This window comes from Coffea eugenioides, chromosome 2 (genome assembly GCF_003713205.1).
Source record: "Coffea eugenioides isolate CCC68of chromosome 2, Ceug_1.0, whole genome shotgun sequence".
NCBI lineage: Eukaryota > Viridiplantae > Streptophyta > Magnoliopsida > Gentianales > Rubiaceae > Coffea > Coffea eugenioides.
The window spans coordinates 6,429,563-6,500,641 of record NC_040036.1 but is presented as its reverse complement, the minus strand read 5'-3'; the positions used below and the strand labels follow the sequence as shown (position 1 = coordinate 6,500,641).

At 34.9% G+C, this 71,079-nt stretch overlaps 6 protein-coding genes and 1 long non-coding RNA gene across 11 annotated transcripts; 4 read left to right on the top strand and 3 right to left on the bottom strand.

Moving 5' to 3' along the window:
• Window positions 1-2,751: 2,751 nt before the first annotated feature.
• Window positions 2,752-7,495, bottom strand: LOC113763211 (probable 2-oxoglutarate-dependent dioxygenase At3g111800). Its single transcript, XM_027306955.1, has 3 exons — window positions 6,880-7,495; window positions 5,836-6,166; window positions 2,752-3,294 (listed from the first exon to the last, which is right to left on the bottom strand). The coding sequence occupies exons 1-3, from the start codon at window positions 7,377-7,379 to the stop codon at window positions 3,043-3,045; spliced, it is 1,083 nt and encodes a 360-aa protein (XP_027162756.1). The 5' UTR covers window positions 7,380-7,495; the 3' UTR covers window positions 2,752-3,042.
• Window positions 7,496-25,213: 17,718 nt separating this feature from the next.
• Window positions 25,214-28,225, top strand: LOC113759685 (zinc finger CCCH domain-containing protein 29-like). Its single transcript, XM_027302259.1, has 2 exons — window positions 25,214-25,403; window positions 25,878-28,225. Exon 2 carries the CDS (start codon window positions 25,884-25,886, stop codon window positions 27,921-27,923), a length of 2,040 nt encoding a protein of 679 aa, XP_027158060.1. The 5' UTR covers window positions 25,214-25,403; window positions 25,878-25,883; the 3' UTR covers window positions 27,924-28,225.
• Window positions 28,226-30,560: 2,335 nt separating this feature from the next.
• Window positions 30,561-34,115, top strand: LOC113762550 (N-(5'-phosphoribosyl)anthranilate isomerase 1, chloroplastic-like). The gene is made up of 5 exons (XM_027306045.1): window positions 30,561-30,670; window positions 30,804-30,860; window positions 31,572-31,933; window positions 32,015-32,178; window positions 33,686-34,115. The coding sequence occupies exons 1-5, from the start codon at window positions 30,658-30,660 to the stop codon at window positions 33,921-33,923; spliced, it is 834 nt and encodes a 277-aa protein (XP_027161846.1). The 5' UTR covers window positions 30,561-30,657; the 3' UTR covers window positions 33,924-34,115.
• Window positions 34,116-35,315: 1,200 nt separating this feature from the next.
• LOC113761812 (omega-3 fatty acid desaturase, chloroplastic-like) lies at window positions 35,316-38,271 on the bottom strand. Its single transcript, XM_027304951.1, is given in 9 exon segments — window positions 35,316-35,860; window positions 35,953-36,090; window positions 36,298-36,378; window positions 36,480-36,665; window positions 36,774-36,866; window positions 36,960-37,026; window positions 37,137-37,206; window positions 37,209-37,222; window positions 37,387-38,271. Coding segments are annotated over 9 exon segments (1,335 nt in total). The 5' UTR covers window positions 37,887-38,271; the 3' UTR covers window positions 35,316-35,674.
• A 4,560-nt stretch (window positions 38,272-42,831) lies between these two features.
• LOC113762943 lies at window positions 42,832-57,665 on the bottom strand. 3 transcript variants are annotated; one of them, XM_027306593.1, is made up of 24 exons: window positions 57,395-57,665; window positions 56,377-56,507; window positions 54,852-54,936; window positions 54,319-54,372; window positions 54,053-54,144; window positions 53,840-53,943; window positions 52,177-52,252; window positions 51,098-51,548; window positions 49,517-49,855; window positions 49,219-49,428; window positions 49,019-49,117; window positions 48,846-48,918; window positions 46,851-46,978; window positions 46,444-46,720; window positions 46,140-46,363; window positions 45,936-46,060; window positions 45,561-45,678; window positions 44,266-44,321; window positions 44,110-44,203; window positions 43,846-44,029; window positions 43,688-43,756; window positions 43,509-43,612; window positions 43,364-43,426; window positions 42,832-43,111 (listed from the first exon to the last, which is right to left on the bottom strand). In XM_027306593.1, exons 1-24 carry the CDS (start codon window positions 57,440-57,442, stop codon window positions 43,004-43,006), a joined length of 3,312 nt encoding a protein of 1,103 aa, XP_027162394.1. In that variant the 5' UTR covers window positions 57,443-57,665; the 3' UTR covers window positions 42,832-43,003. The 3 variants fall into 3 exon arrangements, with proteins under 3 accessions (XP_027162394.1, XP_027162396.1, XP_027162395.1); XM_027306595.1 differs by having other exon boundaries at window positions 43,846-43,993; XM_027306594.1 differs by having other exon boundaries at window positions 52,177-52,246.
• A 7,223-nt stretch (window positions 57,666-64,888) lies between these two features.
• Window positions 64,889-65,939, top strand: LOC113762840 (60S ribosomal protein L35a-1-like). Its single transcript, XM_027306460.1, has 2 exons — window positions 64,889-65,025; window positions 65,126-65,939. The coding sequence occupies exons 1-2, from the start codon at window positions 64,994-64,996 to the stop codon at window positions 65,463-65,465; spliced, it is 372 nt and encodes a 123-aa protein (XP_027162261.1). The 5' UTR covers window positions 64,889-64,993; the 3' UTR covers window positions 65,466-65,939.
• A 783-nt stretch (window positions 65,940-66,722) lies between these two features.
• LOC113762844 lies at window positions 66,723-70,068 on the top strand. 3 transcript variants are annotated; one of them, XR_003467270.1, is made up of 4 exons: window positions 66,723-67,071; window positions 67,394-67,435; window positions 68,044-69,322; window positions 69,753-70,068. It is a non-coding gene; the product is annotated as an uncharacterized LOC113762844 (long non-coding RNA). The 3 variants fall into 3 exon arrangements; XR_003467269.1 differs by lacking the exons at window positions 66,723-67,071; window positions 67,394-67,435 and adding an exon at window positions 67,445-67,653 and having other exon boundaries at window positions 67,751-69,322; XR_003467268.1 differs by lacking the exons at window positions 66,723-67,071; window positions 67,394-67,435 and having other exon boundaries at window positions 67,445-69,322.
• The last annotated feature ends 1,011 nt before the right edge of the window (window positions 70,069-71,079 follow it).

Here is a 71,079-nt window from a genome sequence, read left to right as displayed (position 1 = left end):
CATGTTTCAAACTTCAGAAGGAAATATATAGCCCCTTTTGCAAGATCCCTTTAATATCGGTGCATTTGTAATAGTTAAATTAGTGGTTAAACCTTGATTGAACTAGGTTCAGTCGGAACCTAAAACCAATTTAATGTCATTAAAAAATTATCATAATCTTGCATCGGTATTTCAATTAGGGTTTCAGTAAAACATTTTGATTCTGTTCCTTGTACTGTTTTCGTGACAAGAAGACAGTAGTGAATCGACTACTGGTGTTTGTGAGAGTAAAATTTGGCATCAGATGTAGGCCAAATAGGGAAAGTTCCTCTTCTGGTGGTATCTGTTTATTATGTATTGACTGCACTTTCCTGGCTTTTTTTTTTTTTTTGGCAAGTATGAGATCTTTAACTTAAAATCTCCTAATCACAATTCCTTTCCTCTTACCATCCAATCCACCCTCCCCTTCCCCACTTTCCTGGCTTACAGCAGTTTGTAGGGTCGGGTCTCTATCCTTCGTGTTAGTGTACAGGTTTGGTGGACGGCCTTGTAAATTCTAGTGGCTATGGGCATTTGAGCAATATTAGCCATTAGTACTATTTAAGCTGTTCATGTTCTCGCTCCTGGAGCTTGGATGTGGAGAGGAGAGGCCCCATTTGCCTTGCTCGGTTCTTGATCATTTCTTACTCCACTAATATTTTTTTTTGTATTTAAGGGCTTCCGATTTTGTGAATCTATATATTTTATAGATTACAACCTCTGGCACCTATATATGTATATGTAATTGTAACCTATTTTATTCTAAGCTCAGCACCACTTTCCTACTGATTTTTTTGGTAAATAAACTCTGAAAGATTGTATGTGCAATTCATGCTTATTTTCACTTTATAGTATGCTGCGCGTCCGTAAATTACTATTATGCGTCGTGAAACAAATATGAACTATGAAGAATTGAAGTGTATGAATAACCTCACCTAAGGAGGGGAAAGAGATGGGTTGGGTGATACAGGAGGGAAGAATGTAGGTGAGAGGTTCCGAATTTGAGATCTTTCACTTACGCAAAAATAAATAAATAAACAAATAAATAAAAAGAGCAACTGATTTTTTATTTTATTTTTCCTTTTGGGGCAGGATAATTTTTTGTGTGTCCTGCGTCAGTTCTGGTGTGCAACTACTATTTCCTTCTCCCGTGGTTGATTGGTTGACGGATCATCCGGTCCGAGATTGCCACTTGCGCTAAATAATTAACCGTGACACATTATCATCAGTCACTTCCAAGCCATATCACAAGATCTTCATTGATTTTATTCACCAAGCCTTTACCTAATACAATTTATAAAAAATAAAAAAAAAAATCAGGCTTCAAGCTCAGGATGGGTATTGACACGTGTTGCCACCTCAACAAACAAATGACTCAAGAATACCATAATCCAGAGACAACAAAAATAATGAGAATCTAGGAATAGGTACAGTAAAAAAATCTCAAAGCGTTGTACTTTTGTTGAACAAAACTAAAACTTGACTTGGACAGGCTAGCTTTGGATACTCTAAAAAAATTGTAAAGAGAATCTAGGAATAGGTATAGCGACACCTGAATGATTAATTATGTATGCGCATTCTCTGACTACAATTCCTGAACCCAAAAAAAAAAAAAAGGAAGCAAGCAGCAACTTTTGTACGAAATAGAAATAAAATAGTGACAAAATGCTGATGTCCAATCCAATATGCATGTGGTTTTTTTCTTTTTCTTGATAATATGCTTAAAAAATCGTTAGCGGTTGAAACTGCTGACTTCAACTAATTACTGAGACATTTTATGATTGTTATGTAGTATCTATTATTTGATAGTTAGAAAAAAATAAAAAGAAAAGAAAAAGGACACAATCACAGAGGAAGACATCAGCAGCGCAAATTGTTGATGAAGTATTGTCAACATAAGCTTTGAGGAAATAGGATTACTCATTATATATATACACATAGTAGTGTATCTTTTAGTAATAATTTACCCTCACGCACTCCTACTAGATTATAAAGGAAATGTATCTTCCCTTTTCTCTCCTTCTACAAATCTATATCAATTTTTAACTTCAAACTGGCCAACAATTTTTTTAAAGTTTATTGAATAAATATTATATATACGTTATCATGGTTAGATACACGACACATCTGTAAAATTTGAATTTTAAATTCAAATTCGAATTATGTGTCATACATCCTCTGTTAAAAGTGTATACACTATGAGTGAGTGTCTGAAAGATTAATCCAAGTTTATTACGCTAACTTTGCTGACACGGAGAGCTCCATTATTCTCATTGTTATATGGTAGGACTTGGACGAATGATTGATCAGACAGGGCTGAACATTAAAATTGTTCAGTGGGACTGCAACCTTTCAATTCCGCCAGTTCGAAAATTTGCAAAATAGAGTTGGCAATAATGATGGTGGCGGCGGCACCGTACGAAAAGATTATTCTATTTATAATTGCATGTGTACTTGTTATCATTATAGTATGTGGTTAGATAAGCGAATGTTTCCCCTTTACAGCGTTGATTAAGGAAATAAATTGCCCGTAGTTGAAGAATTGTGACACTTTTAACAATTAAGCACAAACCTAACACTAAAATAAACATTTAGGCAGAATCGTAGAATTGTTAAACGAACCTAACACTAAAATAAACATTTAGGTTCGTGCTGAATTATTAAACGTGTCACGATTCTTCAACTACGGGCAATTTATTTCCTTAATCAACGCTGTAAAGGGAAACATTCGCTTATCTAACCACATACTATAATGATAACAAGTACACATGCAATTATAAATAGAATTCACGGATACATTGGACCGCATCCAACAACAGATAAAAGGAGCATTAAACTATACAGCACCTCTCGGATTTGCTCCTTTTTATATGGGAATCTAAATCCAATAATCCAACCTCCTGATTACAAGATCAATATACAAGTAAACCATTGCGTTTACATCAATATCAATGGATTTACAAATTAAAGTACATTGATTTTGGCAATAATTGATTAGTAATTTAGTAGGGATAATAGGTGGTGCTATCTTGGTGAACTCTGAGACTCCCCTAACTGTGATTTGCCCCGAGGACCCCTTGTCCTAATGTATAGTCTGTACTGGTCGAAGGTCATGGCTGGGTACAATGCTGGAGTCTCTGGCGTCACAAGCTCCTTCGCCGGTTCTATCAGCAAATCGCTCTTTGGGTTATAGAAGAAGGCAAGCGAGATGCGCTCTCTGTCCGAATTCACAATCACTCTATGCTCTACGCTCTTGTACTTGGCGTTGCTTAGCACCTGCATGGCGTTGTACTTGCTACATCGTTAAGTGATGAAGAAATAGTAGTAACAATAAATTAAGCAAGTCTTTGCAAATCTAAGACATTATCAAATGAGTGATCATCGAGAATAGACTATATAACTCAGTAACCGAAGGGTTTTTGCTAGTTTCTACGGTAGAGAAGTTAGTGAGGTGGCTATGAAATTCTTGATCGACTCTCAAACCCTTTCTTTCCTCTTTCCTCTTACAAAGTTTCGAGCCTTCCTTGAACCAGAAGACGAAAGTCTTTGTTCATTCTTTGAACCAGAAAAAGAATGCAATTGTTGGTGTTTCATCCCTTCTCTGCCTTCCTGAGTCTCCGCTGCCTTCTTACCAAATTAAAGAGAGGAATAAGGAAAAGAGCCATCAACAAAGAATAGTGAATTGCCCCAGGAGTTCGATTTCAATAACTCCTTAGGTAGACTTAGCCAATTTCTTAACCTACATTTAGATTTTGGACTACAGGACGGTTGATGCTTATACTCTTCAAGCAGGCACTGTTCCGGCGCACGTTGCATAAGTTTCTTATGTACAGTTTACTGTTTACAGCTAATCAAGTGCACTTGAAAATAATTAACTAGTTTTAACATCTACACTATATATAAAGTAAAGGGTGAGAGAAAGATTGGTGTAAAATTTTTTGTGTCACTATATGTTTTTGCTATACTACCTTGATAACTGTCCACTTCTAACTTCTAATATATCCTTCTTCTAACTAATATGTATTTCTTATCATGTGGTTTTTCAACTCTTTAGTAAATCTTAATTTTTATTAGCATAGTTATGAATTACTACTAAAAAAAATATTTGTTTATATATTTTATTTTAGTGAATTTTTACATATTTACTATTACAATATAAAACTAATTCTCGTGAAAATGATTTCAAATATAGTCAAAGATTTTGGCACAAATTTCTTTTATTAGTTGCATATATATTCATGCGTACCTTGAACACTAGTTTTAATAATGTGAACGGCCAAATCTAATAGTACTCCTGTACAGAATCACGAATTCACGATCATTTAAAATTAACCAGCAGAAAAGGGAGAGAGAGAGAGAGAGAGGAAAAGCAAGATTTTGGAAATATAATCCTGAAAAAAATGAACAAAATATTGAAAAGAGAAAATGGAACAAAAAAACTTTATAGAAACTCAGAAAACCAGCATAGAGCAGCATGAGCATGTACATGGACTCCGTCGCGTGTATGTATGAAATATAGACAACAAAGTGTTACGTCATACTACTAGTTTAGTAGTATCGGGTAGATATTTTGTTTCTTTCTCCAAAGCAAAATCTAATTGAAAAGTCTAAAAGAGGCTTTTACTCCAACGTTTGACATGTCAAACCTTTTCCTTTCTAAAGCAAATTAGGATATTTCAGGAAAGGAAAAGAACTTATCCGGTCCTACATGAAATGTCTCATGATGAAGTTGGGTAGCTTTATAGGGTAACGGTTCATATTTGTTGTTAAGTATGCGTAAGCATAGAGAAATTAAGTGCATCTGCTTGAATTAAGACTGCAAAACAAAAAAGCAATTTTGAATATATTATAATGTGGCTTGAATCTTATCTTCATGTTTTTAGGTCCCATTATAATTGTTTTCCTAATTTATGTATGTGAATGATTTTCTGCTTCTATACGATAATACCAAATGGAAATAAAAATGTCAAGCAATTTTCTCCTTTTAGAATGAAAAAAAAAAAATAAAATTCTACGAAAAGTTACTTGTAGAGAATTGCAGCAAATTGAAATTTCCAAGCAGTAGAAGAGGAAATCAGGAAATCTCTACACGCGTCGCGCAGGTAATTCCAGTTAGGAGTCCAAAATCCAAATTAACTGAATGGAGTCGCATAATATAAATAAATATATATATAAAAAGCAGTAAACTCCCAAATCTTAACGCCAGCTCGTTCCACCCACCCTCGACCAGGACCCCACGTTCGTCATATCTGACGTCTTATAAAATCATTTAGGCACGTTTAAAATCTGTCTTGACCTGGTTCTATTTTCTTTTCAGGCTTGAAACAAAAGTCTAAAAAACAAAGAATCATAAATGAATGTCCGTATTCCATTTAAAAACAAAAAAAACCACTCATCAGACCATAAAAACTAAGACCCCTCCATGTGCCTTTGTTACGGGAAAATCGGCGGATAAAGATTTTTGATTTGTTGACGTAGCTTTTATCAAGCATAGTTCTAGAAGTCACCGGGGTCATCATCGATCCAGTGATGAGATTTGAAATTTATATCTAACGGTTAGAGATGAGAAAGACGTGAAAAGGAGTGAATGATAAAAATACATATATAAAACTAGAAATATCTAGCGTGGTATCTGAATGAATGAGAGGCAAAGGATAAGGTTAGAAGTTTTAAAACTTGATTATATATATTGATAAGTGGGCAAATAGACCTATATATTATTTTTTATAATATTTTTTTTTTTTAAAAAGAAGCCCCTGCTATGAAAGATGGGCATGACAGGTAATAACGTATAGCAAGTACACATATAGTTGGTACCTGAATTTGATCTCCGATATTGACTATGAAAGCATGCGGAGCTGGTTTAACAGTTGTCCACATGTCATTCTTGCGGACTTGAAGACCGGCCACATTCTCATCTGCCAAGAGCACAGTCAAGCCACCAGGGTCTGAGTGAGAGGAGAGACCAAGGGTCAACTCCGGTTGCGGGCACTTGGGGTAGAAATTCACTCTTAGACACGCTCCGATGTTTTCTCCTCCGAACGCATCTTGTAGAGCTTCGTCTCCCAATCCCAGGTTTTGGGATAGAATCTTCATCAGCGCCCCGCAAAACTTGACCACTTGAGCTGAATATTCATCAATCACTGCCCTAGTTCCACATCCAGCAAAATCAACCGAATTAATTAACAAACCACTCTCACCCAAGAACTTTTTGTTTGAAACGTAAAGATATGTGGACGAGTCAGTATTGCAAAATATACATCAATTTAGTGGAGTCCTACTAATGTTGCTTAGTTGTGCAAATTTCATTGGTTATCAAGTACAGAAAGTTATGACAGCCCTCTCCATTTTCGCCAAGGATAGATCCAAATGCAATGAATTTATGAGAAGCTGTCGGGTGGCGTATCCTTTTACACATATATAAAATATATATACGCCCGCCTCCCGCTCGTCCACGCGGAGGAATGGATCACTTGGATATTGAAAAGCAGCCAACTCAGCTCTACTTCTCTTGTTACCACAAATGATAGAAGAGTAATTAGCCGCCGGCGACGTTTGGCCACCCTCAAAAGAAGCACCTAGTCTAGCGTTCAAAGTTGCATACCAAACAGGACAACTAACAGTAATAAAATCGTCCCAAGTACGTGCACAGTCGTCCCTTACGTACCATGATGTAAAGCCACACATGGAAACGGTTAGAAGATTATCCGTATATTCCCCAATCGACAATTAAAACAAAGGGCCTAAAGCAGTGGACCAGCTATATATATATATATATACATATCCTTATAGCCAGGCATCAAGGAATTAATACATGGATGATGGATAGCATATATATAGCTGCTAAGGGTCGTAGGGTACCTGAGATCGGAGGGAAGTGCAGGCCACTTGTTTTGATCCTTCAAGGAGGAAGGGAGATAATGAAGATAGTAATAGTCACCCCAGTCAAGAATGGCGCCTTTTTCGAGCCCCAGTCGGCTACCGTACCCTTCGTAGGTCTTGGGGGAATTGGCATAAGCTTGCTTCACTTCCATGGGCTGGTGGAAGAAACCATACCAGGCTTGTCTGGCACGGTCCATGAGCTGAGGGCACACCCCATGGTTCACCACTTGGAAAAATCCCCACTCCGTGCTCGCCTGGAAAATTTGTTCAGTTATGGCTGTACGCTTTTCATGGTCACCATTCAAGTCTCCCAGATCAATCAATGGAATGTTAACATGGGATGCTTGAGTTGCGGGGCTGAAGGAGGGCCTTTGGTCAGGGGGCTTGATGTATCTATCTGGAATTACTGGCAAGCCACTTTCAGATAAAGATTGGACGCGAACTATTGGTTCGGGCCAATCTTTCGGACTATTATTCATTATCTTCCAAATTGCTTCCAGGGACAATAAAAGCCTACCATGTGCAATCAAGTGGACACTAAAAATCGAAATGCAAAGTTCCCCATATATTGGAAAGAAGAGGGGGGGGGGGGGAGGGGGAGGGAGAGACAGAGACAGAGAAGTAAAGAAGAGAAAGGGAGTGGAGGTGGTGGGGAGTTGGGAATGTAGCTTGAAAGGGTGCGCTACAAAGGGAGGGGGGTCGTCATGATTTATAATAGGCGTGATAACTGATAAGAACGTGAAATTTGTGTTTAAAACGTGATTCTGTGTGGCTGTGGGACCGGAAGGATGAGAAGGGTATTTTTCCTTTTCTTTTTTTTTTTGGGGGGGAAGTAGTAGTAAATAAGATGGATATCTTCCGTGTTAAACTTAGAGCACTACGTGTTAGACGATATTTATCGAGTAGAATAGTGGAGGCGTAGTGCTGACGTTGCCGACATGGAAAGTGATGGATTTCAATAGTAACAATTACGTAGTGTTTGGTTTGGAATGGAATTCAAAAAATCAGAATAGTAAAACTCACTAACCGTGTGTGAGATTTGGCAATTCACCACCCTTGCATTGCATCTTGGTTTCCAAGTCCGATGAGCTTCACATATGCTATCGAAAAAATCAATTCGAAATGTAAACTATAAGATTGAAATGATAAGAGCAAAGCACCAATTTAATTCCTAAACTATTTTTTTATAGTTTATAAACTTTATTATGATCCAATTTTTTTTATATTAGTGTGAACCACTTTACTCGCATAACTATTTTAACAAAGTTGAAATAGTCCATACACTTTATTATGAGTCAATGTAGTCCATCAACCATTTTACTTAAACAGAAATTGTCCTTCACCTGTATTTGCGTGGATAGTTTTGCCCTTATTTGGCTGATTTAGACAATTTTATCAACGTCTGCACCAACAACCAAAGGCTAAATAGGAAATTCAACCATAACCCTTGTTAAAACATATATTTGTTGACAAATGGGGAGCGGAATTAAACCATATAAAAGCAAAAAAAAAAAAAAATTTGAGCTTCTTTTAGCTTTATTTCTTCAAAGGGTAATCACAATGTTAGTACAATATTGCAGCTTGTTGCATTCTCCTGTTATGTTTTTTTTTTCTCTTCCATTTAATGGATTAAATCCATGTACAATTTTCAATCTGGTCTCATATTTGTAAACCAATAATGTAATGCTTTAAATATACGCAACTTAAGTAATAGAACATTGGTGAATATGGGTGAGTAAACTTCTTAATCAAGATATATACAGAGTATGACAAATAAAAGCATTCACAATACATAGCAAAATCGATAAATTTATTTTTATATTTTAATTTTCATTAAAAAAAATATGTGTCATTTATGCACTATAATGTATAAAAATTAAATTTATCACAAATTCTTTTTCATTCTCCCTACCCCTTCCTTACCCTTTCCATCCCCTAAATTTATCAAAACTAATTACATATATAAACTTTAAGATTGCCACACTTTCTTAAGAAAAAAAATACTATTTATAATCTTATATTGGTATTTCACTTGACATATGAATAAGAATTACGTCCTTCTTTTAGTGAAAAACTCTTTTTGTTATTTACTATTCTCCATCACATATAATTTTTTTAGACAAAAAGGGTAAAAGGTTCAATCTATTTTTTGTGCAATCGAATTTAGACCACTGGTTGACTACATTTTATATTTTTATTTTGAATGGGAATTGCATATGTTCCGTCCCATAGCAAAATTAAAAAAAATGTATAATTGTTGTTTCATTTACTAAATTTATTATTCATTGTTAACCTGATAATTGGATAAGTTTCTTTCAATCGTAATAGTTTAAATTGTTGTTTCATTTTTAATTATTATTATTTCATGTACTTTTCTTTCAGCATAAATGGGAGGTCTCTAACTCGAGATCTCTATTAGTCTAAAATGTATAGAAATAGAAATGTAATATGTAAAATCTAGCATTTGTCTAAATAATCTCATAATTGGAAAACACAAATAATAAATATAGAAACCAAAGTAGATCTTGGAGATAAAGAAAAAAGAACTCACAATAGTAATTTAGATTAGTCTAATACATAACCAAAAATATATGTGGATCAGAAAACTCCTTTTGTTATCTCAAATGTTGAAGTCATGTGTATCATCAAGGTGTTAAGATTTGAAATAATTTAAATTTAGAAATGATGAGAATATAGTCTACAATCAAGATTTTGAACATTTTAGGAACTAAAATAAATAAAAAATCTACAAAAAAGGAATTGAGAGATTTGGAAGGATTTAAATTTTGAAACAATGAGAATATAGTCTACAATCAAGATTTTGAAATCAATTCATTACATTTTAGGAATTAAAATAAATAGACAATTTAAAAAAAAGGAATTGAAAGTTTGGAAATAATTTAAGTTTTGAAATAATGAGAATATAGTCTACAATCTAGATTTTGAAAGCGACTCATTAAATTTTGGGAATCAAAATAAATAGAAAATCTATGAAAAAGGAATTGAGAGTTTAAAAATAATTTAAAATTTGAAATGATGAGAATATAGCTTACAGTCAAGATTTTGAAATCAACTCATTACATTTTAGGAATTAAGATAAATAGAAAATCTACAAAAAATTTTATTGTATTATCATGTGCAAGGAAAACGAAAAATGCTACAAATTTTATGAAAAAATCTCATTATTGATTAGATTAGAATAGTCTTGAAATTGGATTAGTCATCGGGTATAATCCTACTAATGAAATTGAATAATAGGCTGTTGAAGTTGGATTTTGGTTGTTGGTATTATATGCTGACTGTTGATATTCAACTCTAAATTGACCAAATAGATTTAAATAACAAATATTGTTTTAGACGATTTGAAATGACGGTAAATTGCCGATTTCACTTTCAATTCAAAATTTTGATCACTTGAACTTGTAGCTCTTAGTGATTAAAAATCTATTCTGATTCGGATTCAACAAACCGTGAAATTAATTTCGGTTCAAACCTAACTTTCATCCCTAATAACACTGCTGTGCATATAGTGGCTAGACATTTATGAGTGGAAACGTACTTGTCATATCCTGAATGTGATTACGGCGCCGTGAACAACTTGTTTTGATTTGCCAATTGGCAATTAGTACGGTTGCCAACAATTGAATTTGCTCAACAGTTGCATCACAAAATTGCGACCGACTGTTTTGTTTGTTTCCTTGACATTGATGCTTGGGCCGGACTGCTCCAAGGAAAAGGAAACAGCTTCCTGCAGATTTCGGTAACTGAGAGCTTTTTTTTCCTTAACCATAAAAATTAACTCGCACATTAAAATATCAACTTCCACTACCGTTCATCCAATTCTCTTCAATTTGGGACCTCATCTCCCTTATCCGACTTTGCTTTCGGATAACCTTCAAGTTGGCGTTTATTGGTGTTAATTTAACATTGTAAAACTTTTGTTTCGTGTCTCCATCAGTATTCGATCTGGAAACCACATAAAAGTTTTTTCCTCTTTTAGGAAATACCCTGGTTCGGTTGAATTTTATCCATAAATGTTTGAAACGTAAAAGTATCCTCAATTCGGAAGTAAGTAATAAATGTCTGAATTTTATAATGAAACTGCCTCCGTATTGATCGTGTACTATAATGGGACGAATACAAAAGGACTTGTATATTTTGATCTGGAATGACTCAATACAAAGCGAAATATAACTTTCATTTAATTGTGCCCGCATATTTTTATGTGGACTAGATCATTTTTCTAATTAGATAAAAAGGGAATGATAAACTTTTTCCTGACCCAAAGAATGGTACAATATTTTTATTAACCCAAAGCAAAGAGTCTAACACTTATATACACATCACATAGAATGCTTCAACATGGACGGAAGTTAGGGTAGGGTCGGGCAAGAACTGAATCCAACTATATATTTGAGTATTATTCTACAAGGTAGGGAAAAGGTGGAATTTAAATAAAATGTGAGTGCAACCCTCACATATTGCCCTAGAAAATATGGGTTATTTAGTGAGAAAATCATCAAATAGTCCCCCAGTTGGCTCTTTATCTTGTATGTCCTTCGTATATTACATTATAGTTGTGCACCGTTCATATTTTTCATATATGAAATGATGATTTTTCGTCCCTCACAGATAAGAAAATACATATTTTTTATCTCTCGACTCAATCTACTAATATTCTTGACAGAAAAAGTCACGTGCAATTCATGCCTCACAAACTTTTGGAATAATATTAAAAGATCACAGGAAAAAAGAAAAAAAAAAGTCCTTCATATTTCTTTCTTCTTCGTCTTAATTTCCTAGTCGAAAACGTACCGTCAACTGCCACTACTTTCAATCATAAAATTTCACCAAAATTTAACTCCTTATTCAATTTTTCTTGCGTAGAATCTGATTTCTATATTAATTTTTTTGAATAAAAAATATGGGTGAAAATGGAAAAAAATACTAGCAAGTAGAATCTGATCCCGATATTAGTACTGTGTATTTTAAAATCATATAGCTAATAGAAAAAAATATTGGGGTGTTTTTTGACATTAGTTGTGACAGATTTTTTTCATCCACTTTTGTTCTTTTTTGTTGGTAAAGATTAATATCAAAAATTAGATTCTACGCCCAAAAAAAAAAAAAAATTGAGCGGAGAGCTAAATTTGGGTAAGATATTGTGACGGAAAACGGTGGCAGCCGACGGCAACAGTATCAACATGGCGATTGGCGACTGAAAGTAGCTATGGCTACTGTCACATCCTTGACTAAGAAAATAGGACGAACAAGAAAGATATGTGAGGGATGTTTTTCCCTTTTTTCTACGATCTTTTGATTTTACTCCTAAAGTTTGCAAGGCATGAGGTGCACGTGATTTTTTCCGGTAAAAATATGAGTAGAAATGAGTCACATGGGCTAATAATGTGCGTTTTTCATTTGCAAGGGACAAAAAATTATTATTTTATATGTGAAAGAACAACAAAGATACAAAGTCAATGTATGAGAGACAAAAAAATCATCACTTCATATGTAAGGGAAGTCAAAAGTATAAAGTTAAAATGTTAAGAACTATTTGTATGATTTTTTCTTATTTAGTTAAAGTTTTGTTGATCACCTTCTGGAAAGCAAATATTTCAATAGCAACGTTCCTCACGGTTTATGTAAATTAACTAAAGAACAAAAGTGCAAAATTGTGGAAGTTGCAACCAGGTTCGAGCCTTTTGCCGATACTCAAGGTGCCGCTGAGTCGGCTCTCCCGCACACGCCACTAATTATGCAATAAGGAGAAGGTAATAAAGAACATCTTCACAATCAGAAAGATATCAATCATCGCCCGTAATTGCTCCTTCTTCGCAGCAAAATCACGACAAAATTTCACTTTGAGTCCTTAAATTATAAACGTATTTTCATTTAATACGTAGATTTTAAATTCAGACATTTTATCTCTTAAAAATGACACCCATCTCATTTTAATTCATCAATTTTAATTTTGGACACCTTATTTCTTGAAGTATGAAATTTACTTCTCTTTATTCCTCAAACTTTGAAAATTGCTTGCTTACAATTTTGTTGGTTTAAATAATTTCATGGGTTGTATTTTATACTTTAAGGGATAAGGTGTCCAAAATTGAAATTTAAAAAATAAATTGAGATGATTTCATACTTTAAGGTACAATTTTGTTAGTTTAGATAATTTCATGGGTTGTATTTTATACTTTAAGGGATAAGGTGTCCAAAATTGAAATTTAAAAAATAAATTGAGATGATTTCACACTTTAAGGAATAAAATATATAAATTCATAATTTAAGAACTAAAGTGAAAAAAACGTACCACATGAAATTTAGCTATCAAAATCGGCAAATATCAAAGGTAATATGCCTTTTTTTTCCCGTAAGTGACAGGTCTTGAGTTTAAAATCTTTTACTTACAATTTCTCTCACCTTACAACCTAACTCAATCTTTCTTCTAAGGAAACATGCTATTTACATCACGTAACAACTTTACTATTTGGTTTCTTTTTTTTTTAATGTATTGACCAAAAAAATAAAGTCATCTCTAGGGCCAAATTAACTTGTAGGACAGGTGACCTTAGGGGTGTGCATCGAATTCGAAATCGGTAATTCGGAAGTTTGAATTCGGAATTTTTCGAAATTTTGGTACCTGATAATTCGACCGAATTCGATTTCGAATTCACCAATTCCGAATTCGAATTCATACCGAATTCAATTCGGAATTCGGTAAATTCCGATTTCACCGATTTCACCGAATTCGGAAAAATTTATATATTATTATATAATATAAAATTTATAATATTATAAAATTTTATATTATATTATATTATATTATATAAATTTTATATAATATTATATAGTATAAATTTTATATTACATGTATAAAAAATATATTTATATATTAAAAACGAATTTGAAATCGAAATCGGAATTCGAATTCCGATTTCGAATTGTGAATTCGAAATCGGAAATTCCGATTTGAAAAACTCCATTACCGAATTCGAACCAAATTCGAAATATATGATTTCGGAAAATCCGAATTCGATTCCGATTTCCGATTTACCGATTTCGAAAATTCCGAATTCAATTCGAATTCGGTCGGTAAATCGGAATTTTTCGATTTTGCACACCCCTAGGTGACCTTCAGAACCCGGTTCGATTATCAAATTCTCACCTTATTCCCATTCCCTCGTGAAGTTCGAAATCTTCCTTAATCCAAACATACAAACAAAGCTGAATAATTGCAGAACTGCCAAAGCACACAAACAAAGGCTTAAAGTTTGGCGGGGCGCTAGGTTACAAGTGGCCAAATACACCTATTGGGGAAAAAAACTAATCAACGGAAAAACTTAATGTCGGGCAGGTGGAACAAAAGAGGTTACGTCAATAAACTCCACAGATGCCATGGGAAGTCAAAATCACGATTGTGTGTCCAATTATTGTACTCAAATACCGAGTGAACCGTGAGATCGTCCTTCTCCGAACCAGTCAATTGTGCTTAGCCAGAGATTTGAATAGGATATTTCAGGTGCAAGACAAATGTAACGTATTTGAACAGAGAAGTCTTGCCCGTGCCACATCCATGGCCCATGTTTGGATTATGATATTCCGTAGAAAAAATTTCTACGTTGTCGTAAACATATTTATTAATTATTTTTTATTGCATATATATCAAATCACTATGCTACAATTTTTTATAAACTTATGAATGTGAATTCGAAAATACGAATAGGTAAGTCAATCACCTAAAAAATTTAACAAGAAATTATTCGTCTACTGGAGGATATTTTATATGCATTTCTACTTGATCTTATTTTTATGTTTTTTCACTTCATTTTTTTTAAGATTGATCTTTTATATACTGACAGTGTATACATTTTTACCATTTGATGCATGACATATAATTCGAATTTGAATTTGAAACCCAAATTTTACATATGTGTTGTGCATCCAACCACGATAATGTAGACACTGTCAGTGTATATAAGATTTACTTTTTTTTTTTTGTTTGACAAAATAGGTAATTACCAATAAAATGATCCGGTCAAGTTAGATGTAAGCTACTATGTAGTCTTTGTCATGCATGCATGTGGTTATCTAAACTAGATCTTCACAGAATTTGATTCTAAATTCAAGAGGGATTGTGAGGTAAAAATTTTCAACTGCTGAATTTAGTTGGAAGTTTCACCCCATTTCACTCGTAACCAGTTATGCACTGGGGAAGCCGTCAAATTCATCACGTGCGCATTTTCGTTTGTGTGAGACTGTCCCTTCAAGTATCTTTAGAAAATTTAGAGCGTGTTTTCAGTTATGGGACGATTGCACCGGTAATCAAGTTCCTAGAGAGGATTCCTATTTCCTAGTGTAAAAATTTGCAAAATGGATCCGTAGGCAGGGTTCCAAACACAAAATGATTCGGTATAAAAGGAACCATGAGTGCTCATGGAACGTTTTAGATGTGCGAAATAATTGAAGGGTATGATTAATGAAAAGTACTGCTAGTTTTCTTTTGTAGCAGAGGATCTACTAAAAGCCATTACATACTTTATTTTATGTCAACTTTTCTTAAAAATGTTTTTTCTAGGCCTGTTCATACTTACACTTGGAAAGGCAGGCGGCTTAGAAATTGGATTAAGTAATCACAAAAAGCCAAAAAAAAAATTTGAAGCGGAAACTGAATCACTCCAGTCTCAGTCGGAGAATAGTTGAGAGAGGGATAGGATACTGCATTTACACTTTCTGAACCCTGAAGCTTCACCTCCTTCGAATCTGGCAATTTAACGGTGAACTATTTCTGTTTGTCAAGTAAGATTAGAGCCATACAACAGTAATGATAATAATAATAATATTAATTTGTGGCAATTTTTGTTGTGCGGGTAAACTGTAGATATGTCTAATTTATTTTTGGTAAGAGAGATCTCAGGTATTAGTTCTTTTTTGAAAAATTTTAGTTAATTTTTTTAAAAGAAAATCTAAAGAGGGTATAATAATTGTGATTGTATGTGTTCACATACTAAATCTAAGTATGCTAACGATCATTAAAAAAAGTCTTCTTATCATAGTCAATCCATCTATCCGCCAGAACTTGGTTTTCTGTAACTCGTTGGAAGCCATCATCTATCCGCCCAAAGTTTTATCACATTCCGGATGCTAACTGAAGGCCCAATCAGGAGTTGGGTGAACATCTCACTTTTAAGGATACTTAACCGTCGGCGTAAAGGGGAGTGACGGACTTCTGTCGGTGTTTTGTCCTTGCTTCGTTAGTCAAGAACCTCACGGGTCCCTAAGAGGATAGTTTGGAACGCTTTGGTCAAGAACGTCTTGCTAGTACTTTTCTTTCAGCTAAATCCAGTACCAATTTGTATAGGGATAATTTAGAGGTTTCTGACAATTTCATTGTCCCTCTCCTGAGATTTCTAAAATATCAGAAACCTCCCCTATTAGGTCATTGGAGTCCAGCTGTCCCATCAATCATGGTGAAATGACTTGATTACCCACACAACTTAAGAGATATTTTCCAATTATGTTCACATGATTCGTTAAATTGTTATTAACTATATTTAACATAAATAATGACAATTTATAAAATATTTCTAATATGCCATTACAAAAAGGGAGCCAAATATAGGTGCCTTTCTATGATTGATAATTGATGTGCATGAGTAGAAACAATAATTCAGACTTTAGTGATTTTTGTGGAGTAAGAGAAATGGAGTTTCTTTAGCTGTATCTAAGGATTTAGGAGACTTGACAAGGAAATTTGCTCTAAAAAATTTCTCACAATTTTGGTAATTGTGAAAATCTTAAGGTCAACATCTAAGATTTTTTTGTTCTTAAATTTTGAAAATTTTTATTATTTGATTGTAGATGTTAAGGTAATTCTTGATGGTCATACTTAATAGTAACCCTACAAGTGAAAAAGAATAACTTGAATCAAACAAAAACTGAAAAATATGCCATTATGTAGTTTGTATTATGTTAAGGGTAGTTAAGGAATTAAATTGTTTTTCTCTCCTAATACCAATTTTATATTATTTTTGTATTTAAATTGGGCTGATTTGTTACTAGCTAATTAGTTTTAGGGGAGATTTCTGATATTTTGAAAACTTCAGGGGGTGGCAGTGAGATTGTTAAAAACCTCGGAGGAGGTTTCTGAAATTATCCCAAATGTGTAATTCAAAGTGGAGTACTTTCCAACTTTTTAATAACGTTAACGTCTTTTGTTGAATAATTCCTCTGTTTCTGCTAACTCTTCCTATAACTCTTTCGGCCGTTTTATTGCTCTCTTAAGGATTGATTATTGGCACCGTTAATTGGATGGATGTTGGGGGAACAGCAGCGGAAAGGATAAGAACACACTTATACGATGCTAATAATTGGTACACTACATGGTAGCATGACTTTTAGGGGAAAAAAGAAAGAAAAAAAAAAAAGAGAGAGTAGAGTGCATGATTGGATTGGATTGGACTGTTGAGCGACGGGCAATTCTTAATGGTGGTGGCGGCCTTGCGGCTTGCGGCGGCGGGACCATTTCAACTGTTATTTTCGACTAATATATATATATATATATTTATTTTTATTTTTTTTTTAAAAAGCAGCATTAAATTATTAATAAATCAATTTTTGTTCCCACGCTTAACCGACAACAGGCCAATTCATCGCCAATTATATACATAGGTGGAAATTTTAAACGAGTATTCTTGTTGACCCTTTCTTTCTTTCTTTTTTTTGGCGTCAACTTAAAAGGAGAAATCAGGGAATAGTTTAGAAAATAAATGTCCATTCCTACGACAGTAGCCTTTTCATCGTCGACCGCTTATTCTTAACAACCGGACAACAGCCGCTTGCGTTTTGCTTGATTTCATCGTCATCAAAGCAAGTGGACGAAGAAAACGATAAAAGGCTAATCGGTACATTGCTCCAATGACCAAATAAATAAATGATGCAGACATTTGTATCAAAATCATATTTGTTGAGTTGTACTATATTTTCAATCTTAGGCTTGTTAGAATGTTGTGCAAATATATAGATAAAAAATTATTACTATGTCGTTTTGAGTAGGAGTGTTCACACCAGAATCAGTGCCCGGATAATGCTAAAGAATCAATGCACGTACCTCCCCAGAAATTTTATCCCAATTAGAGAACCTCCCTCCCTCGATCTTCTTTTTCTTTTCTTTTTTTTAAATAATCTGTGTATAACACGAATAACTATAGCAAAACTGCCGGACGTCCAACCTGCAATAATCCCCGGGAGGGGGGGGGGAGGAATTAAAGAATTTAATATGTAAATGAGTTGTAGTGAAGTAAAAGAACCCTTTGCCCCAAATTCGAAGGTTATCCCTCTGATTATAAGAGGTCGAATTCCAAGTTTTCGAATTCCAAGAGAAAGGCTGAAGGAGCATGAGTTTTAAATGCTAACGTGCAGTTTATTATGGGATAATCAAAACTTGGATAGATCTGATTTTTAAAGATTCAATGATTCAAATTGTGCTACATAACTTAACGAAATAATAGGTCAGAATTTAAACAATTGGATTTTTTAAGATTGAAACTACCCAAGTGTGAGTCATATGAGATAAGTTACATTTTTTTGGAATCCAAAAAAAAAAAGAAAGAAAGGGGATTATTATCGCGTCCAATGGGAGCTTTTGCCTCCTTGTCAAATAGCAAGAGAATCGGCGACTGAAAACTCTTCTCTACAAAGTCCGAACGGTATAAAAGTTTAGAGGTTTTCTCCCAAGCCCAACTGATAAGTATGTGTTAAATGCCAAGTAATCAAAATCCTCATTATTGGACACACTACAGGCCCAAGTATATTCCCAGGCCGAGTAGAGTAGGGAGCAGAAAATGAAAAGCCCAAGGGACCTCACTTTGATAAGGCTTTTGAGGCCTAAAATTTCTTTCAACAGGCCCAAATTAATAAGCTCAGAACCCTCTTTGCGTCCGAATATCTTGTCAGTTTACGTCTTGGCTGATGGGCCCCTCGTGGTCGTGGTTGGGCGGTTTAAAGTAACCCAATTTGAGCGATGGACCAATCTGCAGACTAGTTTTTTGGAGAGTATATTTGGTAAAAGTAGTAATTAGCTTCTCAATCACCTATCTTGATTATTCTCGTGTCTAAAGTGATTAAACAAATATATATATTTTTTTAAAAAAAAAACTTTTGAATTCTACAAGCTAGCAAAATATCCCCTTCTACGTATTCTTTTTAAGATTCTAATAATAAGTTCCGAACTGCTTTTGGATACCCCAAAAATGATCTTCGAACTGGTTTTTTGATACCCAGAGCACAATTTTATCACTAATGTAGTAATATTATCTGCTAAAAGCACACTACGATAAACTATCCTTTTTTTTTGGCTTGGTGTTTGATATAGAGGAGAGATATTCTCACAAAAAAAAAGGAGGGGAAAATGTCTTTCAGAAATTCCTTTCTTTTATTTAATGCTGTTCGCTAGTACGAACATTAAGGAAGAAGCCTTGTTAACTGAACATCATTAGGTCATAGAAAAATTATCTGGTTCTTCTTGAGAATCATTTCCTTAATTTGTATCTCTAGATGATGATAGTCTATATTTTAAATGTTTAAAATTGTTACAAATTAGGGGTTAAAAATACTTGTTTTACTATTGTAGAGGCATCAACTCTTCTAGTAACACGTTTTAGTTCGGCAGACTTGCTCGACAACGCAGGCTTGTCAGTTCGGACCTCAGCCATGGGCCTCCTAAAATCCGAACATGGGGTGAACTCCAGGCCCATTGGGTAAGGCCAGAAGTAGAATCCAAATGGGACTCCACCTCCCGGACCTAGTAGGGCTCATATTCGGGATAGCTACCAAAAGTAGCAGGATGACTTATGACTCTTCTCAAACCATCTCACAGGACTCTATAAATAGGGAATGGAGGGACTAGGAAAAGGTACGCATACACTCAACACCCCACACAATACAGTTACTTTCTCTATTCCCTCTTACTTTTCAATTGACTTGGGCGTCGGAATCACAATGGGGAGCTAATCCCTCTGTTCGACTCATTGCAGGTCAGCTCAGAACCTTAATCGGTGCTCTGTTCGGATCGTGATCTCGGCGTACTCTTCAACTATCTAACACTAAATTTAACTAGGGAATATGATACCCAAAAATAATAATAATAGACATTCTCTCTTAGTTATAACCACTTTTGCTCCGGAAAAAAACTTTCAAAACCTTGATTTCCTTTCCTTTGCGTTCAGGCTTTTGTACATCTTACCAAATAATGACCTGATGCTAATTAGTTATGCCATAATTATCCCTTTTTCTTTTCTTCTCTCTTTTGGGAATATACCTACAAATTGCCACATTACTAGCAAAGCACGAGTCAACAATGAAGAAAACCTTAAAAATTTTGGATCTCTAGCTCTTTTTTTTTTCTTATTTAAACTTAATAGTCATGTACCATACATGGAGGCAAGGTCGAATTTTTTTTTTTTTTACATGTAAGGTAAGTAGAAGGTTTGAATTAGGAACCTCTCATTTACACTTCTTTCCCCCGGACCACCCAACCCTAAATTTCAAAATTATCCTTATCGGTGCGATTTTGAAATTATTCTTACTTCATCTGCTAAATTTCAAAATTATGACTCATCACTTAATGAAGATGAGAGTTACATAGTAACTAACAGGAATAATTGCATTAATAAGGTCTTGATCTATTGATGGAAGTTGAGATTGCAAGATTTGGAACTCATGAATATAAGCTTCACTTATAAATTATGAGTCTCTCCTAACTTTGTATTAGTATGTGAAAAAAAAAATAGTAATTGTAAACAAATTTAGTTTTAATGTCTTGTATTGGTGCTACATATGTAGATTATATACATATAGAAAGAGAGAGAGAGAGTAATTGCAAATACATGAACAATGAATGATTTTTGCAGCATCAACATATTTTTTAATCATATTTTTATCTCATATATATTATTTATAAAAAGTGATATAATATTTAAAAAAAAATTCATTCCAAATATTTTACTATCCACGCAAAGTCAATTATTTTAACGCACTAACAATATGCTCAGTAATTTTCCCCCAACTTGAATGCCTTGCCATTTTAGTTTGTTTCCGGTCTGAAAATTTGTAACTGCACAATTCCGCACTCGCGATTACTTTATATACAAAAAAAATCTAGTCAAACGAGTTTGTGATCTAAATCTTGATTTTTTTTTTTTTTTGTTTTTTGAAAACACTGTTTTGATGAGCTGCAAGTGTTCTTAAGTACCCAGTCATTCCACGTCTCTACCACTGTTATCGGAAAAATGCTTGTGCCTCATTAAACATTGGCACAAGTCGAAAGTGCAACAAAAATGTTTTTATTTGGATTAATCAAAACATATTTGCCCTTCTGCAGAATTTCTTTAAAAATATCCACCATCCCATCTTACTTCTGACATACTTATATTAAACCTGTCAAAAAGTGATTGATTTTTAGAGTACATAAGGAATAGAAATTTATACTACACTGAATTGCTATAATCTTCTTGATAAAGAAACGAACAGAAGGTTTAAAATGAAGCAATGACTATATCAAAACTTACAAGATTAAAGATTAATAATTTGTAATCGTGTTGAATTTACTCGGATAAAAATACATGAGTTTTGTTTTTAAAAGTTGAATTTAAACTCGAACTTAATTATATATTTTATTATTCGAATTCTATCAAATCAAGTTCAATAGACTTTAAGTGATGTAAATTAACATTTTCTATATAATTTAAACACAGAATAAAATAGATAATGCATATTAATGAATAAAAAAATTTCACACACACATATACACGAAGTTCAACTGAACTCAACAAAATTTCAATCACCACATATTGAGTTAGAGCTCAGTCAACTCAATTATCGGCCAAGCAAAATCGTAAATTGGCATCGAATTGCTTGTATCTCTACATATAATACATGATTAGCCAACTAAATCTTAACTATTATCCATTCATAATTGTAACGTTTTTCAAAACAAAAACGACGAAACTAAGAGACAATCTCTTAGTATTAGTGGAATCATGAAAGTAGTAAGATTTGAGTTTTTAAAGACGTAGAATAAGCCCAACCAGCGCACAAACTGAAAGCTGTCCTCAGCCAACTCAAATTCTTAATACCGAACATTCAAAACGTGGCGAATAGCTAATGATGTGGAGGATGACTAGACTTCGGATATGTGAAATATTAGTTAGTAGGGATAATTGCAGAAACCTCTCCTGAGATTTCTGACATTTGCACTGACCTCCCCTCTAGGTTTAGAAATTATATTTACCTCCCCTGAACAGTAACAATTTGTTGCAGAGACCTCCTTGACAGCTTTTGTAGAAGTGAGATAAGAATTTTCTTCCAATTTTGCCCTTACTAATTAATTAATAAACTATTTGCATGTTAAACTATAGTTTGTTAGTTTCGAATAGACAACAGCTTTAGTTAATTAGTTAATTAGATAATTAGTTAATTAGATAAACAGAAATTAGTTAATTAATTAATTAGATAATTAGTTAGTTAATTAGTTTAACATGCAAATAGTTTGTTAGTTTTGGATAGACAACAGCTTTAGTTAATTAGTTAATTAATTAAGCAGTTAATTAGTTTAACATGCAAATAGTTTGTTAGTTTCAGATAGACAACATCTTTAGTTAATTAATTAATTAGATAATTAGGTAGTTAATTAGATAAGCAGTTAATTAGTTAATTAATTTAACATGCAAATAGTTTGTTAGTTTCGGATAGACAACAGTTTTAGTTAATTAGTTAATTAGATAAATATAAATTAGTTAATTAGTTAATTAATTAATTAGATAATTAGTTAATAGTTAATTAGTTAATATTTAATTAGTTTAACTATGCAGAAATAGTTTGATTAGTTAATAACTATTAACAATTAGATAATTAGTTATTAATTAATTAGATTATTAGTTATTTAGTTAATTAGTTAATTAGTTAAACTATGCAGAAATAGTTAATTTAGTGTAATTTTTATTAATAAATGTTTTGTTGGGTTTGATGAAAGTACTCATCACATTCATTTGGTAAAATTAAATCATGTCAGGGGTACTTTAGTAAATTAACCCACTTTTGCCTATTAAATTGCCTCCAACTTTTGATAGGGGGGTCAGTGCTATTTCAAAATTGATAGGAGAGGTCAATGCTATTACTATAAAAGTCAGGGGAGGTTTCTGCAATTATCCCTAGTTAGTATTAAGTATTCCTCTTTTCAAAAAAAAAAAAAAAGCCTCCTAGTTTTCCTTAGCTGTGAAACAATTCCACGGCTGGAGAAGATTGAAGACAGCTGACACCACAATATTTTTATTGCGGGGGAGAGAACGCGTCATGAATTGGACCATTTCGAATTTTCAAACCGGTTACCCTTTACTTGGCCCCAGTGTCTTCAAATACATGGCATACAACACCAACGCGCACATCAATTTTACTTTACAAGCTTCCAATTGTTTTTTTCTTCTTAAAAAAAACTTCCACTTGTTTTTTGGATTGGACTAGTCAATTATTTACATGTTTGATGCTTCAAAAAAAATTTATTTACATGTTTGGGAAAAGAAAAAAAATTGCAACAAATAAGTAAAAAAGTAACGCTGGCCTTGTTTGGAAAGAGATTTTTCTACCTAAAAACCTCCACATTTTCTGTAAAACATATTTTTCAATTACCTTGTTACCTTACATCTATCAAATCATTACAATATATTTTCTACAAAAACTGCAGAAAATTGCAATCCAAACACAACCTTAGACTGTCAAGGAGATTAGAGGCAACGTTGCTTATATTTTTGGTTTGTAATACACAATAAAATGTAATTGAAAACATTTGTGTTTGGAGAGTAAACACAAATATTTGGGTTTGTTTGGATAGAGTATTATTTAAAATATTATTTGAAATAATTACTGTAGCACTTTTAGTGATGTGATGTATATGAAATAAAAAAGTGGTTGGAAATATAAAAAGATAGATTGAAAAATGTGTTTACGATGCAAACGAAATATTATTTGAAAAAACATGCTATCCAAAAAAAGTAGCATTTTTTATGTTACTGTAGCATTTTTGATGTTATGTGTCTGTTTGGATTGTGAATTATTAGAGATATTTTTATTGTAGCACTTTTTGTGATGTGATGTATGTGAGATAAAAAGATAATTGGGAAGGTAAAAAGGTGTATTGGAAATTGTAATGATGATGTAAGCAAATAAATTTGGAAAAATAAAACCCAATCCAAACAAACCCGAAATAAAAAAGTGATTGAAAAATATGTTGATGATGGAAATAAGTCAATGTGTGTAATGTATAATACAAACATAATGATAAGAGTAAGAGAAAATCCTAAATACCATAAAGGGTTTTTCTAATGAATGCAAAATGAACATTTGTTAGTGCATTTAAACCACAGTACCACACCCAACTTAATATAAGAATTCACACAATGATAATTGTTCTTCTATCTTGCATTTATATGATTTTTTAAATTAATGTTACCTTTCGAAAACATCAACATTTGAATTTCGGGTCCATTGGATGCTCATTAGATAGGCCTTACTATAAAAGTTTACAAAGCAATTATATTCCCAAACACACCTATTTTTATTTCAGTCTCAGCACACACTCTGTAAAATTTTTTGGTTGAATTAGCAAATTATATCTGGATTTAAACAAATCAAAGCAAATATAAATCTTTACAATTTTGAGTTTTCTTGTTCTTTCTCTTACCTCCAATCGGACATTCATCATTAATCATGGGTTAGCATGTTAATGCACCGTTAGTCTATTTCCATTGGTACTCCACAAGATACATTTCACTCACGAATGGTAGCATACAAAAAGAGGGAATGGAAACGCTCCTCAAGACCTAAGTGCGTCCCAGGGTAACAAACTCATCAGATTCCGCGCAAATAGCAAAGCAAACCTCACACGTGAAGCGGAAAGATAAACCCGTTGAGGCGGTTCAGATACTGGAGGGCTGGAGTGGACCCCAGTCCCCCACTCTAGAATGTAGAAACCACAGCATCTGCAATCTGAATTTGCATCTGCATTTAATTTCACATTTCATCGTCATTTGCATTTGCATTTGGTATTTGCAAACCAGTACTCCATTAAGTAAGACACAGAAGTGGTGTGTGAGGTGGACCATGTTTTAAAGGATTTGACTTTGACCAGAGGACACGCAGTTGGAGGAGCCAAGAAAGCAAACGAACGCAGAAAAAGAAAGAAAGAAAGAAAGAAAGAAAGAAAGAAAGAAACCAGAAGAAAAGTCACACTTTCCTTCCCCCTTCCTCCCTTGCCCTCTTTCCTCACCCCCTCCTCCTTTCCGGGCAACTAATATAAAAACGCCAGCCAAGACCAACTCCAGAGTCATATTATTTCCCAAGTAGCTGATCCCAGACAGCTAATTCCTTCCCTTATTTCATTCACTTTCATACTACGAACATAGTCCATTCCGTCTCAAAAACCTCGACTTTCTTTGTTAGTTAACAAGGTAAGGTTTTCCATTTCCAAAGACCCAAACTTCTATGGTTAATGTTTTCATATGGTAGTGTTTGTTGTTTTGTGGGAAAGGTTCAATTTTAGCGAGATGGGTTCCAATTTTTATGGGCTTTGTTACCATGGACTGAGTCTTGTAGGAGATTTTTTGTTGATTCCTATTTTTGTAGACTGGCTGAATAGTGGTACTCATGATGACGCCATGAGTTCACAACAATCTTTGCTTGGCCAATAGGGGTTGTGGATTGGATGAAAGAAATATGTGCTCGAGTCGCCTATATCTGAAAAGTTTAGCTTTCTAGCCAAGACTTGTTAAACCAAAATTCTCAATTGGTTGAAGAATGATTCTAGTATAATAATTAGCCCACCTCATTCACAAGTTTCAGTTTGCCATTCTATATATGTTTGCTTTGGAGTTTAATTTGTATCTTGTCTAAATTATTTTTTCTCGTCCCTTGTTTCATTTCAGGGTTTGATGTGCTTTGGTTCAAAGAGTAAGCCTTGCCCCTCGGATATCGATATGGATGGTAAATTTCAAGCAAAGAGAGGAGGAGTTGTGGGTCAAAATTGCTCAAAGTTGCTTGAATTGTCTGCCACAGACGATCTTGCTGGCTTCATATCTGAAGTAGAAGAAAAGGGCTGTGATGTAAATGAGTTGAGCTTTTGGTATGGTAGAACAATTGGTACAAAGAAGATGGGTTTCGAGGAGAGAACCCCTATCTTGATTGCTTCGATGTATGGGAGCACCAAAGTTTTGAAGTATATTGTTCAAAGCGGCAAGGTTGATGTCAACAGAGCATATGGCTCGGATGGGGTGACTGCCCTTCACTGTGCAGCAGCTGGAGGCTCAGACTCATCAGTTGAGTCTGTCAAGCTGCTGCTTGATACTTCGGCCGACGTTAATTCTCTTGATGCCAATGGAAATAGGTCTGGTGATCTGATTGTTTCTTGCGTCAAGTCCTTGAGCAATTCAAAGAGGAAAGCCATGGAGATGCTGCTGAAAGGCATTGCTTCTGAGGCTGTTGATGTAGGGGAAGAGCAAGGAAACGCAAGAGCTCAATCAAAAGAAGGGGTTGAAAAGAAAGAGTATCCAATTGATGTATCCCTGCCAGATATAAACATCGGTATATATGGGTCTGATGAGTTCAGAATGTACAGTTTCAAGGTGAAGCCTTGCTCGAGGGCTTATTCTCATGACTGGACTGAGTGCCCTTTTGTCCATCCTGGTGAGAATGCTAGGAGGCGGGATCCCAGGAAGTACCACTATAGCTGTGTCCCTTGCCCCGACTTCAAGAAGGGAACATGCGCAAAGGGTGATGCCTGTGAATATGCTCATGGGGTTTTTGAATCCTGGCTTCACCCTGCCCAATACAGAACCAGGCTTTGCAAGGATGAGACTGGTTGCTCCAGAAAAGTTTGCTTCTTTGCTCACAAGCCTGAAGAATTGCGACCCTTGTATGCTTCCACTGGTTCAGCTATGCCTTCACCTAAATCTGTTGCAGTTACTTCAATGGACATGGCCACTTTGAGCCCGCTGACTCTAGGTTCATCCTCGATGCTGATGCCAACTACTTCGACACCGCCCATGTCACCTTCCACAGCATGTTCGTCTCCCTTGGGAACAAGCATGTGGCAGAACAAGATGAACCTCACACCGCCTACACTGCAACTCCCAGGCAGCCGTCTAAAGACAGCTTTGAATGCAAGGGATCTGGATTTGGAACTGGAATTGCTTGGGTTGGAAAGTATCCGCACGCAACAGCAGCAGAGGCAGCAACTGATAGACGAGATGGCTGGTCTCGCTTCACCATCCCATTGGAATAACAATAGGATTGGGGACTTAAAGCCAACTAATCTTGACGATGTTTTTGGATCTCTCGATCCATCCTTGTTGTCTCATTTGCAGTGTCTCTCACCTAAAGTTCCTGCATCTTCGAGCTCCCAGTTACAATCTCCATCTGGGATTCAGATGCGCCAAAATATGAACCAGCTCCGAGCGAGCTATCCTGCAAACGTTTCCTCGTCGCCAGCGAGGAAGTCATCAACGTTGGGCTTTGACTCTTCTGCAGCAGTGGCTGCAGCAGTCATGAACTCAAGGTCAGCTGCTTTTGCAAAGCGTAGCCAGAGCTTTATTGACCGTGGTGCAGGAAGCCAACGAGCTGGTCTGTCTTCTTTTTCTAATTCCCAGAACATGATGGCCTCAAAGGTATCAGATTGGGGCTCTCCTGATGGAAAGTTGGACTGGGGATTCAATGGTGATGATATCAACAAGCTAAGAAAGTCTGCATCTTTTGGTTTTCGCAATGGTAATGCTGCAGCAGCAGCAGCAGCAACAAAGGGGATGAGTCCAAGTGTAGATGAACCGGACGTTTCTTGGGTTAATTCCTTGGTGAAAGATGTTCCCTCTACGAATGCTGGGCTCTACAGTTCGGAGCAGAAGCATGGAGGGTTTAATGACATTTTGCCATCCTGGATCGATCAATTGTACATAGAGCAAGAGCAGATGGTGGCCTGACAAATTTACTGCTATCCATATGCTTTATGGTCGCTTTTAACTTGATTCATATTCTTTATATTCTTTTGATATTTCATATGTGTAGTTAGGCGTCTCAAAGATATATAGTACTAGTATATGGTGAAACATTCTGTCGTTGGAAGATTTGGGTAAGGCAGGAAGACTAATCGATTATTTAGACGGCAAGGATTAGAAGGAAGTTTAATAGTTTTCAGTTCTTTCCATTCCCTCTAACTTTGGGGGTGTATTGTGTACTGTACTATGTATTCCTCGATACAAAATGCAATAATTTTCCTGATCAACCTTCTCGTCCAGCCTCCAATGTCTTGGGAATGCTTCGGTTTATATGTTCATCTTGGCAGCAACTTCCAAGTATTTGGAAGGATCGAGCGTCGAGCCTTTCAATGGTACTTTCTCTGGAGTTTGTATTGGATCCCTAAATGTACAAAATAAATATTCCAAAGGAAGATCTGCGTAACAGTCATCATCAACAAAACCAGTTAAGCTTTGATGGTTCGTTCAATCAAAAGGGGCTTTGACGGTTTATTGCTTGTTTCTGAAAAAAGGAAAGTGCAGTTTTGATTCCAAGTGTTTTGTACACTTAAAAACTTGGAGATGTGGATCCAAATGTTCGCTTCTTAGTCCCTAAAGTTTGAAAGAAATCAAATGTAGTCCCAAATGTTTCTCAAACTCTAAACACGTGTAATCCTATTGAATGGCTTTTACGAATTGCTACAAGGATTCGATGACGTGCTATTAAGTATGACAAATAATTTTTTAAAAGGAATTTAAAAAAACTTGAAAAAAAATTGTTGGCCAAAATTTGTAGTAAAAAAAGGATTAGTGACTCGTGAGTAATTAGTATTTAGTTAAGAAATACAAAAATTCGGTTAACAAAATTTTTTTTGATTAAAAGCTAATTATTCACATAACCATCATATGAGTAATTAGTCATAATTTATTATAGTTATTGGCTAGCAGTATTTTTATTAATTTTTAAAAATAACAAGTTGCTGGCACATGACTCGATTTTGATAGCAGTATTTGATAAAAATCAGTTATCAGAACTAAATATGCATGAAACTAAAATATTTGGAACTATATTTATTTTCATTCAAAATTTATAACTAAAAGCTTTCACGTTCCAAATATATATATTTGGAGCTAAAATTGTAATTCTCCCAAAGCAGTATTTATCTACCAGATTCGGCTTGCTTCTGAACTTATTAGGTCAAGAGTGTGGTGCCAACTTGGTAGCGTTGATAAAAATCCCCTGCTTCGATGATGCGGATAAATTAGCCGAAAGAAGAAAAATCAAAGTTGATCATTAAAGCTTTGCACGAGATCAAACCCATCAAATTTTGCTTTGTGCTGGTGCAGGGTGAGAGACTTGGATTGGATAAAATTCATAAAATAAAGACGGCACAACAACTTTGATCCGATCGCCAGACCGAAGATGGCTGGACATTTAGGACCTGATGCTAGGCTGAAGCTGTGACGTACGGGGAAAGGGCAGAAAAAAAAAAGGAAAAAGAAGATGAATAAAAGATGATAATATGAGGGACGTATGAGTCGGTAACTGGTGGCGGGCGTCCGCTTCGGTCCGATGTGACCTTAAACGCGTGGGTCCCTATCTTTTTAAAATCATTATATAGATAGGGTGGAGAAAGCAATGAGTTGGTTCCCCCAGCCGCCCACGCCGGCTCCACCTTAAATAAATGTTCTCAATTTCCAATTCTTCCACCGTCCATTTCGGTCCGTTTGTTTCGAGTGAAAATATTTTCCTAATTTCCCGTGTTTGGTTGCACAAAAGTTACTGAAAACATTTTCCTATGTAAAATATTTTCACTCATCTTATGGAAAACAACTTCCCTTCCCAACTTCCTGAAGTTGTTTTCCGAAATGCATGCATCTTACCTGTAGTATGTTCCAAACTTACTGAAATCATCTTACAGTATGTTCTTTTTTTTTTTAGTGTAAACAGGAAGATTCGAACCCAAAACCTCTTCCTTACACTCCCTCCCCGTACCACCCAACCCTCCCCCTAGTATATTCAAAATAAAAAAAAACCTCATCCTGTTCATCCTATGCTAGTAATTAATTATGTATAATAGGGACATTCTTTTCTAGAGAAACTTTCAGCAGTGAGAGTGCAAGATATATGTCACAATAAGCATTGCATGTGATTGATATTTGACACTAAATGGCCAGCAATTTATTTATTTGCTTAAGGAGATATTTTTTATTCATATATACCTTTCTCCAAGATTTTTTAAAGTTAAACAATGAGATAAATTTTCTTATTTTGCATGGGAAGAAGTATGTAGTTATAATGTGTAGAAAGTAAAGATAGAGATAAAAGTGAAAATATTTCAAAAGTTAAACAAACACCAGAAAAATGAAGTAAGAAAATATTTTCAATAAACTAACCAAACACCTGAAAATGATGAAAGGGAAATGATTTTCATGGAAAATTACTTCCACGGAAAATATTTTCCCAAGGAAAACATTTTACTTCCAACCAAACAGACCCTTCATGAAAGTCCTTTTCAATCGTCCCAAAGACCCAATATAATTATGGGCCGATTAAGTATGTGCCTCTTGGGGCCGCTAGTATAACTAGTCAAAAGGCTCAAGGGGCCCGAACTGCACTGCGTTCCCTAACAGAACCAGGCTTTTTTCGCAAACAAAGAACCCAGCTTGCTCCATCCCCGACTCTAAGCGGAGTCCGAAAATGATGGCGTCAGGTTTCTCAATAGCACTTGCAGACATTTTTTTTTTTTTTTTGCATTATCATCATCATCATCATCGTCATCAAATTGGAGATATTGCAGTACGGGAAATCTGGATGATCACTCATTTCTTTTTGTTTTGTTTCAGGGTTAAATGTGGGGGCGCAGCTGCATCCCATAGTCCTGAGCATGCACAAATGGGGAGGTAATTGAGTGACAGTAGTATTCTTCTATGACATCATTCTCCTTCCACCCCACCCCCTCCTTTTTTTTTCAAAAAAAAAATAAAATCATCGAGCTTCTTCGAATTTGAGTTGGAACCAATTGGGCAAAACAGTCTGCTTTTCCCAGAATTACTTTCAATTTCCTTGCGACTTGAATTTTGTAAGATGGTTGTGCTTATATTTGAAATTATGAGAAAAAAAGAAGTGGAAAAGAGAAGCATAATTGCGATAAGAAGGAATGTTGGTGGCATATATGATCTTTGGCTTCAAGGATTGTTTCGATTGTTAAAGTGAAAGATCAGTACCAAGGCCTAAAGGTTGTTCACGTCTAGTTATAAACCACTTTAATGTCCACGCACCACCTGTTTGATTCAATGCTCAATTAAAGTATATGACTCTCGTATTTTACTTCTGGAGGGCGGTGTAGTGTTGGACCTAAAGACAATGTAGGGCTGTTGAACAACTTGAATCATGGTGCATTGTATTCTTCTTGGGTCGGGATGGACAGGCAAAGGGAACAATTTCAATCATCATGACAGTAATCTTTTTTTGGGGCGGTGAGGGTATCATCGTTTTCCTTTTTTTCATTTTACACCTAGCTGTTCCTTAATCCTGGAGGGAGTGTTGCATGAATTGAGTTTGTCGTAATTCTATCAAGCCAATTGGTCTGCAACTGTACATCTTGTTTTCAGGTCTACAAGGGAGACGAATGCATTCGTCAGACATCACAAGTTGTCTGAGTAATAGGATAACATGCCTACTTAATCAGCCATCCATTCTGACTCCCGACATTGACCGAAAAGAAAGTAGGCCTTTGGTTAAAATGTGTGGAGTTACATCACCTAGAGATGCTGCTCTGGCATCAGAAGCTGGTGCTGATTTTGTTGGAATGATTCTCTGGCCTAACTCAAAACGTTCTATTTCACTTCCTGTTGCCAAGGAAATATCAAAAGTTGCACGGGAGAATGGAGCAGAGCCTGTTGGAGTATTTGTAGATGATAATGCGGACACTATATTAAGAGTTTCTGAAGCCACAGACCTTGAATTTGTGCAGGTATCTCACTGCCTAGTATTTGTTAAATCTGGAAGTTTCTAACCCTCTTCTTTAGCTTGTAATTTTTTAAAAGTAATGCAGCTGCATGGAAATGGTTCCCGTGCTGCTTTTCCAGTTGTCGTGAGAGAGAACCGGGTGATTTTTGTCCTTCATGCTAATGAAGATGGAAGCCTATTGAACTCCATTTCTGATGAAGAATGTTCTCTAGTTGACTTGATTCTTGTTGATAGTGCTAAAGGAGGAAGGTAGATGTTTCCAACTACAAATTGTCATATACTAACTCGTAACTATTTGCCCGCTATTTGCTTTTCAGTTTAACAATGGTTCGAAGCACATCTGATTCATAAAAGCAGGTGAATCCGTTTCCTTCTGTCAGACTTATGACCTTCCTGAAAGCACCTCCCTTTCATACCATTGTACTTATAAATGCAGCCTCCTCTTCAGAAACAAAAGTTTCAGTGAAGACAACCTTAAATTATTTATATTCTGAAATCTTAAAGGCTCAAGCATGTGGAATCATCTAAATAGAATTTATTCAGCTTTGATACTTTCAATAAACCAATTAAGTTAAAAAACCAACACTTCAGTACTGCTACAGTGTAAAGGAAGGAAAAGTCTAGACAGTCAAACTACCAAAGAAGAAGGTCAGATGCTATGTTAACTTCTTGTTTCATAAAATATCTGAATATGCGCTCATCTGTGTGCTACAACTAATGTCCTTTCTGGATCTGATATTTAATCAACAGGATCTTGATTGTGGTATTTTTAACTTTAAACGACTGTGCATAAGAGCATCCACAATGATTTGCACCATTCAGGGTGTAATGCACTATCCCACATTATGCCACATCAACATTCCACTATCCCACATCAGCATTTCACTATCTCCTCTTTTATTATACTCTCTCCCCTCTTTTATTTTAATAATGCACAACTCATAACCCATAAATAAATAAATTTATTATTTATGTTACGGTTATTTTTATAAATAAATTTCTATATTTGGACTATTTAACATATTTCTAAAACTACTAAGATTCTCATCCATAATGATAAAATACTGAAATTTATAAAATTATGTAAAGAGATTGAAAATAATGAATAAGGGAGTAGGAGAGATAATGGAGTAGAAGATTGTGAGGTGAAATAAAAAAATTACCTTGTGTATTTATAGGAAGTAAAATAAATTATCCATTGCTAAAATATAGCTGTTGTAAAATGGCTGGCTCCAAAAATGACCGTTGTAAAATGTTTCAAAAAATGACCAAGTAAAATGCTGTCTCATTTTGGCTATTTGGACGTTTGCTAGTGTTGTCATGCCGTTTGGATCCTACAGCATCTTCCATGACGCGCATCATCAGTACTGTGCGTGTAATCTCCATGACACGGTCTAATGGGGGGCATTATATCCCCCATTATACATTGCTGTGGATGCTCTAAGTTCCACCAGTATTGTAGGTTTGAATCTAAAAATAGGAATATCATCTTAATGTTTGTTTATTGCATAAATTCTGGAAAATGGTTGCACACTATTTGCTTGGTCCATTAAATGATTCCTGAATCCAATCTTTTAAAGCAATCGTTTAAAAGCTTGTGCATATGCTTCACAGTCTTCATAGCCTGTGTAAGCCTGGTCTTGACTTGTCTTGGAACTCCTCTGAAAATGCTATCTTCTGCATCTGAGTATTTGCTTTCTTCTGGACAAGCATTCCTTGTGCAGTTGTTCCAACACCACCTGATATTCTTTTGCAGCGGCAAGGGATTTGATTGGTCCAAGTTTGAACTGCCACCGATTAGAAGCAAATATGGGTGGCTCCTAGCTGGGGGAATTAATCCCGAGAACGTGTCTGAGGCTCTTTCTGCTCTAAGACCTCATGGAGTTGATGTTAGTAGTGGTATTTGTGGTCCTGATGGTATTCAGAAGGACGAGTCACTGATATTGTCCTTTATGAATGCAGTCCGTTCTGCAAATGTTTTAATGGAGGAGTAAACTGTCTTAATTTCGAGTTTGTTGAATTTTCTTGTGTAATTAAACCATCGCTTTCAAGTCCAATCATTTTGATGAGATATTCATCACAAGCTTGGTGTACATATTGCCCGTTGTACAAAGATCGAAATACTCTGTCTCTGTTATGAATTTCCTAGGGCTGTGATCGAGTGGGACACGGCATTCAACCTTTTACGACATTTTCCTCCAGGACATTTTCGTTCAGGCTTCTGTAAAACGACTAGTGAACAACGGGAATGGGCCATATGTGCTTAAATGTTAATGATGCGGGCAAAAACTTGTGTGGACCTGGTTTATCGGGCCATTTGTAGGGAGTGGTGCAGCATCAAGATTGGGAAATCTTAGGTTGTGTTTGGATTGCATTTTCCATCATTTTTCATGAAAAAATTATTGTAGCGATTTGATATATGTGAGGAAAAAAGGTAATAGGGAAATGTGATCACGGAAAACGACAATATTTTCCGACGGAAACAAGCAATTCAAGCAAGGCCTTATTTTTGCTTATTTTTAAGTATGCCAGGTCCATAACCAATTTAACCTTTACAGAATATTTCTATCCTGAATATGCGGAGCAAACCCTCTTGTTTTCGCCGATTAGTTTTTTTAAGAGATTGGAATTAAAGAAGGGAAAAAAAACTTGGACAGGATATTGTGGGAGCAGGAAGAGGGAACGAAGACAAATTATTGTGGTATTTTTTGTAATGTGATATATATATAAGATAAAAAGATAATTAGAAATATAAAAAGATGAATTGGGGAATGTGTTTATGAGACAAGTAAAATATTATGTAAAATAATTCAACAATCCAAACACACTCAATCATTTCAATCTTTCATCCGATTTCTTCTTGGAGGATTTTGATGGAATCAGTGTTGACGGAGAAGAGAAGTGAAAAGGTACGTCAGATTTTGAGGGCTTTGCGATTAGGAAGCTGAGGCTGTGCGAGCATTTGGGAGTACAAGAATTCAACATGGCGATGTGGCAGCTTGTGCACTACCCACTCAAAAGTTTTAGCCTCCTGCCAAAGATGCCTTTGTCCCTCTCCAAATAGCCTGTTTTCGCACATAACGTGAATGACCGGTCCAGTGTTGAAAATGACGCGACCTTTTGCGCCATCCATGAAAACAATGTGCAGTTTGGACACTATTTAACAAAAGTTAGTGAACCGACGTCCATATGTTTTCATCATGTCTGATAGTGGTTACCACTTTTTAATATTTTCTCTCTTTTTTTTTAAAAGAAAAAAAAAACATTAATGGACACATCATTTGTGGTGTTTGGACTTGGATCTTTTGTGGTGTTCGGACTTGGATTTGATAGGGGGGCACCTCCAGCATTTCCCTTTTACTACTTCAGAATCAGATACCAAGAACGGGACGAAACCCTCAAACCACTCTGTGCTACGAATAGATTGATAGTAGTAGTACATTTTACGGCATCAAAATATCATCCTTTTTAACACTGACCACTCTGCTATGGTTACATCATGATATACTTTATGCTAGACAAAAAATTGCAATGCCCTCTCAAAGCCTATATGCCATCCCTAATTACTGGATGGAAAGAATGAGTTTATAAGGCAAGAGTGGTTGCCTTGATTCTGGTCTTTGCAAGCTCCAGAATCTTTAACAGCTTCGAGATACAAGTCGGTCGAAAAGAACTGAGTCTTTTAGCAGGCCGGCTTGATACAACAGACTAGGTATATATATATATATATATCTTCTTCAGTGCCTCAGTTCAACTTTCGAGAACCAGAAAGCTGAGGGTCACTCTGATAATAGACAACCTCCCCAGTATCACTCACATAGTGATCCTTCCTCATGCTTCTCACCAGGACTCCCAGTAAATGAAATGGAAGAGGCCTTGATTTCTTTGGTTCCCTGTAATACTTCCCTAGCACTGGCCTAGCAGCTTCTGTCTGCAATCACCCAAAGCCATCAAGGTTCGGACACAAAAAGAACACGCTTAATTTTTTCATCAAATTTTGCATCAAATTTGACGCCAACTTACTGCTTCAATTAGATGATAGTGAGGCATTTGTGGGAAGAGATGATGAATCACATGGGTCCCAATGTCATGGTGGATGTTATTAATCCATCCATAATCACGATCAATCGTCGTAAGACCTCCTCTCATATAATTCCACTCCTGTTCGAGTTTAAAAGGAACCCCGAATAATTTTAAGTACTAAAACAAGAATAACTTGGTAACAAATCCATATTTAGTTGACAATTTTTTTATATTCCCCTCTTATTTAGTTAACAAATGTAAAGATACACTGCAGTTGGAATTTTTCTAAGAACATCAGCTTTGACTATAAGGTCTAAGAATGAAAAAGGCCTCCAGTTTGCATACCTTTCCCCGAAACCAAGGCAGCTTCTCGTCATGACCGTGGTGATGCAAGTAGGTAACCAAGTCTAGCCACATGACAAAAATCTGCAAATTCCACGTAGAATCTTCAAACACATAAACTCAAGAAATGTAACCTTACAATAAAAATGCAAAGGCAAGAAATTTGTAAAGGGGCCTTGACTAACCCAATAGGGAACGCCATAGAGTTTGAGCAATTGAACAGGACCCACAACAAAGGATAAACCCACAAGCAATGCAGCCATAGCCGCCCAACAAACTGTTGAAGTAATCACATCATTTCTCTCACTAGGGACAAACAAATCACTACTTGGATCAAAATGAGAGCCAGTCTTCCCAGGGCTCCGACCCCACTGTGATGAAATCCAGAAGAAACATATTCAACCACTTTGAAAATCCAAATCTGGTTGTGACAATTGGTCACGTTATTCAAATCAGAGGAGAACCAATCTTTTACTTACCAGATATACTGGGTACGCTAGCAAGGGGAATGGCAAAGTGAACCTTAATTTTTTGGTGGCACTATCCAAACTCTTAAAAGTTTTTTCAGATAACTGGAAAAAAAAAAAAAAAATTCAACCTTGGGTGTTAATTGAGAAGGATTTTATGTATCAGAGCGTACCACCAAATCGACAACAATGACTTACAGGGTGCCAGGATTCATCGTTTTCAACATGACCATGGTTCTGATGGTGAGTCCGATGGCTAATTCTCCTGCAAAATTCAAGATTTTAGAAGTTAAAGATAATCCATATCCAATTCAAGATTTTTGATAAACAAGCAATAAAATGGGCACTAAAGATGAAGGAATGTTGTGAACAAACCATCCATGATAAGGGACGAGAATTGAAGAATGAAGAATATGAAGATACAACACACATTCAGCCTGGATTAAAAGCTTCCATGCCCACTGCAGAAATTATTCCACGAAATAAATAGTTATTACCACCAGTATATCATCTCCCAGTCCCAGATACCAAAGTGGAAATAAAGCACTAATATTTTCAGACGAGGAGATTAGAAGAAGTAGGAAAAATGCAATCTTTATCCAAAGAGGTGGAAACGCGAGATTACCAATCATGGCCAAGAACAAACAGGGCCCAGAACATAGTCCCTTGGGCAAACCAGTAGAGAGGCCAAACGAGCCAATTATTGAAATAAGCTGCAACAGCTGCCAATCCGAAAACCGCAACAACATCCCTCACCACATAGCTCATGGACCTCCATGGATCCTTGACCCAGCAATGCTTAGGAATAGCTGCTCTAATATCGGCCAATTTGAATGGTGGCGGCGCACCTGGGTCAAATTCACCTTCATCATCCCCAATTACTCCATTAATCCTCCCCCTTGCCTTGTATTCTTCTTCTCCAATTCCTTGTACTCTAACTGGGGCACTAACATTCAATGCCCAATTCCTGTCCTTTACCCCACTTGAAAAAGAAAAAGAAGAACTACCCAGATCTAGTTTTGGTAGTCTCAGTTTGGCATTGAAATTATTCAGGCCAGTTCGTGGTTTTGGGTAGATTCTGGGGAGTGGTCTTATACCACATTCTGATAATACCCAACTGGCCATTGGGGAAGACTAAGGAGAAAGTCAGGTGCTTGGTCCTTCTTTAGAGGTCTCCCTAGATTCTGATAGTCCTCCAGGGAGAGATATAAAAAAGTAGTAGATGCAAAGAATTTTTATATACTTCTGACAACCGGAAAAAAGAAATTTTATGTAGCTGAAAATTGGAAGTTACGGTTAGATTGGGCGGATGAGTAGATAACAAAAGAGATCTTCTCCTCCAATATCAGGCTGCAAAGACAGAACCCTCAACTAGCGTTTCTTGTTGCTTGTCTTCTTGCTAGCTCTATTAGGGTTAAATGCTCTCACTCCAACCTCTCATTCCCTTCCCATTTATGGAGCTCTCAACATCTAAATGTTTTTTTTTTGTTTTGGTCAAAAGCTCTCAACATCTAAATGGGATACGCAAAATCCCCCAATTTCTTCTCTCTTTCCTTCGCCAGTTCCCTTCAGTTTTCACGCGAGATAAATAATCAATCCAATAAAACGTGATATTTATGCTGCACAGCGACATTGGAGTCCTCTTTCATCGGCTCCTCATCAAGTCATCATGCAATAGTTGTACTGGTCCCTTGCTTATTTTATGGGCTTTGTTTCTCTTTTGTTTATTCTTGAGAGCTGATGTGAGGTGCGAACCTTGAGTTTATTGCCAAAATAATTGCCCTTCAAAAACATATACTCAAAGTAATTTAATTTTAAAATTTATTACTATTATGATTCTTTTTTTACCATATAGGCTGCATATGTGCAAGGATAGAAATAGAGACACACTCCATTTCTTTTTTTCATCTAATATCTTCCATGATTCTCTCTCACTTTGAACCTACCCACACTTCTTTTCCTTTCGTTATCTTTCTCTTATCAAATGTAATTCTGAGAAGCCAATATTTATATTAACAATGTCTAAAACTTCAGTATCATATTTAATATTGTTTCGGTAGATGAAAATATTCTTCTAAAATCAATAATCTCAAGATAAACAAAGATTATTCTCGTCTTTTCTATTGTAAAGCTTATGAAACATTCCTATGGCCTCCAAAAAATGGCCATGAATGGAAAAGAAAAATGACGAGAAAGTGGTTACTTTTGATTGGTGAAACTTGAAGTGCAGAGTATTGGTACAAATATTTCAATTCTACTTGCAATTGGGTCACCTATCCGTCTTGGAAATTTTTTTTCCTTGAAAATTTTTTATAGTTATACTATGATTGAGTGTTTTTTCAAGTCATCGTACTCTACTTAGAGATAAAGAAGAGATGTATACTTATTTGTCTTCTTAGTTCTCATAAAGTATAACTTTTTGTTATTTTTTTTGGTTTGTCACCTATTTGAATGATTGCCAACTTATTTGAAACTTGTTTTTAGAACCTCATTAACGAATTCCATCTTGATTTTCTTTCATATTCTGAAATTATGGTTCCTGACTAGCTAGGAAATTGTGCAAATCATTAAGTAAGAGTAGCAGGGAAAAAAATATAAAGGTAAAACATCATGAACAATGCTGGAAAATATTCAATTGGAACTAGAGAAGAAAATTTCAGCTTGTTTACTTTCTGTAAAAGTTCTTTTCAAGGAGTAGGAAGGATAATATAACCAAATATCATAGCCTTGAAGTTTTTGTGACTTTTTCTTGTTATTGCTTACAATTTTCGTTGAAACTTTCATATTTTTTAAAAATTATTATTAAAAAATTATATGCAATAGGTTTGATTCATTTCAAAAAAAAAATGTAGAGACCAATAATTGCAAGGTCAATAATGGTAGAATTTATTTTAAATAATTATAAGAAAATTATCAAAATTATGCTATCTTCTAGTGCTTCTATAATAAAAAAAATTTTAATTTTTAGTTCATGTTAGAAACTATAGAGTAGATTAAAACTTTCTTTTCTTGTTATCCTACATGGCAATCAGGATAATTAGGTGGCAACAATAACATCATTATTGGAATAAAATTTGAAAGTGAATCAAATTGGGAATATTTTTTTAAAAATGTCTTATTTTGGCAAAAAACTCTGCGAACCTTTGCTTATCATCACCACTTGCTATATTGTTTAGCTGCTACTTGTATTTTTTTTTTTTTTGAAAAGAGTTTCTACTTGTATTAGTATAATATTTTCTCTAGTTGGTCATGTTAGTTAATGCACACTTTGAAGCTTGATTGTTGAAAGCCAGGAGTTGTCGTATGCTTAACTGATATTTTGAACTTTTTATTTTAAACTCTTGATTCTAAAAAATCATTAATCTTTTTTAGCAAAGAATAAGTGGGATTGAAGAAGTGAAAAGAAAGAAGAAGGATTTGAATTTAGAACTTATAGATAACTTTTAGAATTTTAATCATAGTCACTACACCAAAATGTTCTCTGTCTGAAGCTAAAAAATAAAAATAAAAATTACTCACTCTGTGCCATTGAAAGCGTCATACTTTTTAGTTTAATATGTCCCAAAACATTTGTCATATTGAAAAAGTCAAAACATCTTTTAATCTTTCTTTTTAATATAACTTTTTATTTCTAATCATATGCATGTTATCATTCAAATTTAAATTTTAAATTTGTGAAGATAAAATTTTAAAAAAAGAAAAATACAAACATAACAATCAAATAACTATTTTTAAAAAGTTAGATTCCCCAAACATGACTAAGTGATTGAAACAGAGGGAGTACAAAATCCTTCGAAAAAATGCCCTTGCTCTAGCTTGCAGTTGAACTCACACTTAGGGGAGGGCATGACTTTAACCTCCAAATCGGACAAAAAATTTCAACTCTCGAGTCTTATTATGCTTAGCTTATTTTGTGAGCATGCTTTTAGCTTTTGATTCTAAATTTTATTTAATTTAATGTTCTTAATTGCTTTTCTTTATTGGACGTTGACTTGCCCAAAAGCTATTAAATGAAAACGATAAAAGTTGCCAAATACACTTTTTTTTTTCCTTGGTTTCTTGATTTTAACTTTAAAAAAAATTAAAAACTGTCAAAAAAAAAAGCATGCCCTTCAAATTGGATTGGTAAAATGGGGCTGGGGTGCGCCTAACTTTCTCTGTGTTAGGATTATTACCAATTTGAAACAATTCATCTCATGGATTGAGAGAGAGTTGCCGAAAAAACGTGTGGAAGTGGGAAGACAAGACTACGTGGTCAGACTTGGCTCGCACCCCATATTCCCATATTCCATACCAGTACAGTACTAACTATTAACAACAGGCCTTCCCAGAAAGAAAGAAAGAAAGAAGAAAGAAAGAAGGGCACTAGGAGGGAGCACTAAACCGCCATTAGACTTGTAGTAGCAGTATTGGTCATTGTCCTTCTCCTCCCCCACTCTGTCTCTCTCTCTCTCTATCTATCTGCTTTCACATTCTCAATCAAACTTTGAAAACGAACCACCAAACAAAAAAGTCGAGAGTCCTCCGTTGAAGATTCGGTCGGTGTCAAAATTTTCTCGTACTTGGGTCTAATCCAGACCGTGTTCCAACGCGCTCTCTTTAGTCTTTACTTGCAGTCATTTTTGCCTGCCGACCACATTTAAAATGATTTGTTAACTCGTTTTCTTCCATCGGTTAAAAACTCCTCTTCTTTTCTGTTTTTTCCCGCATGTATATATCATGGTCGGAGTTGCGTTACGAGGTTAGAATTCCACTCCACCGGATTAGTTTAGTAGTGAATTGTGTCTTAATCTGACTCTGACTCTGACATCACCCAACCTTCCGAAAGTGAAAAAAAAAAAAAGGTTCCCAACTTCTAAACCCCTTTGCAAAACTGGGTCATAAATCTGACTAAACTGGATTCCCGAGTCATTGGCTGCAAAATTCCAGACATTTGCCCAAAAAAAAGAAAGTCTTTTATTACATTATAAATATATTTTTCAATTACCTTATTTTTATTTAACATATTTCATATAATTATTTTTTTATTTCACATACATCACATCACAAAAAATGTTAGGCTAAAAATATCTTTCAAATAATCTCTTATCCAAACATACTTTGTTAAGCTCCACTACCCGAATACTTACTTGAAATTGTGAATGTTAACGTGCATTGCAAATATTTGACATCGTCATAATAACTTTAGAACCTACGTGCATTTCTTGGTTCTTACTTTCCTTTCCCTTTTTCTTTTGCTTATTAAGTTGAGAAATGGTTGCATGCTTTTCAACATTCTCCTCCTCATCCTTTTCCTCTTCATGTTCAAGGGAAAGAAAAGAATATGCACTCTGGTCAAGTCCTCGATAAGCAGCAAGCTGGAAAATGTACCAATTATTCGTCAAACTTCATAACATACTTTGTCCAAAACACGAGGTAAGTATAAAATGCCATAACATATATATGCTCTTTTTGTCAACGATGCTAGGTTGCATTTGCAATAGGAAATGAATACTCATCCTTATCACTCATTAGAATATAAGCAAAAAGTATTCCAATTAATGTAAAGTTGGACTAATACAGCATAGGATTGAAGGGATTTGATCCAAAAGTAGCCACAAAAGTTTCCAACGATATCCGGTTAAAAACAAGGAATCAACTCACACCAGTTGCTTGCCGCGTGGTAAAGTGCAAAGTTGAAAATGATAAACAGATAGTATACATTCGAGGAGGAGTAAAAACATGCTATATGTACAAAATTTGAAACTTAAAATAAAAACATGCCACATATATTCATGTATCCAGATCTCTGTTAGAATACTAAAAAAACTTTCAGTTTCAGGAGGAAAGTAGTCAACCTAGTAAAGCTGCACATTCGCTGAAGAACACGAGGAAAAACATTCGGCGTTGGTCGGAAAGCAATAACACCTTCGTATCTAAAACGAAATTTGGTCAATGATAAAATACCTTATGCTTTCTGTACAAGTTTTTGTCAGTCATCTTCTCACTAAAAAATGAATTTCAACCATAGAACGCTGGAAAATAGAATAATATTCAAAGTTTACCAACAACCCACCCACCCAACCCGACGAAACCGATACACGTAATAGTTTGTATGACCAGCAGGTTAATGGTTTTCAAGAAGGAGATGCTCTTGGAAGTGTTCACTCTGGTCACAACAGCAACATAAATGGTTGTGGATTCCAAGCATTGTCAAGCCATCTGGTTTAACAAATTCAATCATCTTAACTGCAGATCGGAAGTCAAAAGTTCCACCATTTCCGCTTTTCCATGTTCCTAGCCAGCTCATTTGCCAAATCTGCAAAGCTCTCAGCCCCGCTTTGAAGTTCTGCAGTGCGTTCACCAAGTTTCTGGTAGCAGCAGCAAGAGAGCACGTAAATAACCAAAATTTTCAAATGAAGTACAGCACTAGATAATACGTTGCTCATTAGGCAAAAAACAGAGTTCCTTAGAGATCTTGTTTATATTCCCAAATATCTACTTCAAGATAGACAACTACTTAAAGCTAGAAGATGGACAGACGAGATTATTTCACAAGCCCCTGACATTCATGAGTAAAATGACCAATTATATTGAAGCTACAATTTTAGCCATGACCATACCTCAAGTTTCTGCTGCCGTTCTATAAGTTTGTCTCTTGCTTGTGCAGCTGCAGAGGTGGCATCCTAGGAGTAGCACACAAGTCAGACATGCAATTCCTAAAACTAAGTGTCCAGCTATTTATTATTCATTTTTGGATGAAATTACCCCAGCTTTTCGATATTTTGCAATGATTTCCTCTCTTGTTCTCATTCTGGGTTTTGTATCAGTAGAACTGCCTTCAAACAACCTTTGCCTCTCTGTTTCCTTGTCTGATAAAGTAGCAGAAGATGTTAGTCCGGTGAAAAGTGATGATAATTGGACAATACCACTAAATTTCTTTATACCTTTTCTTTCATTGTCACTCTTAGAAGATGATGATACAACTGACAAAGGCTCATCAATTTCAAGGTCATCTGTCATGCAACAGACATTAGCAAACAGGGAAAAATAGAGCTCTATAGATCTGGCAGATAATGTTGGGGATTAGGTCTGTCCAAGTTACCTATGTTAAGCTCAACATGAGGTTGATCATCGGCAAGATTTTTTACAGGTTCTGAAAAAGGAAACCTAGAAAATATGATGTCCATATGTGCAAGAATGCTTTCCCGAGCTTCGGAGTTATTCATCTCCATCTTAGCCCCTTTAAACCCCTTCATGAATCCACCAAAAACACCAGGGACAGTACTCTGGCATCAGAAAACACAATTTCTCAACTGACCACTAAGGGGATATGATAGATTCTGATATAAAAAAAATATTATATGACCTGCTTGTTCTTCTGATCGAGGGCAATACTGATGGTGGCATCTGCAGCAGCGGCAAGGACTTCATCATGAAGACAAGGTAAAGCCTCCGGAATCCTAGTATAAAGCATTAGTTGAGAGAGAGAGAGAGAAGAATAAGAAGAAGAAGAAGAAGAAACCTGAAGTCGTTTTCAGAGGCTAGTAGAGATACAATAGCAAATTCACTCCCACAGGCCTGATGGAATTGAAACAGAAAATGCTCCAAGTCATATAATGCCAATAAAAACATAACCCCGGTACAGTTGTAGTGATGATGGAGATTCTAACATTTACGCACTCACAAGATTTTGCAAACAGTTAATTTTGGAAATAAATAATATAGTATAGAACAAACACTCAAATTATCAAATTTCATCAGTAAAATGCGATCATTTTTGATACTCAGGCCAGTGAGCCGTTATACAAAAATTGATCTAAAGCATAAACCTCTCAAACTAATTCCTCCATCATTAATCTTCCAGGAGTGTAAATCCATCAACTTGGCTAATGAATTGTAACACAAATTGGGAATACAATTTGCTATAGGACGTGTAATCCAGGTTCTTCCATATCCTCCATAGTTTCAGATATCAAGCAGCCCAAGCTAAAACCAGATAAGCAGTAGCATGTTCCATATTCTACCAAAACAAATATGAGAAATCATCCCTGCTTTAGCATCTTCTTTCACTTTCTTAACTTCCTTCTGATCATTGTTCTGTGCCTTCATAGATGCCATCACACTCGGAAGTAAACAGAGTATTTGACCATTCAGAGATACTTGTGAAAGAAAGTGGAACTCAAGGCAAACCTGATTTAGAAACCAGAATATTCTTCCCAGTTTGTATGCCATACCTATCAAAGTTCTAACTACACTTCGTAAACTTCAGAAGTATACGTAATTTTATTACCTCCTAGCTTTAACTGCTAATTCTATTCTCACCAACATCCATGATACCCCAAATACTCTCTTAACTTTTCCAAGGATTACTGAATCAGAAGGCTGATGTTTCTTGAACTTTACCATGCTTCAATTTATGGAAGTCAATTACAAGTAGGTGATGAACTGAAGCTAAACACATAAAGCAATTAGCAGCATTCTGATTCTGTAATATTTTTTTGACAAAGTGGTGCACGGCTAATTATAAGAAAAATAGCCATTTCTGAAAATTCTATGTAAGGAACAATGGCTATTATCTGTAAAGAGATATCTAGTTTCATATCCTTAACGCGAGAGCAAAAAAAAAAAAAAGAGTTTAATTTTGATTATTTTTTTCTTTGACAAGGTAGAAAACTTGACAGAATTGCACGTATTTTGAGAGAGTTGCTAGACTAGATCAAGCAGTCATTGCATTGTCCATGATTTTCGCGTGTATAAGAAGGGAGAAATTCCACATATAGAGGAAAACAAAAGAAAACAAAAAGGTGAAAGACTTACCAAAGTAATCTGCCCTTTATCTGAAGAACTCATCAAATTGTTCATATTAGTCTTGAAATTCCACCTAAGAATTGATGTTAATGATGTGCTTCCCAACACACTGAAAGCTGGCAAGGACCTTTAAAACAGAAGATATTAAATGTCATCCATCTGGTGTTACAGTAACACAGAAAGTGTTTTCTTGCATCTTTCAAGTGATTCAGTAAAAGGATACTTCTATCAAACAGTTTATTTGAAGAACAAAATTAAACCCTAATTAATTTCAAAAGCATTTCAACTATACCACGTAACTTAGTTAATCATATCATACATCTCCTGATCAAGCACGCCACATTAATAAAAACAGTATATTTCATGTCTGAGCTTTGTATTTACCTGACTTCAATATCTCCAGTCTGATAGACTATGATAAGCCCATATTCTGTTGCCTCTTTTGTGAATATTGCTGTCCAGGAACATGGTTTGACAAGATCAAGTTTATAGATTGACTTATTCTCACCCTGAGATTAGCAAATATTATAAGCTGCACAAAGGTATAACAAGAATCTTTAAAATGAAAATCAGTAAACAAGAAGGCACCTGAATCACAGAGTTCAAAAAGTACAGATGCAATGCATTCTCACAACAAAATACAATTATTGAGTTCTTCAAATTATGGACTATATCTGGCTCTGAATTTTCAGCTTCCATTGGATCACTTTGACGTTCATAACTCTTTTGTCCACGTTGACCTTTGGCTTCAAAATCCTCAGAAGACTTTGAAATGTCGTTTTCAGAGCCTTCAGCTACAGATGCATCACCCTCTGATAACAAAGATGTCTAATTAAGGAGCAAGCACATGGATGTAACAAAAGAATGTATGTACTCAAGGAGTTATGCTTGCCTATAATATACAAGGAAACTGCAGTTGACTCTTCCATTGGATGAATTGGCTGAGATATCATATTGCCAGTGCTACTATCCACCAATACAACATGTGAATCTCTAGTTAAAATAAAAGCTACCTCCTTAACAGATTCATTTGATGTCCCAATTTCCGACTGCTTCAGACTCTCGGTATCTGGAAGTGTTTTCACAGCTAGAGAGATGATTGGGCTTGAGCCGCATAGAGCGTCAGTAAGAAACAATACTGACAGCGCACTGGTTTCAACCATAGCAACCTGTCATGGTGCAATTAGAGCTGAATCTCTGAAAAGCTTTTAGTCATTCCTTATTCGTAGTTCAACCAAATAGAGAGGAAGTGTAACCATATAATACCCTCCAATTAACTAACATCAAGTTATAACTTACCTGACCGCATTCAAACCCAACTGCAAGTCTATCTCCAGAATTTACCCACTTTAAGGTACGAACAGGAGAGTTCAGGAGGGAGAAAATAGCCTTGCACAGGGATCCACCGTCATGAGGCAAATTAAGAACTGAAAGCAGCTACCAAGGTCATATATTCACAAAAAGAACCTAAGAATATAAAATGAAGATGGGCAATCCAAAAAAAGGTATACCACAGATATGTTCCAAGATATGCCAATGGAGATGTGCTAGTATACCTACACTGGACAACCAGTTATGTGTACTATTTGTTTCTATCCTAATTCCCATTAAAATTTTTATTCATAAAAATTAATCAATCATTAGATTTTTGTCAGCAACCATCTAAAAGGAAAACCATAAACTGGGAAACTAAGGAAGTTGGCATTCCCTGCCATCCCATAAAAGGCTCTTTCGAATATCTTCAACAGAAATGATGGACCTACAGTGCCTCATAGGAATATACGGAAGTTGTTCTCAACCAGGTTGCTTCGTTTTAAGAAAATGCTTTTGTCATAATTTCCCCATAGGAAGGGAGAGCCTGCATTGGTAGAAAATCCCACCACCTCTTTGGGGTTTTCATTAGATAAAGTACTTTATGTATGCCCGGATTGGCGACTTACTGATTCCATGAGTTTGGCACGCAATGTTCCCAAAAGGGTCCTAAAGGTGAACACTGATTTCCGAGTGACTTTACCACTCCTTACTCTTAGCTCAACAGGTTGTCCAGCAAATTATTCATTCACTCTTGTACATTTCATGATGTTTTATTTCTATATTGTCATAAGCTCACCATACGATGCTCTCATAATGTAGAAACCTAAATCCTTTTCACTTAGTTTACGTGCTAAGTTTCAACAATCAAAATTGTTCAACCTTTTATCCCTGATCTTTCTTTTTTTCTTTTCTAATTCAGGGGATATGGTCAAAGCATGGCCGCCCAGAAAAACATAATTTGGATCACTGATCAAGGGATCACTCAATTTTTTAATGCTAGGAGATGGGTTCTTAGGTACACAATAGTTCTGTTTGCTTTATCCTGGCAGCAATACTCTTCAAGTAAGACTTTTTCTGGCAGGCTGCCAATACTCTTCAAGTAAGACTTTTTCTTTGAAAATTCATTATATCATCTTTGAAAATTAAAGTCAAAATTCATCATTAGAACTGCTTTAAGTATTTCCATCACCATCTTTATCATTTTTCATAGAGTATTTAATCCAAACAATATAACAAATTCTTGGATTACAAATTTTAGCAATCTAGGATGCTAATATATGTGGATTATAATATCAACTTGCAATTCATTCGGCTGTTAGCATGCCCTGGTAACTTAATTTCAAATTACTGCACACAAAAGACATTCCACAGCATATCCTGCCTATAGCTTTATAAAACGAATCCACACCTCCACAAAAGGCGAACTATACATATTGATGATGGGGAAACATAAAAACTTTATTCTTTATTAGCACGAAAGAGTACAGGAAAAGAAAACTAATGCAATTAAAAAAATTCCATTCAATTCAACTGCCAAGTGGGTAAGGTTAAGGGTTGGCAATGTTATGTTCCTCAATCAGGTAGCATAGTACCACTTACATACAAATGAGTGGCACCCTTTCCAGTTCAAAAAGAGCTCAATTGATCAAAAGTACACACTCCCTTTTGCTCCTTTAACACCTTCACAACTTCTATTTCAGTCCCTAAAAAGGCAAGCTCACTGGAAAAGGCTCCATCCAGAGCAGGGTTTGAGACTAGGTTATCTTATTATTTTCAGGTAACTAACAGTAAACTCCTTCAAAAGAGTATATATGTTAACTCCCAACCAAAAAAAAAAAGAATACTGGTGTAGCATGGAACTCTGTTAAGTCGTTCACTTGAGGCAACCAAGTTGCTAGGAACTATATACCTGAAAATTATGTTGTATGACAGGAGAAAAGCACGGCGTAAAAGCAATTATAGTTGATAAAAGGACGTTACCTTGCCGTTCTGTCTGTGTAACCAAGTGAATTCCAGATTTATCTTTAGTTCCATCTAGACCATACAACCAAACCTACATCATCCCAAGATAGGATCAGAAATTGCTCAGCCGAATAATAATATTCACGGAGTAGAGAGGAACTTTATATTCTGGAAATAGTATCAGATCTTACAAGACCATATTCATTGCCAATAGCCAAAGACAAAGAAGTGGGAGAAAAATCTAAAGTAGAGATTGATGCACTTGCACCAGCAACATCAATACCCTCCACCTGTGCATCACATGGTTTTTTATTAGTTTTCATTTGTTCAGCTAAGCAACATTTACCATTTTTTCATAGAAAGAATCACGAGTCTCTCAAATTCCACAAACCTGGAGTAGAAAAACAAGCCTGAGTGATAGAACAGGAAATGTCGAATCCCATACTCGAACACTTCCGTCTTGATAGCCTGCTACATATATTCTTTCCATTCCACCATCTTCAGCTATAGACAGTTCACCAGGAACACCACCAGTCAAAGGCCATCTGCTACTCCCTCTTGTCATAGTCTGCTCAACTTCAAGTTTTGCAGCTGAAACCGTCTAAGGAAACAATAAATGATTAAAGGAAGAATATTACATGAAAAGTGATTAGATGACAAAATTCTGCGTGCTAGATGGTAAATTATACCTCTGCAAGAACCCTGGAAGAATTGGCCTTTGCAACCACTGAATATAGTTTTCCCACAGTCATTATTGGTTCAATTGTAGGTATAGTTGCAGGATATTCTACAGCAAGGACTGAATGCTTCTTATCTGGCTCGAACCTCAGCGTGGACAAACAAGAGTTATCATAAAAATGGAGTTGACCTGGGTTGGTCAGAACCAGCAGTGAAGCACTGTCAGTTTTCTCCATTTCATGAGATCTTGCAATGACAATCATATCCGAGAAAGACCCATTAAGGGGAAGATCAACACGGTTGACGCATGTTAACTTTGCTATCCCAGATGACCAGTCAAGATCGAGAATCTGCCAAGGGAGAGAAATGTCAAAGTCCAAGGGCGAATTAAATACACAAGCCACGGAGCAAAGAGCTCCACCCCTTGCATCTTTATTTCCTTTTGCATTAACAATATGTTATAAAGATGGAAAAGTCGGCTTTACTGGTAATTAGAAAATTTTTAAAATCACAAAGATTGCATGCAATGTAGAAAAGTGCAGAAGCAGCAGCCTAGCATCAAATAATTATTTATGCCCTACGCTCCTCCAGAGCTTCAATTTCTTACCCATTTCATTAAAAACCATTTTCAGCATGCATGGAAGGGAGTCCATGCATGTGATTCAGGTTAGAAGGTGCAGAATTAGCTACAAATGAATACTGAGAGTAGGAAAATACAACTTGTAATGTACTTAACAAGGAGATTAATTCCGCTCTTAAACATCAATTATTTTAGTAATGATCCAGCAAATTTGGTATATATAAAGAAAGTAAATGCAAATAAATGACTGATACTTTTTATTCACAGAAATGAATTCATGTAATAGAACTCTACTAGAATTGCTTTGAACAAAATTTTGGTCAAGGAAACCGAATCATGCATATAAGTTGTCCATAATGTTATATTATCTAGAGAACCTCATTAATCTTGAAAAGAAATATAATATAGTTTAGCAACCTGCAGTGATGTTCACATAGAGCATGTCTTAATTGATATTATGAATAGCAAATTCATGATCCAAGACATTTCTCAGCTTTGATAGCTAGTACAATCTAAGTAGATTCATATTTCACCTCAGCTTGGAAACAAGACTTAATATAGAGATTAGCATCATTCCTATGATGCAGTCAAATTTTGAAATTCAGAGATTTGGTAATCATATACCTCAAACCAGTGGAAGAACTGAAGACTTTATTGTCTGAAATCACAAACAAGCCAATCCAGGAACTAGGATGGCACAAACTTATGATGTACTCGTTATGAAATCATTGAATAAGAAATCTCACTATCTTGTAAGTAGAATACAAGACTACCGAGCATTACTAACCAGATGACAGAGTTGCATTGATTAGATAAAGAAAATAAACTAGAGTCAAACAAAGAGACTTTGAGCCAGACTTCGGCTAACATTTTTAGACTTTAGTTTGCGAAAAAGAAACTCCAAGTATCCACAAATGAAATTTCCATTTCTAGGAAAAGGTTCTTTGCACCATATTTGTTATACAATTTAAAATATTGAGACCACTAGGACAAAAATAGACTCACAGCATACCGTCAAGACTTCTTCAGATCCAATTTCTTCACCGCCATAAACAAAAAGCTGACCTCCAAAACCATTTCGTTTCTTGTTAGCAGACCAGTGCAGAACAATGACAGGAAGCCTTCTTTCTGCAGATGACAATTGTATCTTAACCACTTTATCAGATGACTTTTGAGCTCCGTGACCTTTAATATGATCAGAAGCAGACAGATTCCACAGGAAAATGTCTCCATCCACATAGCCAACAGCTAGCAATGAACCATCAGCAGACACCCAACAAAGAGAGCTTATTTCCTTTTCATGGTCTACTAAATTATCCAAGGGCTCATGGCTCCCATCACTCGAAGATTCAGCCAGTATTTCATCTTTTAGTTGGAGATCCTTATTTCCTCTAACAAGAACAGCTCTATCTTCAGTAACATCCCAGAGAACTATCAACCCATCCTCATATGCAAGAACAAGCCTGCAAATAGTTTCAATGATTGGAACAGAAACAGTAGAAAGATAATTTGACCACTGGTTGGTATTTTAAGAATAAGAAGCCAGAAAATTTCAGCTAAGAAAATAAAGTCGAGATATCTCATATCTTTCTAATCAACACATATGCTAGAGAACAAACAGGAAGAGATTGATGTATGGCCCTTCTGCAGATATGGGAAGCAATAGTAAAAACCATCAGACTAATAAAAGTAGTAACAAAAATTACGTTAAGTTAAAACATTCTCCATTTTAACCCTCCAAAATACAGCTTAATGAACTTTGAATGGATCATAAATACTTGCAAGTTACAAAATAGGCTACAAAATTTGAATACTAAAAGAAACTATCAAGAATGAAGAAATGCAAGTAAATCTAAAGTTTCTAAGATTAAGAAGCATAACTGCATGTTTAAAAATGTTTTCTCAGCTAATCATGACAACTACAATGCTGAAAAAGAGTCCATTCATGATAGAAGCTAAAATGCAATGGTGGGAAAAACAAAAGCGTATGATGAAGGCTAGGGTAACATAAAAACAACTTGACATGTAAAAGAAACCCGTGTTCAGAAACTGTGGAACTGAATAGAGAAAATGAGATATTGTTTTCCTTACCTATTTCCAAATGATGAAGGCTGAGGTAGCACACCCACTATCGATTGGTTGAATGGCAAGGAAATCTCTGCTGCTTCTGCAAAGAAAACACATCAAAAGCCATCATAAACAGACAATACAGAGTCAGGAGGTCAATGTTAGCCTCTTTTCCTTCAAAAAAAATCATAAGTGGCTTTCTTTCATTATCCATTTAATTGTTGAACATTTCAGAGCTTTCTTATTATGTTCGCCTAAACACACAGGCCTGAAGAATTCAGAAGTTCCCAGCAAATGGTACACAACAGCAGCAGTTTTCTACACCCAGAAGAGCAGTACCTCAAGCTTCCAAGTTAGTACACGAGAATGTGCTTGCTTTTGACATAGAGGAGCTTGAAGATGCATCAAAGAAATTTAAAAGAACAAAAGTATGGCTACGCTATTACAAAGTACTGTTGAACTTGAACAAGAGTAGGATCTGAAATATCCCTTTGCTCTAGTTTCAAAGAGTTCTAGGCTACCCAGACTTTTTATATTTCCACTCAAAAACATTGGCACTGTCTCAAGATACATCAGGCTTACAGTATTATCATTTGTCCCTCAACTTTAGAACACAATTAACGTCTGACAATAACCATTACACAGTCCTTTCTCCTTAAAACAAACAATTCAAAACAAAAGGCAGGACATATATAAAAGGTGATAGTGGCGTACAGTATTCCACAATCAAGCTTCAAATCATTTTTTCCTCATGCAGACTCTCATTCTGCATGCACAAGAATGTAGCTTTTGGTATTAAATATGCTGAACATCAATTCATTTTGACAAAGAAAAATGGGTTCAAATCAAGAATGATATTGCTATTGCTTGCCTATTTCTTTTGCCCAAAACTCTTGCCTTATTATAGATGTAGACTAGTAGCCAACTCATTACTCTCGTCACAACAATGGATGGGCTCCATCAACTATTGCAGTCAATTTATTAAACACCAATAACATTGGACTAGTGACCCTTGGTGTAATTTAAAAGGATGATCCAAAAGAGTTTTGTTTAACAGGCTAGAAGATGGACTAGATCATGCACATCTCCAGTCAGTCACAGATTTTAAACCAGAAAGATAACCAATAACAGCCTAACTATTCTGCAATCTAGAGGCAGAGTATTCTCAAAGCACATAAAGTTAAGGTTCAAGCCAAACAGACCCATGGCTTGGTAGGGCTGGTATGCATTTTAGTCTTGCCAGTTCAACCCCTGAATCAGTCAATAAATATGGGTTCTTATTTACCCATGTATTAGTTGCAAATTAGGGGTAAAATATCCCATCAAGAGAGCTTTTGAAGCCCAGAGAAAAACATGGTTCAATGTGAAGTGGCTTTATTCAGTAAAAGAGTCATAATTCAATACAAGCAGCTGCTCCTATTCTAGGGAAACTACTGACTTCCCATGAATCCACAAGATGAACTTAACCAAAATTTGATATAATGATAAGTCAGCATCACAGGCGGGGAAAACGTTCGATGATTCAGTTATTCAGTGAACTTCCAAAAAACAAACAATGGAAAAGAGGCACAACATTCTAGTTCACAGATCAAACAAAATCAAAGGGCTATTTAGAAAATGTAAAGCTAAAATAGAATACTTAAGGACATGATAAACAGTATTTACCATCAATGAGCAATTACATTACCAGCTACAAGATTAGCAGGAATATGGTAGGGTAATTGAAGAATGGTTTGTTCCTCAGCATCATACTTCAGCACAGACAAAAATCCATATTCGTCCCCTATATACCTGCACGTATGCATAGAGATAAAAGTCAGGCCTATCTCAACTATGTTACTTTGATCCAGCCAATAAGTGTAAAATTGAAGCCCAAAACATTACTCCTTTAGTTCTTTACATGAATTGAGTGCCATAAATAACAGAGAAGGCAGTTATATTGGATTCCCATTGTAAACTTGTAGAGATACTCCTGCTTTCTAGATCCCAAACCTGTAACAGTAAATTCCAACTAAGTTAATCAGAGGTATGGCCACTGCATCCAGAATGGGGCAAAAAGAGAAAATAGAGAAGATAGGAGGGAAGAAGGATAATGAAAAGATGCACTTGAGGTATTTGTGGCTCATAAAAGCAATAAGTCACAAGATGATATAGCATCAAGTATACCTGAACTTCATTTTCATTGGAGACACTCACAAGATAGCCTTGATTTTGAAGAAACTGAAAAGAGGCAACAAAAGTTTGCAACATAAGCTTTAGTCTTGTCCTATCCAAAAGGAAATTTCTGCTGATTTAAGCAAAAGAGGGCACATCAATTTGGAATTGATAAAAGATTTCCCTTCTCATTCTTTTAAATGTTAAAATTACACCTGTTTTGGTGCTTTGACCATGTCTGAGCACATGATTAAGAACAGGTAGTTTATATTAATTTGCACAAGGAACATATAAACTCAAAGCAATTGAATTTAAGAAATACAAACATTCTCATGTTCCTACTACACAAGACCTAAAGGAAACTTATTATATGAATAAATAAATTTTAGAAACTATCCAGACCCAATGACAGGGAGGCAAAGAAGGTGAAGACTAGAGAAAGAAAGGTTTCCATCAAACATCTCAGTTCTTCATTTTCACAAGTAAAAACATTCATCAAATGATGCCAAAAGGGGCATGCTGCATATGAAGGTTTTTAAACAAACCTCCAAGTTCTTAAAAGGTATCGGCTTAGGAGACATAAGAAGGCCTTCAATGCTGTCACCACCAACCACTTTAATCCTTCCATCCCTGAGAGAAAACAGGAAATGTTTCCAATATTAAGAGGATAATAAGGAATTCTACAATCATTTTTACCCACTCTGTTCCTAAATGCTAGGCCACTACGAATTCTTGTAAAGCACTTTTCCCCTGCAAACACCTATTACCTGAAGAGTTGGAAATTTCAAATTTTAACAGAGATTAACAGCCACTATTTAAAATGGTTTCAATTTATTAGTAGCAGGGAGAATATCTATGCTAGAACCCCTTAAAAGATTATACTCCCTCCGTCCCGTTTTGTTAGTCTTGATTTTTTTTTCACACAGATTAAGAAAGTGTAATTAATTTCGTTGGAAACATAAATTTAGATTAATAATTTCCTAAAATACCCTTATGCTAATCACGAAGAGTGCCAATTAATATCAGTTACAGCTAATGGTGCCAATAAATATCAGTTACCGCCAATAGTGCACCCTGATTGTTTCAATTACTGCCAATAGTGCCAATAAATAACAAAGATAGACTTTTCATTTATCTATGTATTGGAAAAGCTCAATGTATTCAATGTAGTGGGTTAGTATTTAATAACAATGTATTAATAACAAGATATTTAATAAGGGTATTTTAGATAATTTGAAAGATTACTACATTCCTTAATGGGAAAGTGGACTACAATTTGGGACAGACGAAAAAGGAAAACAAGACAAACAAAACGGGACGGAGGGAGTAATATCTATTCAAAATGATGTTTGGATTAACAGAACATTGTTAGCAAGTTCACTTGCGCATCTTTGACATAAAAGTGTTACACTTTGCTAGATGTCTCTTCATTGACAAACTATTGCCAGAAGTTAATGTCTCTTCATTGTTTGATTAGGCAGATCCTTTCAAGAATGTAAATTAACAACCGAATCTCATGTTATCTCAGAGACAATTGCTAAAGGGTAAAAGTTTGGTAGATTCCTCTTCTTTGACAAACTGTTGCCAAACTAATGTCTTTGTTTGACCAGGCAGATCCTTTCCAGAACGTAAATATGGCAACTAAATCTCATGTTATCTCAGAGACAAGTAATGAAGACATGACTCAGCTTGTGGCAGTCCCATTGCTCCACACCCCCCCCCCCCAACACAAAAACAAAGCCATGAACAGTATCATATTGAACATTCTTATGTCAATCAACCTTCTAATCACATGACAAGAATGGAAATAGCATAACTTATTGAGTGCCTTCACTCTCCAAATTACAGGGTTTGACTCTCACAAGAGAGCCAAGCCTCTCCCCTCTCCTGTCCAGATAGACTATGACTTCAAACAGTGAAAAAGGAAAAAGTAAAAAACAATCACAAGATCGCAAATTACATGAATATAAAAGTATCAGTTCAGTATTTGTAAATGTAATTAACAGATCAATCATTACCCCAAAGAAAATAGAAGCAGATCAACTTAGAGAAGAGCCAGTGTTCACTCACAAGGTTCCAACAGCTAGTAGTTGCTGAACGGAGTCAAAAGCCAGGACTGAAGCAGTAGATGGGATACCATAATGAACTACAACAAGGGGTGCCACATCCGAGGATATAGGGCTTTCTTGCACTTCACTTTGCTGAAGATGGATGCCATCACCCAAAGTTGTAAGAAGCTCAGAAAACCAGTTTTCCAGAAGCAATATTAACGAACAGGTTAAATTATTGACAAAAAACTAACCAAATTAGTAAATCAACACCGTAAAAAGGTTAATAAAATTTGAATTCACATGCAAACAGGTAACTATGCCCACCCTACCCATTGGCACTCTCTTAAAATCTCATCCTTTAAGACATTTAATACAGAATTCCACAAAGAAAAGGAATCAATAACCAGAAGAATCCAAAACAATTAGGCAGAATATAAGCCTTAACCACAAGAGCCATAGTTTCCTTGTGACGGTGAACAATGACCGGCAAGGGAAATAAAATTTCACAGTTTTATTACTCCTCGAACAAAATTTAACCTTTTCTTTTACCACAAATGCACTTGGATCATGAAATGGGATGAATCAACCATACTTGAATGCCTTTGCCTAAGCTTACTATTTGACAATTGTTCAAGCTGGTTTAGGACCCCAGGTCTATGACAATATCAAACCATTATTCTGAAAATCAATTTACTAGCTGCTTAATTTGTTGGGCATTCCCGAATAAAAAAGAAGTACGTCCACGCAAGAAAAAAGGTCCTCCGGAAAGCAGCAAGAACAAAATATCTTAATCCTTCCTAGCATATCACAGTAAAATCAGCAACGGCGTCAAAAGAAACACAAATTTCACAGAAATCTTGACCTTCATCACGGCACAACTCCAACAGCCACGAATGATGATCAATCACTTAATAGTTTGATTAACTGACTTAAAAAAAACCATTTTTTTGATTAACTTGATCACTGAAACGTACAGCAGTGAATGTTTAATTTGCAATCAGAAGGAGAAATACATTTGGACGGATTAACGAAATTACCTGAGGCGGTGGACGAGGGCTGGTCTTTTGGAATAATTTACCGAACATTTTTACAAAAAAAGAAAGAAAGAAAGAAAAAGATTGATACACTTTGCCTTATAATTTGGCTTTAGAAATTTCCTTGTTTTCTGCGGATGAATTTAGGCAGGGCAGGAGGAGGAAGAACTCGTCCGGGTGGAGATGCGGGTCGTGGTTCAAATTTCCGAATGGTACCTTTGCGTGTTCAGAAGTGATCGCGGAGATTTTCGTAAAATTGAATGGGAGAAGTGTCATTTGCCAACAAACAGAAACAAAAATTGACCTTCCCAAATACATATTCTTCTTCTTTCTTTCTTTCTTTTTTTTTTTTCTTTTTTCTTTTTTCTTTTTTGCTTTAACTATATTAATCATTTAATTTAGCTGTCATTTATATAATTAGTTTACTACTTGAATTAAGTTAATGAGGTTTGAGATGCATCAAACTACAAACTCATAAATCCTCCACCTGAATTGATTAGGGACGTTATTAGGTTGTAATATTAGGGAAATTATTTACCAATACTTTAGAGCAAAAGCAGTCAACAGCGAAATAAGCAGCTTAAGTAGAGCAAGAAGCTTCCTATTATGAGGCTGTAATGGCTGATTAAGCCGCTCTCCCGGTATCACTCCTATCACTTTAATCCATTATATCCATTATTTCGTACAAGGTCAGAAACTTCTGCTAGCACTTTATTTTGTAGGATTAATTTTTCCTACATTGATTGTATATATACTATAGTATTTAATAAATGATAATTATGTAAAATTTAAATTTGAAATTCTATCATGAATTTAATGATGATAGTGTATACAATATCGATGCATATAAAATTTACTCTTATTTGTATATCGAAGAAATATCTACTTATCCATGGGTTTATTTGCTTAATACATTATACATCCACGCTCTTGTCTAAGTTTAATACCTTTGCTTCGTTGTTGCCTGTCTTTCCTTGCTTTTCCTTTCTATTCTATTTTATTTTAAGAACAGTACCTCTAACTAGGGGTACAAACTAGCAGAGTCGAGTCGAGTTTTGATCTAGTCGAATCGAGTCGAGTTTTGACCTAGTCGAGTCGAGTTTTGACTTAGTCGAGTCGAGTCGACTGTTAATTTTATAAAACTCGAACTCGAACTCGAGTTCGACGAGCTCAAAATGTCAAATTCGAGTTTAAAAAATAAAATAATAATAATAATTTTTTTAAAAAAAATTATTTTTAAAAATAAATAAAATGATAAAATTTTTAATAAATAATAAAATATTATGAATATATATGTAATTTTAATATAAAAATAAAAAAATATATATGTAATCGAACTTGCAGCCAACGAGCTTAATGTTTTTGAACTCGAGTTTGAGTTCGATTTGATTAACTCGAACTTGATTCGAGCTTGATATTGACCGAGCTCGTATTCGAGCGGCTCGCGAACAGCTCAATTTGTAAACAGCCCTATATGTGTTGATGATAGGGATAATTTTAGAAACCTCCCTTTAGTTTTCTAACAATTTCACTGTCCTCCCTGAATATTTGAAAATAACACTTATCTTCCTTATAAGTCATTTGAGCCCAATACTTACCTCATGAATGATCAAATAACTTTACTATCCTTACAACTTGGGAAGTATTACATATTTATATGGAGAGAAACAATTTAGACATTTATACTAAATTAACCATGATTTTGAACATAAAAAATTTGAAAATCTTGAATACTAAATTTCATAACGATGATTGTTAACATTTTAAAATTCTTTTTTTGTATTTTAATAGTTCTTGTAATTTCTTTATCTTAAAAAAAGATTAAAATTTTCATTTAAATATTATTATTTCATAAAATTATTATAACAATAACAAGATGAATATGAAAATACACAAAAAATAAATAAAGTATTAAAGTATGTTTACAATTAGATTTTATTAAGTTATGGATAAAATGTAATTATACATAATCTATTCTTTTCTTTCTTTTTCAAAATATTCGGTGTTTCTTTTCTTTTTTCGTATAAGTAATCCAAACAAAATAGTTAGAAAATTTTTTTTCTACTTTGATTTATTTTCTTTTTCATTAAAATTACACCATTTTATTAATCCAAACATTGCTTGAGATTTGATTATTTTAATTACCAATGATGAAAATTTCTTGTTAATCATGTGAAATAATGGACCCGTAAATTAAAGAAATAAATCAATAAAACATAGCATATTTTAGCATATTCTATATTTTTAAGGAAAAATCTTTCAAAACGTCCCTTATATTTTGCAAAATGAATTTTTTTGTTCCTCACTTTTAAAAGTACATTTTTATTTCCCTTACAAATTCATATAAGTCAAATTTCGTCTACCTAAATTTTCGACTAGTTTTTGGTCAGAATCCATCACATGCCTTACATGCGATCATTTTTAAAAGGCAAAATTATCAAATCAAAATTACATAATCTAATCTATAATCTCTCACATTTCACAAATTGAATTTTTCCGTCCCTCACATTTCACAAAATGAATTATTTCGTCCCTCATATTTTATAAAATAAATTTTTTATCCATCATTTATCATGTATACAAATAACTTTAAAAAAAACTCATGTATATATGTCTATTTAATTTCACAAGAACAATATAAATAGCATATAATATATCTTTATTTGATTTCGTCTGAACGTACTATGTAAGTGAAATTAAATAGATATATACAGGAGTTTTAAAAAATTGTTAATTTTTCACTCATGTTCATTTTACTTTTATTCAAAAATTGAAAACAAAGAAAACATTTAATTCTAAATATTATCAAGTGTTTATATCGAATTAAATTGAATATTTGAATTAATTAAGTGATATGAAATTTTTTAGGCAATATTTGTTCCAAAAAATAAGTGACAAGGTATTCACTTATCACTAAATATAATATATACTCAAATATATTTGATTTAATATTTAACGGTTTAATAATTTAATTGATTCAGATTTCAGATTTTAATTTTATCAAACACGCCCTTAGTGCGGAAAAATATCTTAGAGGAGACGATGAAGGGAAATCAAAATGCTCTACACGAAATATCCATTCAAAAAAAAGTTGATTTAAAATAATAAATGTTCTAAAATAATAATATGTATGTGTGTATATATATATATATATATATATAAAGTTCAAAAGGCTATACAGAAAGGGCATTGGATTTTAATTTCAACAGCAAAACTAAGGCCTAGAACTGTTGGTTTAATAAAATTATGAAAAAATATATTAATCCGCTACAGTCTTGTCACCTTTATTAAACAATTTTGTCAAAATTCAAAAGGCAAAAAGAAAAAGAAAAGGCAGTCCAACAAAATAATGCGCGTAGTTGGTACAAAATTCACCGTGACCCATGGTTTGCCAAAACCAACAGATCCACTTAAATATCTTGTGAATGTAGACCCAAGTCCCACTTGAAATCCCATACCCAATATCATCAACGAATGTAAATGCACGTTTCTCCTTCATTCAGTTAGGGTTTTAGCTTGCCTCTTTTTATCTTTTCCATCCTCAAGATGAGTGTAATAGAATTTAGTAACAATGACTATTTTTCATAATACTACATAAAATAGCAAAATCAAAGTATTGGAGAAGAAAATTTATTAATTTAGAATCAAGATTTGCATGAAAAATTCCTAAACTCTTATAGCTAGTTTGAGAGCTATAATTCGATAAGAAAATAAAAGAAAGTGACAAAAAAGACACTATTTTTGGCATTTGGGAGTTTTTGAGAGGTAGAAAATGATGGAAAGCATTTGATTTGGATAAATGAACTCCTACTATTATGGTTACCAAAATTTTCCGCCCAAATGTGAGTGGAAAGCATCGAAAAAAACTAAGAATGCCTAATAAAATTTTTCTAAATACCAATTTTGTTCTCAAATATGTGCTGAATAAATTTTTATTAACATATATATATATATATATATATATATATATCCAAAATCATCACTTATCCTACCTTAGTTCACAAACAATATTAAAATCCCATTTTTTTCCTTTTTCTTCTTTTCTTTTATTTCATAATTTAGCATTTTCTATCATTTGTTTTCTAATCTAAACATCCAAACTAACTATAAATATTAGAATTTGAAAGATTTTGAAAAGAATTGAACAATACAAAGTATGATTTTTTTAAAGAAAAAATTCACAATAGATGGCTAATGACAAAAAATAGGAAAAATTGTTCAAAAACGTACCTCGAATTTTATAAAATAATTTTTTCCCTCAATTAAAAAAGTGTATTTTTGCGTTTCTTACAAATTGATAATGATCAAATTTGGTCCCTACTTAAATTTTTGACTAATTTTTTTATTGAAATCCACCGTGTATTTTACGCGTGGTCAATTTTGAAGGATTCAATGGCTTTAAGTTGACACCTTTTTGGATTGAATTGTCTGGTAGCCTGTCTGCTCAAGTGACGTTCTGCTGTTGGGGCACTGATGTGTAATGTTTAGACTTGCGGAGGGTTTCTCATCTCATATGCATGTATGCTACATTTTACGTGTTTGACCTGTTCCATCTGGCTATGATTAGATTTTTGCAATTAGTTGGAGCTCCTGAAATTTGATAACTGCGTCCATGCTGTGGAGTGGTACACTAGACATTCAGAAGCTACTCCTGATTTTTGTGATCGTTATCGGTTTCTACTGTTTCCATTCTTAGTGTTGCCATGAATTAGTTTTTGTTAAATTGGTATGGAGTCGTTTTTGACTATTTGCTTGGACATTTACAGTTTTCTTATGTTGTTGCAGTGTTTCCGCAAAAGTTGGAGCAGACTGTTTGAGGTCACTGGTGGCTTTAGAAGGTCATTGGTGATTGAAGGACGGTATTTACTATTTAGAGTCAAAATATAGCCCTTTTTTTGTGGACTTACCCTGGGCTCTGAATTTATCATGTTTGTTTAATACTACTATGAATTGAACATGCAATATGATGAAACAAATTTTGATTGTTTGGATTTTATCCCTTTTCACTTGGTTGTTTTTTATCGTTAGTCAACCAGAATTATTGTTGATTCGTCTCTTCAAGATGTGACTGGGGTTATCGTTTGAGGTTAGCTTCCTTTTGATTGTCTCGGTAATTTGCTGTCGATCAAATCAGTTGGGAACGTTCCTGGGAACTTTTTTATTGTGCTTAAGTTGTCTATTTATCCTTGAATCATTTTACTTACGGAGCATTGGCCGTCCCTTAGAAAAAGTCCAGCACCTCGAGAACTTGGAACGGCAAAATCCCGATGGGACGTGCGGAATGGTAGGCCTTTGATGGATGAAGGCCCCGTCATCCCCAGTTTTCTTATTATTATTAGTAGAGAAGATGTGTGATTTTAAATTCTAGCCTCTGAACCTTAATCACTTTGAATCAAAAGGACATCTGAATCATGACCTTTTATCCTTAACCCCCTAGACCAAGGAGTTTGAACTCTAGTTTTGATATATATTTTTGTTTGTTGTACCCCTATATTTTACCTTGAAAATTCATCGGCAAATTATATTGATTTTGTTATCTAACAAAGTTGCCTTTACACTTGCAACGAAGAACCAAATTTAATTCTCTCACTAGAAGTTTAAGCGCATGTTGTTATAATATAACCATCATAAAAATTGTAACTAACAAAATAATTGTAATTTGATAGAAACAAATTTTACAAGATCATAGTTTTGCCTCTTTTGTTAAATCAATTATAAAAGGACATTATTTATACGCATAGTAGGTAAGCCCTTAACAATATTCTAAGTAAACTGAAAAAAAGGTGAAAGCGTCGTCTTGAAATAATGTTAAGCACAAACATGATAGTTTACTAAGAATCAACTGATTAAATTAACATGATTTGCTAATGAATGTAATGTTTCTCACGTTTTAAAAAGAACAAACAGGGTTGCTGGTTGATATTTTCTTATCATTAATATTTAATACCAAAAATTTAGAAGCCTTTATTCCTCAAAATAATTCCTCAAAATAATAACATCTGCAATTAGGGGTGGGCACGGGTTGGGTACCCCGTCCCTAACATGATTTGGCTGACCAGACCTTAATATATCGGATCAGTCATTTTGTGACTCTAACCTGCTCCTAATATCTTCGGGTACTCGAATAGCGGGTATCCCAAAAAAAGGTGACGGGTCATAGGGTACCCGCCTCTAAAAAAAACTATTTTCTAATAAAATTTTTTTTTTTCACTTAATATCAACATGTTTTTCAATAAAGTCCATATATCACCATTCTCACACATTTCATCCAACAATCAAATCGATCTCATAAATTTATTACATATTAGAATTATAATATCTAATGGACAAAACGAAATTTTATAATAATTTTGCGTACATCACCATTTTCACACATTTCATCCTTCTACAATACAACAAACACAAGGATAATAAGTATTTGGTAACTTTCCCAACTTCCTTAAGGATGTTATGGTACAATACTACATCCCAAATAAGTTGATTGTGAAATCAAGTTCGAAAAAGAATTGAATATAACTAACTATTTTTTCGAAAAAATATAACCAAAATAACCTTAAAAAATCTTCTCCAACTTCTTTACATATTTGGAATAGACCTTATGGTATTAAAGGTGATGAAAAAGAAAAATAAATTTCTTAAACGAGACAAATTTAAGAGACATAGTTGCAATAAAATAAATAAATAAATGAAAAACGCAAATGTTTTAATTATCTAGCTAACAGAAAATTGAAACTCCAAACACAAATTTTTATTTGAATTGATGCAAAATTTGCAGGAAAGATCGATGAAGGTAGAATAAAAATAAAAAGGATGAAAGGGATGAAAAATTTTTATAATAGAGTTTCACAATTTTTTTTTTCATTTTGTTCATTTTGTTCGTGTTTCACCGAGAATATTTGCTTTCTTCAAACAAAATGAGGAGAGGTGGATCATACAGAATTAGAATATGAGGTTGTGAGCCACTTCACTTGTCCTTAGAATTAAAAATTACAAAGTTATAAAATGATCTATAATTTTTTAATATTTATAAAATATACCTTGTGGGTTGGGTACCCGTGATTTTTTTTTAATCCGTACCCGTACTTGATTTTTGCGGGTACCCGACCCTCATCTGCCCCGCTAAAAAAAATCGGATCGGATTCATTGGATCGACTGATTTTTTGCTCACCCCTATCTGCAATAGCTAATAGATAAGTTTTTATTCTTCAAAGAATGTGATTTTGATATTGTAAGAGTTATTTATTTATTTTTTATCAATCGTCATTCCTAATTCTTACTCTATACTAATCTATCTAGGGGAGATCCAATTGGGCATATAGAGGATCGATAAGGATAGAATCACTATCGAACTAGACAAGTGCACTACACGTCCATCTGAATTTAACGTGACAATGGGTGAGAGTCAAGTTCGAACCCTTGTCCAATATAAATTGGAAAATGAAATGGCATCAGAAAACAAATGAATTTGGAATGAAGACCTCTTGTCCCCAATATAGTTCCTCTCACCTAGGGTTTTACCGCAACTCTTCTCGGACTCCTCCATAACTAGCTACAAGCAGCCCCATCCCCCAGTCCCCGCCGCTCCTCACCACCAATCAGAAAATGGTTAAGGGACGCCAAGGAGAGCGCGTCAGGTCATCTAATTTTCCGACTCCATCTCCATTTTCCCCTTATTCAGTAATTTGTTTAATTGAACTTGATTTTTCTCCGGATTTTTTGGGTTTAACCCTGCAGGCATTACGTGAGAGGAACTATATTGGGGTACAAGAGGTCGCAGTCCAACCAATACCCGAACACTTCGTTGATTCAGATCGAAGGAGTGAACACAAAGGAGGAGGTGGCTTGGTACCTCGGCAAGAAGATGGCGTACATCTACAAGGCTAAGGTTAAGAAGAATGGATCTCATTACCGCTGCATTTGGGGAAAGGTTTGCAGGCCTCACGGTAACATGGAGAAGTTTTTCATGAGAACAGTTTGTGTGGTTACTGATGAACATGACCAAAAAATGTTGGTGGAGAGAGAGCGAGCAAGATGCGGATCTGAAGACTATACAGAGGATGTCAATCATGCTTAAAATTGTTTGTGTTACACAATTCATCCAAAATATGGCTGTTAGATATGCAGAATTGATGGAGACTTGTGTGCACAACATGTGGGGGGTGAAAGGGACAGATTTTGTTAATTTTCATAAGGCGACTTGATTTGTTAAGTAATATCCCCTCCACATTTCAGGAAGCATGTTAGAAAAGATGGCACTGTGGCTAGTTTCCAAGTATATTGAAACTTCCCCAGTATAAGTTATCCAAAGTTACTGCAGACACAGTTTAAAGCAATTTTGTTGTTCGGCGCAGATTTATCCTAATTTAATATAATGAGTTAGATTAGCATTCAATAGCTTTAAGTTGACTTCTTTTTGGACACAGTTTGATGTTCTGCTGTTGGGGCACTGATGTGTAATGTTTAGACTTGAGGAGGGTTTCTCATATGCATGTATGCTACATTTTCCATGTTTGACCTGTTCCATCTGGCTATGACTAGATTTTTGCAATTTGTTGGAGTTCCTGAAATTTGATAACTGTGTCCATGCTGTGGAGTGGTACACTAGACATTCAGAAGCTACTCCTGATTTTTGTGATCATTATCGGTTTCTACTGTTTTCATTCTTAGTGTTGTCATGAATTAGGTTTTGTTAAATTGTTTTGGAGTCGTTTTTGACTATTTGCTTGGCTACTAGTAATTTGTTTGGACATTTACAGTTTTCTTATTATATATCAACATAACATACAATGCACCAAAAAGGGTTATTGTTCACTTTTCGTTGTCATCACGTGCTGCTCACGTGAGTTATCTAAATTGGTTCTTCTCGATGCTCCAGCATCGCCCATGGATTTCTGATGGGATCAGAGGCTCATGTGATTTTCTTTCTTCTTTCGTCTCTCGCTGCTGCGATGTCTTGAGCTACCAGAAGAAACTTGCCTAAAATGATGATTGGCCCGATTTACCATCTTTATCTGCTGGATATTGGCGATGAACGCTGCTCTAAATTTCAACATAACATATTATCGCTTCCTACCGGCTCACCCTTTTCTTCACTTTGGTTTTCATATTGGTTTCTCTTTCTAGGGTTTTCACATCTCTTTTTCTGTCTGGCTTCTCTTTTCTCCTCATCCTTTCCTTGCTCTAATTGTGGCTTCTTTTCTTGCGTACTTCCATCTTCTACCCTAAAACCTCAACCCTTCTTATTGTGATATCATAATGTGATGATATTGTTATTTGATTTTGGGGGTTTTTTGGTTCATATGTGATTTTTGGGGGTTGTTTTTTGTTTTTCGTTTCCTATTCTTTTGGTTTTGGGTGTTTGTGTCTTTTTATTTCCTTTATTTTTCATGTATCTGCTTTTCCACTTTTAGTAGGTCTCCCTGTATTTGGATTTGGCCATTGCTCTATCTACATGAAACTTAGGCATATGGAATTATTATGTGATTTTTAGGGGGTTGTTTCTTGTTTTTCCATTTCCGTTTCTTTTGCTTTTGGATGTTTGCTTGTATCTTTTTATCTGCTTTCTTTCTGATCTGGCCATTGCTTTGTCTTTTCTTTATTTTGTCCTGGTTACTATCAGTTTGCTTCAAGTAGAATGTGTTCTCAGAGCTGCACCGCCTCCGCAGCTGACCACACACAAGGTAACTCACGACTCTGCCTTCCTTCCTTTCCTTTTTTTTTTGGGTCTATTTTTGAGTGATCTGAACTATTTTTTTTCGCTTAGAGATTATGTAAAAAACAATTATTACATCAGTGGCTGGCCATAGCCAACAACATATTTTGCCATTGGTTATTCTGCGACCTTACCCCTCCTTCCTTCACTTTTCTATTCTTAGTGGTCTCTCGATGCTCTGTGGTTCGTTTTTTCCCTTTATACCCAAACGATATATTTTGATTTCTTCTGGTTGCTAGGGACTCTTGAAAAACAAAGCTAATGATTAAGTGTTTTCCATTTCATTATAGGAGAAATAATTACAGGAACAAAACAACTTCTTGTCAAAGCAGGTACATTGGATAAACTTTACTTTTTGCATCTTTAGATGCATTTTCCCCTTATTTTTACTGTTCCAACTCTCATCCTAAGTGCAAAGAAAGTAATCATTTGTTCATTATTCGCACCTCCAATTTGAGTTAAAGGAAAATGAGAACATAGTCACGGTATGCTGCTCATCTGCAATCTGAGGTGCTGCCTGAGTTGGTGCCCTTTTCTTTCTTAAAATTAGGTACTGTCTCTGAAAATCTCTTGCCACTATTCTGTGTAAATAGACACATGCCGATCCCAGTAATTCTGATGCAACTTTTGATCTACTACTATTGCAGAAAGACCAGTGAAGGCTAGGCTGCAACCCTCCAAATTTAAAAGATCTTTTCCACTGTGCTTCTGAAAATTTTGATATTGAGATATACTCTTCACCTTGGAGAAAAATCCGTTTCGTGCTTTCAAGAGAATTATATACATGCATATGACTAAACATTCTCCAATTTGAATCACTTCCTCAACTGATGTTGTTAGATTATTTATTTTATATTCTTCGAATTTTATTTGTATTTTATTAGCAAAATTGATGTGATTAAGGAGTTTTTTACACTTTTCCTGTGTATTTTCCTTGCAGGCAAATGGACCCTTAGGCAAAGTGGATGGATGGAAGAGATGGTGGTGATGCGAACTTGTTCATACCATCTTGGCTGGTTTATCTCATGTGTAAATAATGACTAAGGAGGGAAAACTTCCTTTTGCTTTCAAGCCAGAAAAGTTACTTGTCAAAATAATTATGTTTTTAATTTTGTTTTATTCAGCGCCAAACATGCCTATCTTAATGAAGTAGGTATTATGTGCATGATAACTATGTATTTCGTGTTTGCGATGCTAATTAAATTGTTGATAAGAAAATACTTGACACTTTCATATAGTACTTTAATACCCAATGAAAAAGAAAGTGTCTTATGTGAGTTCTGTTTTTGGCTGGTGCGTAACTCTTATTTCAAGGCCAGTGTATGAGGCTGCTTATTTGTATGTTTCATTCGATAGCTTACGTCTGCATTTTGGTTGATGGCCTTGGAGTAAAGCAAATACATGGATTTCTTTCTGAAGACTTTTATTCAAAGAAAAACTAGGGTCAGTGAGTTCTTGCTATGTATGTGTGTTCTTTATTTACTTAAAGCATTTGGATTAATAGTGAGTATTTTACACATTGAATGTAGAACTCCCATGTAACATTTTTATGTCAATTTTAGTTCTGGTGCTATGTCAACCTTGATTTGATGTGTGAAGCCCATGCCCAGACCTATGTAATGACAAAAGTCATGAAATTGATGCAAAATAGGTAAAAATGGAAACTAAATGAGTTGAAGAGATGTGAGAGTTTGGTCTATAATGGATTGGAAGAAGTATAAGGAGGCAAGTGAAAGGAACAGGGGTTATTGGCTTGAGGATGCAGTGGAAATCTCATGTAGTAAGAGCTTTAATTATTAGTATAGATTCTATTTAATAGGAACTTCGGTTGGTTATTGAAATTAATGACCTTACAGGGATATAATGGTATCCTTTGCAAACTTGTCTTAACAGATTTATAAATATGTCTTCACAGTTTTTCATCTCAATTATTTGCTTGTCCTTTTTTCTTTTTTGGGTTAAAAAGAAGCATTCCCGAGAGGGGGAAAGAATGATCGATGCCTTGTATATTTTGCAAAGAAAGACACTGGGACTTGCATTTTGATATGTCATATGAATGATTTAGCAGTCATTTATTGTGCTGCTTCTTGTTTCATTTTGCTTACATGAGGTTTGCCCTATGCAACTACCATGATAATCCTGCAGAGCTGTCGAACGAGTTGTGCAGGTCCATTTGTGCTCCTTCCATCCATTGCTAATATTTGCCGTTCATTTAACAGGTTAGCAAATTTGATATATAGTTAATCTTTTTCCACAATTTCTTGGCTATTTGGACAATCTATTCTGTTCTTTACTTTTTATTTGAAGAATTTATTTTTCAGTAATTTTATTATTGTATGCTGTTTGGATTGTATTTTGTAATTTTGGCTATCAAAAATAGTTTTTAAGTAGTAATTGTTTTTTCTTCTTTTGCTTAAGCATCATTGCACTCGTAGGGTTGAGCATCGTTTGTTATTTTCTGTAAGGTTCTGATGGTAGCTTACTTGGATCTATTTGTAATTGTTTTTGAATTTCTTTAGTTTGTATTCTGTCCCGGGGAATTCATACACTAGATATACTTGTCCTAGAAGATTATTTCTTGAATTTTCGTCTTCCTCTATTTTGCAACATAATTACTTTATATTCTTATGTCTTACTTTTTACATGTAGAAAATTCCGGATCACATTGATGAAAAATTAGTTGAGCATCGCACTCCAGACATTGTTCTTACAAGTGGAACTAGAGTTTACAGTATTGGAAACAGGAAAGATAGATTTCATCGAAAATGGAGCGACTTTGTTGCAGATCATAACCTCCAAGATGGAGACATTCTACTCTTTCTTCCTCAATCTCACACTTTGTTTGCTTTGTTAATCTTTGAAACCAATGGAATAGAAATTATTTACCCCTGGCATCACACGTTCATGATTTAAATATTATGTTTGTAGATTCTGAATTATCAGTGAAATTGGTCGTCCGATGTAATGAAATGATTTGTGGTTCGTACTTAAGAATGACTTCAGTAGATTTAACCTTTTTCCCCTTCCAGTTTTATCCCCCTTGTTGTCTCTATGGTGAACTTGGAATTTGCACTCTTGGTCTCGGAGGTCCTATTCCCTTCTATGTCATTCCTTTATTCTATTATTAATTTTTATACCAGGATCAAATAGTTAACTTTCCTCATGTGTATTATGCATGCAATAAATTTCCGTTTACGGTTTTGCTTTTGGACTGTAAGCAATCCCAATTCCTTCCAGAGCATAAATATAATATTGTCTAATTCATGAGGTTTATGTATTCCAACCAGTAAAGAATATGTACCGCGACCACAAGGTACCTAATTCAATGACAATATCGCTATTCATATAATGTCTACTTATCCAAGGGTTGACGGTCATAAGCGCTATCTATTCTACCTAGGACTGTCAATGGGACTGGGTCAACCCGAGCTCGGCTCGTTCGGCCCGACAGAAAGCCCGACGAGTCCGATCATTTAGTGAGTCGGTTTGAGTCTGAGCCTAAAAATTAGGCCCGATTTAAATGTGAGCCGAGCTTGGGCCTTATTAGGCTCAAATTCGATATAGGTCCGGCCATTTAATTACCTATATATATATAATATTTATATTTTGATATTATGTATAATTATATATTCAAATATATTATTACTAAATACTAAATATATACATAAATTACAAAATACAAAAATATATCTAAAAACTCTTTCATGAGCTTTCTTGAGAGCCAATATTGGTAATGCATAACTAAATCTCTAATTTTTCTTATTGGTTGAGTAAATTTTTGTATTGACATAATATTGGTTGATTTTTTTTTGGTCTACAAACACAAAAATCATCAAGCATATTTGGATTTAAATCACAAGATTATAAAAAAAGTTGCAACTTTTAAAGATGTATTGGCTTATGATCGCATGTTTTATTACTATTTTTCATGCATTTTGAATTGATTAAATATAAATATTGTTGAAAATTTTTTGAT

Coding starts and splice junctions, on each gene's coding strand:
- LOC113759685 (XM_027302259.1), top strand. CDS start 25,884: ATGTGCTTTGGTTCAAAGAGTAAGCCTTGCCCCTCGGATATCGATATG.
- LOC113762840 (XM_027306460.1), top strand. CDS start 64,994: ATGGTTAAGGGACGCCAAGGAGAGCGCGTCAG. Junction 65,026..65,125: donor CGCCAAGGAGAGCGCGTCAG/GTCATCTAATTT, acceptor TTAACCCTGCAG/GCATTACGTGAGAGGAACTA.
- LOC113762550 (XM_027306045.1), top strand. Junction 31,934..32,014: donor CAGACCTTGAATTTGTGCAG/GTATCTCACTGC, acceptor AAAGTAATGCAG/CTGCATGGAAATGGTTCCCG. Junction 32,179..33,685: donor GATAGTGCTAAAGGAGGAAG/GTAGATGTTTCC, acceptor ATTCTTTTGCAG/CGGCAAGGGATTTGATTGGT.
- LOC113762943 (XM_027306593.1), bottom strand. CDS start 57,442: ATGTTCGGTAAATTATTCCAAAAGACCAGCCCTCGTCCACCGCCTCAG. Junction 44,030..44,109: donor TCGATCAGAAGAACAAGCAG/GTCATATAATAT, acceptor TTCTGATGCCAG/AGTACTGTCCCTGGTGTTTT. Junction 43,757..43,845: donor TCATGTTGAGCTTAACATAG/GTAACTTGGACA, acceptor GTTGCATGACAG/ATGACCTTGAAATTGATGAG.
- LOC113763211 (XM_027306955.1), bottom strand. CDS start 7,379: ATGAATAATAGTCCGAAAGATTGGCCCGAACCAATAGTTCGCGTCCAA. Junction 6,167..6,879: donor GCACTTCCCTCCGATCTCAG/GTACCCTACGAC, acceptor ATGTGGAACTAG/GGCAGTGATTGATGAATATT. Junction 3,295..5,835: donor ATATCGGAGATCAAATTCAG/GTACCAACTATA, acceptor AACGCCATGCAG/GTGCTAAGCAACGCCAAGTA.